Source organism: Homalodisca vitripennis, chromosome 1 (assembly GCF_021130785.1).
Source record: "Homalodisca vitripennis isolate AUS2020 chromosome 1, UT_GWSS_2.1, whole genome shotgun sequence".
Lineage (NCBI taxonomy): Eukaryota > Metazoa > Arthropoda > Insecta > Hemiptera > Cicadellidae > Homalodisca > Homalodisca vitripennis.
This window is the reverse complement of record NC_060207.1, coordinates 22,041,186-22,113,274: the sequence shown is the minus strand read 5'-3', so window position 1 is coordinate 22,113,274 and position 72,089 is coordinate 22,041,186. Positions and strand designations below refer to the sequence as shown.

Below are 72,089 nucleotides of genomic sequence, written 5' to 3'. Positions count from 1 at the left end.
TCACAGAATATGTCTACAGTATGTAGCTGTCCACGTGATTCTGACTGTAACTATATCTTCTGTCCTCCTTTTCATGGGGGAAATTAATGTGGCACTCAATTAAATCCCATGTTTTATTGAATTAACTTGTAAAATAGACAAATTAAGTGTTGAAAAATATAAGTAAATAATAATCTAGAATCGGTAACTTTATTGTAAAAGATTATTATAGTTTACCACCAATATCTATGTTCTCCCTCTCTTGGTGGGTTGTTGTATTTATAATCAGCAAACTAAAATACCTTCGAAATTATTTTATCTACTTAAGCTAACATTTTTTATATTTTAAAACCCAATATTGGTAAATTTTAATGTTCAAATCAGTTTTATTACTAGGCCACATATTGTAATCGTTCGATTGGCTAAAGGTTTTAACAATAAACGAATTGAACTGTAAATTATTTAATGATTACTACTACTATAACATTTAACAATAACAATTTACAACTACACTAAGGCAAGAAAATTCCATTTGAGAATTTACAACTTTTTCTGAACTCCAAAGAAAACATTTTATTAATATTGTTGTGTTAGATTTTTTTTAGAGGAATAAAACCATGTAGGCCTACACGTAAAAATAAGTATTAAATTATGCATTCTCTTCTAATAAATACTTTAACTGCAACGAAAAAAATTGAAACTTAAAATATAAATTGGATATTTATATACACTAAGGTGAAATTGGACGAGGAAAACAGCAACGTTATTTACATTTTTATAATTCTGTTCAAATTTAAAGGTACATAAATTTCGCGCCTATAATTCAATTCAACAAGCACCACAAATTATCAAGAACCATTATCATAATCAGTGAACACCCGTCATTGCTGCCCATCTTGTCTCTTTGTTCAGTCTTCTATCCGTAACATGTCATGTGCGTCATGTGGTATCCCGCCATGAACTGTACAATGTGTAACCAAAGTTAGTCATAGTCACTTTCACTCCATTCCGTCCCACTCCAATATGACTGAGACCGCATGACCTTCAACACGAGACATCACCCGGAACTATTCACAATCATCCGTGAGGAAAGTGAAGGTAATTGAAAGGGAACTCCAGCTGCTTCCATCTCGTTGATTTAGTTATATAAGTGCTTTATTGTTCTTAAACAAAAAATACTATGCCTCTAGCTTGAAAAATTTATCAAAATCAATTAGTTTTTATTTAAAAATTTTTCGTGAATAATGTCAAGTATGTTTCTAATTTCGTTAGGGAATTATTGTATGTAATAGGAAAGACTGAATGGACGAATTTCCGTTCAAACAATAGAGATGATTTCGCTTCGGATCAGGAAGTAACTATATTTCTGCAATATTGCATAGTAAAATAATACAAAGTTGGAATAGTGGAGTTGAAAATTTAATCTGGTGTAATGGAATGCAACGTCAGTCAACGGGACACGGAACACCTGAATAAAGCTTAATCATTTCGTCGAAAGCAGATATTGAGATTAAACATCCTGGAAAAAAGAAAATGTTTTACATTCTACACCAGAAAGATTTAATACCAAGAAATGTTTATATACTATTATAATGGACTTATTAAAAAAAACAATTAACTATTTTTCATATGTAATTCCCTGTACACTAGTTTTTAATTATGCACTGATACCATTATATAAAAATCTAAGGGCGTCTTTCTGTGTCTGTGTGTGTTTTCCTCAATCAAGTAAAAGCTACTGGACTGATTGCACTGAAATTTACATGGACATTCTTAGGGTCCCTGGATAACATGTAGTAAAACGTAAAAATCTGTCTGGCCTACGCTACACTGGTAATGAAAACTCCCTTTTGGCTTAATTGGCTTAATTAACAGTAAATGTGCTTTTTAACTTGTCAAACTCAAGAATAATACGTATAATAATTTATAACACCTTTAAACAGGTGATTGTAAATGTTTTTCTTTTGGATTTTCATAGCTTTTTGTTGTCTGGGTTTGTTTTTATTCGAATTTTATCAAACTACATTAAAATGCCTTAATTTATTACATACAAATGTGTTTACTGGAAAGCTAAGGACTTTGCCTTTAAACTCCCTTTACACTGGATTTCTCCAAACTGGTCGAAACAGTGAAATTGTTACTGAAATCGTTTGAGCTATTCAATAAATTATCATAACGTTGGTGAGAAATTCCAGAAATTTCAGAGACTCTATGTGTAAACATAAATCTAAAATGTATATAAAATAAATCAAGATATTGGAATTGTAAAAATCTCAGGATTGTTCGGAGTGAAATTTAAAAATAATATGCTTGTGGTGTCCCTGTATTTCAAAATGAAATTACGTCCATAACCCAGTGTAACTGCTAGTAACTCATAATAATACCTACCTACAAAGCAGGCACGTAATTTGAATTGAATATACCTAACAAACTATTGTGTCTAATAAAAAGTGTTTGACATGATTTAATGAATGTATTACTTGTAATTATTATACCTGAAGAATTCTTTTTTTATAATACAGCCTAAAATACTGTATGTTGTTTACAACCCTAGTCAGATAAATCTCTATCAAAAAGATATAGTTACAGTTAGCTGTAGTGTGTAGATTTATCGGTATCTGAAATTTCAGTGTACTTGTATAGTGCATAAAACTGACATTTAATCACTTAATGGAAACATATCTTAAACTCCAGAAACCTTCATGAATTGTAGAATTTTTTTTTCTTAATAAGACACGTACGAAATATAAATTTTATTTACCATATAAAATTGGTATTATAAAAAAATTAATTTAAAATTTTCGTGATATTTTTCAGTTAAGGTGATTTTTATGTAGTCAGTGAATATTCACTGTTTGATAAAATGCCATTTAAACACCTTATTTGGTTTTATTCCAATAAGTAATGTAAGGGTAATAAGCAATTACTGTGAATCGCAGAAAAGCGGATGAGTGATATTATTGAGATTTGAAATTCGATTAAATCCGTTATCTAAAACTAGAAGTTAGTAAAGTTACTCAGCTGGGAATATCTTCAAGTTCCACTTCTCACCTGTCACATTATCTTCAATGAGTCTTGAAGATGTCAGTAATAATATTAAAATAGTTCAAGCCATTATTACCAATTTTTGTAGATGGAAATTATTAATTGATTAACGATCTAAAAGGAAAACATTTTATTAATAGTTTTCGCTAATACTCTTATGATCTTGTAGTGTTGTAAAGATTTTGCGCAAGTAGTTGTATGATTGGCAACAGACCCCGTATTATTGTATTTTGTAAATATTATTGTAGTAGGATATGAAAATATTATTAGGTTTATGATTATACCTTATTCGGCTAACCTTTTTTGGAATATCAAATGCTTATTGCTAAATATTCCTAATTTTTTTCTAAAATTACTATCTTAATAAAAAATACATTCCATATTTGTTAACGTGTACGATTTAAATATGACTCCCCTATTAAGAAAATATAGACGATTATTTTCGTTTAAGGTATATTGATTGTCTTATTTTAGGTACCCTTTTAACATTTAGCTATTTATGTAACAGTTTCAGTAGCTTGAAAATGGTGCTAGTAAGGCAGGACAGTCTTAACAAAAACGTTAAGTAATGTTTGTCCAAGCTCAAACGTTCTTGCATAATAAGAAGGCACATGTATTACCAAGATGGAGAGATTACGCGGAGGAAAGATATGTCATACACTTGACGAGAATGTAGAGCAGCGTAACGTTTCTTGGAATTGACGTCATCTCAGCAGTCATTCAGGCCCTGGCTGGTAGCTACTGTTGCCTTCAGGTACAACTGCAGACTCTTCCCTCTCTCTCCCACCTCTACCTCTCTAACTGCGTTGTTCAGTCACCTTCTGGTCGCCATGGCCTCGACGTCGTCAGTTGTCGCACTGTTACTGCTACTGGCGCTGAGTATGGTGCAGGCCCAGAACTTCTTCGATCCTGATCCTCTACCCACCTCGTCCTCCAACGTCTCTTATGTCCCACGCAAGAGACCGCCTTGTGTCCTCATCAACAACTATGTAAGCTTTGATATATATATATATATATATATATATATATATATATATATAATGTCTTTACTACTTCTAGTACTGTCGTGGATGCAACCGGCTACAGACTGATTTGAAGCTGTAGAAAGGATGTACACTTTGAGTAGATTACGTTAATTAGCGTTAATTTGGCAGAATTATGGGATCAAATCTTAGAGACACACACATTTTATTAAATTTAGAATATTAATATATATGTACTAGTATTTCTCAGATAAATATAGAAATATTATATCAATTATTTAAAAAGCAGAATATACAGTTATTTACTATTAATAACTATTTAAGGAAAAACTTCATATTAAAGTTGTAAAACTAATAAAGGAAATAAAGGAAGTTAATACAGTTTCGTTTGTTTAGAAATAATTGCCATGTAAAAATAGTAACAATAACAGAGTTATTTTTAGTCAAACGCATAGTAGTTTTTCAGGATATTAATTCTTCCTATTTTTAATCGAAAGTGAAAACTGTCATAAAATATTCCACTAGAATTTATATTGCGACATGAAGCATGCTGTCTAAAATATCAAACACATTTTATCATGAAGTCGCTCTATTTAAAGTTCTTCCTTCTCCATACAACGCAAAAACGTAAAACTATATTATATATAATTTCTTTTTTAATTTTAAAATGCAATGCATTAGAAGTTTAAGATTATTGCGTTGATCAGCGGTCTGTACAATTAATTGTAAACTATTAGTATTAAACCCTTTTCATCAGCAGTAGGAATGTTTTCTAAAACCAAGTCAAATTTTTGAAACTAGTGTGACATATAAACGGACTTTATCTAAGTGAACAATTTATCTAGACTAGATGTTCCACCGGTTTTTAATTTTTCCTTAAAAGTTACTGGCTGAGCTTTAGTGAAGCATATTTATTACTCGAGAGGCTGGAAATATTTCTTCTCTGTCTTCCCGTTTGTTTCTCTATTGGTCTGTCCGTCTGTACGATACCTCAATAATTAAAATCCTTGAAATTTTGAATGAAGCTTAATTTTTGTACAAGTAACACTGAGTTTGATGATGATACAGGTCACTCCATGGGATTTTGGTAATTATGATGACAATGATAAAATACAGAATAAATATATTTGTAAAAAAACTGAGCACCATTATATGTGATATAAACAAATGGCAGTTTTATTCATAGAGCAAAACGAAAAGTAATAGAGTGGAAAGTCAATAACTCGGTGACAAGATTAGATTTCAGTATAGTTGTCTTACAGTACCTTCTCTTGCTCACTGGAATTTATTAATTGAGAACTACCGAGCAACCTAACTTGAAAATAACGTGGAAATATAATATCGCTAAATATCACGAAAAATATTTCATCCGTATAATTTAAATTTTTGAAGTAACTTCATTTCAATAGGGATAAGCTTATTTCGATGATGGTGCATGGCCAACCATGGAAATTCGGCTTTGCATAATTTTTGTGTCAATTTCCCTATGATTTTATGTTTGCTCGTAGGACATTTGGTGGATGAAATGAGTTATAGATGTAAAACTTTGCATAAAACCTTACACGATTGAGCTGAATTTTGTCAAAGAGATTTAGATTGTTCAACTTTACTGTAGTGTAAATAATGTTCTTGGTATATTATTCTTGTATATTATTCTTTTCAAAGTTAATCGTATGTATTTTAGTGAGTACATTTTGTGTTCATATCGATTGATGAAGTATCATTTATGTGTTAAATGTACGTAGTATAACGTATAGATGATTATACTTAGCGATATAAAAATCGAGTTCTCTTATCGTACTCTTCGCTTATATTCTCATACTTATCCACAAACAGTGAAGTAATTCCTGTAACTTCATTTCCTATTCACCCATACGCAGTAAGGTGATCTCATGGCCACAGCGACCGGTGACTTATCGCAAGAACTGATATGATGTGATGTCACGACCCTGACATTAGTCACGGAGAAAGATTAGATTCACTCTAATGTGAACGATCATTTCCGATCTTCTACTTCTACATTCAACTCCTCATCGACATGCTTCAATTTTAGAATACTTCTAATCGCTTAGAAATTCTGATTATAAAGAGACTGTTAGGGGTTTTCTGGGAATTGGTTTACTGGTAGTCATTATAGCAATATAAACGCTGATTTGAAAGGACAAGACTATTTTACGGAGTTCTTTGGTACATAATATGAGATAAAACAAAAGTTTAAATACAATAATTTCGATAGTACTATGCACGTATAGACTGTTTTTGAACTAAGTAAAAATATTTACAATTTAATCAATATACACTAAATATTATTAATAAGAATCAGGGGAAACGCGATACCAAAACCTTCAGCTTTATGCTGAAGCCTTAAATGTTAACCTAAGTCAAGGTATATATGTACTAAAAGTAGTTAACACATTATAAAGTCAAAACAATTTTGTAGTAAGCTGTAAATATGTGGTTTAAAACATTTATTTAACGAAGTGTAGCAACACAAATATACACAAAACCTATATAAGGCTGTAAGCTGTAAATATGTGGTTTAAAACATTTATTTAACGAAATGTAGCAACACAAATATACACAAAACCTATATAAGGCTGTAAGCTGTAAATATGTGGTTTAAAACATTTATTTAACGAAATGTAGCAACACAAATATACACAAAACCTATATAAGGCTGTAAGCTGTAAATATGTGGTTTAAAACATTTATTTAACGAAATGTAGCAACACAAATATACACAAAACCTATATAAGGCTGTAAGCTGTAAATATGTGGTTTAAAACATTTATTTAACGAAGTGTAGCAACACAAATATACACAAAACCTATATAAGGCTGTAAGCTGTAAATAAATCTACAAACAAACTTACAAGTAAACCATTTTCCAGAAGATAAAATTAATGTTAATGCGTACAAGAAATTTGAAACCATAATCCTGCATACAAATGTTGACATGTAGAATTAATTATAAATTGATTCACATAGTTATTTCGTTCAATTTCAACAAATATTAACTCTCTGTAAGCGGTAAAGAATAATTGTTTATTTTTACAAAGTTTCGATATAAGTAAAACACCAATTCAATTAAAGAATAAATTTCTTTTGAGCTACTCCTAATTTCCTCAATTTCAAATATAATCTTGACATTATCGTTTGTAAATGTTATAGAAGGCTCAGAAAAGTATTGTGACTTCGAGTAAGGAATAATTATCTTACTACAGTGTTATGTTACAGTGTGGGAAGATAGTGCCGGGGACCGGGATGAAGAAGGAGTGTTGTGGGGATCTCATCTGTTACAAGAACAAGTGTCGCAGAAGAACCTGTTGTTAATAGTCAACATCAGTCAAATAAATTTTCTCCGTTTTGAGACTGAAAACTACTTATATGTATACTTATTTATGGTGCGTTCCAATGATGTATTTATTTAATTACATATTTATTTTGATAAAGTATAATTGTATTGTTATATTACTGTTACGTATATTTTTCTATGAAGGTTTTGTAAGAAGTAAGTTTGACTAGTATGCTAATCGTGTTCTAATATGAATCGAACATGTTTTAATTCTGTAAAATGGTTTTATTAACTAAGCTTGAAGTATTTCTCCAAATTCTAAATAAGGTAATTTGAGCCTCAGAATTAGATAGCGTGTCTTTTATGTACTGAAACCTCTTATTTCGTACTAACTATGCATTATAAAATAGAAATATTTTTTAACATTTGACTTTCAGGAAACATGTTGACAACTAGATGGCAGTACAAAAATGCTGGTAAACTGACAGATTTATGTACAGTACTTTGCTTATATTTGTCTACTAGTTACGAACTCATATTTTGGAAATCTACTGAAATCACTTAGTGTAATAAAGATGAAAGGTTTTGTGCAACTTGCAATGTTTACTTCGTAGAAAAGAAAAAAAGCATAGTGTTGTTTAGTCATAGTTTATGATACACATTTCTCTTTGATCTTTAGATCAGGTAACTTTAGGCACATCTTTTAAGCCAACTAATCCTGTATGAACAAAAATCTGTGAGATTAACATTTTGTACACTGACAAAAAGATTAAGAAATCCTTGAAAAGATTTTATGAAACCTTTAGAATAGTAGGCTGTTCGAGCATATTTTAGCTAACCAGGATTAAACAGATTATTGTTAGCTGAAACCTCATTATAAAATCATTTTGGTGTTTTCCATTAGGTTAAAACCATTAGAACTTTAACCAAACGATCCGTTTATTGCTCTTTTCCAGATGCAAAGTAGATCCATCTCGACCTCATTTTCTCGTATACAATCCGGTTCACTATTACGACTTGTTTAATTATTCTGTTTGTTATGCCAATATTTTTTAAACTGAAAATATAGATTCGGTTTTATTTTACTTTATTAAATTAGTTTGAAATCTCTGTTTTATCTAGTAATGATAACATGTGTTGAAAATTTATTTTTAGGTACATCCTGATTACGTCATGCCCCACAATATATTGTATTTTTTTCATAAACACCGGAGAAGATATCTTCCTTTTATACGTGTATATGGGCTGTATAAACTCATTTAACAGCTGGTAAGCAAGTTGTCTTATTTATTTTAATAAACATGAAATTATAATATTAAAATATAATTTTCTAAACCAATTATGTTGATTAATCCAACGATGAAGTTAACGTAAGGATTCTTTTAAATACCTTTGGTTATTACGTACTCAACGACATGCTTTCGGTTACTTTTTTTACAATTTTAAAAGCTATTGACCAGTTTAAAATAATTATTTTAAATTAATTGTATGTTCTTACGACTTATGAGACAATAAGAGTAAATGGCATTCGTCACGGCAGAGACAGGACAGCGGTAAAAAAGAGGGAACAGGAGTGGGCCTTTGTTTATTATTGGTTCATGGTTGATGATCTTCTTAAAATTATTCTATGACTCCACATTGGTGTATTACAAATATATAATGTGTTTGATACATTTGGTTTTCTTTTTAGTTCATTTTTCAGAATTGGCAGTCAAAGCGGCCTCAAGTCCCTAATCCCAATTTACAACTTCAACACTAATATTGTTCTGAGTACATGCTCCTTTTCATGTGAAGCTGTTAGATATAAGCTGCTAACCCTGGATGTAACAAATTTGAGTGGGCCTGACGGTAAACACCTGCTGTATTAAAATATTGCTGTAATGAGCTGACATCATGTTTGACGGACTTGTTAAGTGAGTCTTTGCAGAGTATTTCCATCTTCACTCAAGAAGGGTTATGTTGTGCTCATTTTTAAGTCAGGGGACTAGTCAGACGTTAAGAACTATAGGTCTATAGTCATACTGTCTGCGTTGGGCAAAGTTTTCGAGAGTCTGGTTCTGAAGCGCGTCAAAACTATGTTTTATCAAGTGATTGCGGAGGAATAGAAAGGATTTCAGGTGAGTAGGTCTACGGTTACCAGTGTGATGCTGCTCCAGAGTACGTGGAATCATTTAACAGAAGGAGTCAAGTCGACGCTGTAACGATTTCACCAAGGCCTTTGACAAGATGAGCCATACACATGTCTTGGCCAAGCTGAAGGGGTATGGTCATTGGAGTTTTGTGGAATTGGTTTAGGAGCTACATTGAGGGCAAGTCATTGACAGTTAGATTCGCTACGGATACTCCTTCATTGACTGCCACCATTCGGGACCGTTCCTTTTATGCCGATTTATAAACGATAATTGTGAAAATGCTAGGGGAAGGTAACTGCTTTTCGCAGACGACATGAAGCTCTTCCTGGAGATTAATACCGCCGAGGATTGCAACGTGCTTCAAAAGGCCCTTGACCAACTGCCTTTGTGGTACAAGAGGAATCTCATGCCGGTAAACCCTGCACAATCCAAATGAATGACCTTCCATCGGAAAAAGAACCCAATCATCATGGACTAACTGATGGAAGGAATCGCCATTGAAGGGTCTGACAGCACAAGAGACCTCGGTGTTATTATTGCTTTTTCGCTGCAATTCAGAGCACATCGACAGCATTTGTACCAAAACATCTCGAATGCTAAGATTCATTGTAAGGTCGGCTGGATTTGGGCTTGCCTCGCGGGCTCTGGTGGTTCTGTACAAGACATTAGTTCGCCAGAACCTGGAATTCGCCTCTGTCATTTGGATTCCTTACCAGATTGGACAAATCAATAGACTCCAATCCGTTCAGAGGAGGTTCATTAGAGTATCAGGGCCAATGTGTTGAGATTAAACAATACTACAAGCTCCTGTCCCTCTCTTCTGGACGTAAGCTTTCCGACCTGACACTGCTCCACAAAATTCTGAACGGCAAAATTGACTGCTCAGCCCTTTATCGTTTGTTCAACATCAAGGTGCCATCTGTAACCCTGTGCCAACACTTGTTCGCGACTGGTCAATATGGCACAAACTACCAGCTTCACAGTCCCATCCAAAGAGTACAGCGAGAGGGCAACAGTGTTTGCAGGAATCGTGGACATTTTTTGCTAACTCCGAGGTTGCCTTCAGGAGATCGGTGGTACAGTGTCTCGTGAATGGTACTGTCTAGGTGGTGGTGTTTTCTTGGTAGTGCCACATTACAGGGCCACACTAATGTTTCCCATTGGTACCATTGAGGGCCATTTGGTGTCTCATTGTTGTGCCTTTGGGGAGCCACACTGGTTGTCACGTGAGACAGTAACTTACTGTGACATATAATTATGCAATCTGTGTCTTGTGTTTCGCCCAACACATTGTCATTTTGTTTGACAGATATCTGTCTCTATTTGTACCCTTGTTATTCATTGTTAATGATTATTGTTGCATCTCGTGTATATTAACCGGAGTATTGCCGGTATTGTCCTTTGGATGTACTGCATATGTCACAGTTTGCTTGGAATAGTACTTGTGTCTACTTATTAATTAGTTGCATCTTGTGTATCATTTAAAACTTGATGTGACTCATATTCTTTTGATTAGAGTGTGCATTTTTCACAACATTGTCTTTCACGTTAAGTATTTATAGATTTCCGTTATTAAGTTGTTGGACAGCCTTATTATACTTCAGCCATGTTTTTTGTTAAGCCATCTAAAACATATTAGTTTTGTAAAAATTGGTTTGTAACGTGGGAATAAATAAATAAAAATTTTAACTGATTGGTTGATTTTTTTGTATCACTGAACGGTGAAAAATGTCCGGAATAATCCTGTTTCCCCTCACAATTACATGTTAATATGTATTACAATCTTGATTTTTGTAACATTCAAGATCAAGTGAAAGACATACGTCACATACATTGTTACTTAGTACACTCGACACGTTTTAGCCTGATTTTCCTGTACTAGGACACAAGAGTTATGAGCAATGTCCGTTGCCTAATTAGTAGTAAATTTGTTGCAGTAATTAAATTTCCATTCATACAGTATTAGTTTCTTTATTTACAATTTGTATTTTATAGTGTTATTTTTGTTGTTAAGAACATCTTTTGCATCGAACGCCCAACTCTATCGCGCTGTCATTGAGTGTGCCTGTCACAAATTCTATGTTTAATACGCGATCTCGGTATAGCTTACTGCTCTTTATGGCATCAATCCCCCACTTAAGTAGCTCACCTATGTAGTTTATACGTGACTTACAAATCTTCATGCTAGACTTACTTCTCTATATGAAATTTTATACTAAATGCAATATTCGCTCTGGAATTCAAGTACAGCAACATATTTTATGACTTTATATTTCTTAATCTAAAATATATTTCTTAAGCAAAATTTTACTGAAATTACTTACTGAATAGAGTTAGAAGTATTGTCTTTTTATTCTTCAAAAGACAATAGAGATCTCACAATTTAATAATGCTCTTGCCTAAACGTAGTATTCAAAAGATTATAAGTATCACACGTTTATCTTTTATTATTAATAGAAAACCATAAGTTCTATATAACTATCTTGAAATAAATATAATTCAGGTATTTTAAAGAACGTATTCATACGTGAAGGTATAAAATTCTATATTCGGTATTAATTTCAGCCTCATAAAAGATCGTTTGCCTTTGTCACATTAAAAAAAAACACCAAATTATAATTGTAAAACACAGCAATACATTAATCTACATCTTACTTTGATTTTCTAAGAAAGTTCTGTGAAAGTAAACACTTTTTGATAATCCTCGACAAAAACAAAAACAGTTAGAACACAACATAATTAGGATTTATAGCATAGATCGTGCAAATAACACTAAAAATTACCTCCAATTGCTATTACTCTTAATATCTCTTTTTCAAGATAAAATGCACAAGATGTTGAGACTAACACTCTTAAGAATCTATATGTGGTGCGCAACATTGCGTTCATGAGATTTGTGTACTTTTAGTCGAGCCAAAACCAAGCACCCAGTGAACATTAAGTTTTAATAAAGGCAGTACAGGGTATACTTTATATGATAAAGTTCGTGGTTAAACATTGCGTTCATGAGATTTGTGTACTTTTAGTCGAGCCAAAACCAAGCACCCAGTGAACATTAAGTTTTAATAAGGCAGTACAGGGTATACTTTATATGATAAAGTTCGTGGTTAAACATTGCGTTCATGAGATTTGTGTACTTTTAGTCGAGCCAAAACCAAGCACCCAGTGAACATTAAGTTTTAATAAGGCAGTACAGGGTATACTTTATATGATAAAGTTCGTGGTTAAACATTGCGTTCATGAGATTTGTGTACTTTTAGTCGAGCCAAAACCAAGCACCCAGTGAACATTAAGTTTTAATAAGGCAGTACAGGGTATACTTTATATGATAAAGTTCGTGGTTAAACATTGCGTTCATGAGATTTGTGTACTTTTAGTCGAGCCAAAACCAAGCACCCAGTGAACATTAAGTTTTAATAAGGCAGTACAGGGTATACTTTATATGATAAAGTTCGTGGTTAAACATTGCGTTCATGAGATTTGTGTACTTTTAGTCGAGCCAAAACCAAGCACCCAGTGAACATTAAGTTTTAATAAGGCAGTACAGGGTATACTTTATATGATAAAGTTCGTGGTTAAACATTGCGTTCATGAGATTTGTGTACTTTTAGTCGAGCCAAAACCAAGCACCCAGTGAACATTAAGTTTTAATAAGGCAGTACAGGGTATACTTTATATGATAAAGTTCGTGGTTAAACATTGCGTTCATGAGATTTGTGTACTTTTAGTCGAGCCAAAACTAAGCACCCAGTGAACATTAAGTTTTAATAAGGCAGTACAGGGTATACTTTATATGATAAAGTTCGTGGTTAAACATTGCGTTCATGAGATTTGTGTACTTTTAGTCGAGCCAAAACCAAGCACCCAGTGAACATTAAGTTTTAATAAGGCAGTACAGGGTATACTTTATATGATAAAGTTCGTGGTTAAACATTGCGTTCATGAGATTTGTGTACTTTTAGTCGAGCCAAAACCAAGCACCCAGTGAACATTAAGTTTTAATAAGGCAGTACAGGGTATACTTTATATGATAAAGTTCGTGGTTAAACATTGCGTTCATGAGATTTGTGTACTTTTAGTCGAGCCAAAACCAAGCACCCAGTGAACATTAAGTTTTAATAAGGCAGTACAGGGTATACTTTATATGATAAAGTTCGTGGTTAAACATTGCGTACTGATGAAAATACATTTTTGGGACAAATTGTGCTGCTTATGCACCAATTTACCAATGAAGCAGTGTAGTGATGAGTACAGAGGTTATGGCAAGACAACCGAATCAAGCAACGTCGAGCGTGGCTGCTGCTTGATGGATGACCGCTGAGCGATCCTGTACCTTGTCTACCCCGTTATTTTTTAAAGTCACCTATAAGATGTTTATCCCCAGGTTAAACGTTTAACAGGGCTTTTAAGCACTAACCTGACTTTATAAATAAGACATCCTTTACCTTAACCTTTTTTCTACTACGGAGATGTTACATTTTCTTTTTGATAAAAGCCTTGTGTTTGGATTAGCGAAAAGCGTCGATATTCTAGATTGATCTATTATATTATGTGAAAGATCCTTATGGAGACTTATGAATGAGGAGTATAATTTGCACTATGATCCGTTTGTAATTACAGCGTCCGTTTGTAACCATTTTACAGGCTGCATTTCCTAATATTTACTAAGCTAAAACTCCAGCTATGGATAACTTCAATACTTACACCGCCTAAACAACATTAAAACAACAATGACATTCACGGTAACCATTGGTTGAAATTGAATCGTCTAACATATATTTGAATAACATTGTAAAAAACAAAGATTTTATACCAAACCAGATATGTACTTTGAAATAAGGTGACTTTACGCAACTGTTGATCAATATCTTAAGATTAGAAGGACCAAAGTGATTGCAACAATTGGAAACTGAACTTGTATGTGTTGTAACAAAATGAAACTGAGGCGCCACTCACCAGTTACAGTTTGTATGGCGCCACATCTATGTGCCAACTGTCCACCTGCCAACTGCTAGGGGAAATTTACTACCTGAGCTTGAGCGAAGCCTTTCACTTGTGGGGCTGGAAAACTTCATATCTGACTGTCTGTTCACACGATATCTCGAAAATGAACTGACTTAAAACTGGATTAAGCTTCATTAATAAACGAGTATTTTGGCGACTCTGAGTTCGACGATGGTGCGTATCACTCCATGGGATTTGGCTGAGCGTTAGTGAATACTTTTAAATTGGTTTTATGGATAACCATGGTAACGATAAAAATTAATAAACAAATATAAAAATGTGTAAACAGATTGAATCTAGTTATTTCAGATTACAACATATGATACGGCAAAAACAGAGTGAAAAGTCTATGTTAAAAATTGTGGACAAGATTTGATTTCAGCACAGTCTTGCGTTGTAATATCACTGGAATTTTTATTATTTGAACATTGCTTTTAAACCTAACTTAATGAATAAATATGACAATGCATTGTGTGAAAGATGTCTCTAGAAATATTTCACCTGTTGCTTTTAAATTTTGCGTGAACGTTTATACTTAGACAAGAATGTGTTTTCTGATAACGGATCTACAACTATGAAATTGGGCTGAGCGTTGAATCATATTCTGGATTAATTATGAAACACAAACAGTATTATAAATTTAACTAAAGAGCATTAAAATCAATTCTATTGGTTTGGGATCGAACTTAAAATGAAAGTCTTAATAACTTGATAACACGTGGATTTATTCTATGTTCAGATTTTTTTACCCAAGTAAATAAAGTTTATTACGATTCTTCTTCTTTTGAATATAAATTTTATTCACACGCAAAAAATGAAGTTTAGATATCTTCCAAAGTTAAAAGTTCTGTTATTAATAAAAATTTGTCTGTCAAATTTTCAATAATAATTCTTAACTTTCTTTACAAACCTTGACAGAAAAAAAAACTGTAATTACTTTTAAGTTTACTTAATATTGAATATTAAGATTAATATTTCTAGAAAATGAAAGATTTGTGTGAATTTTTAATGAACTTTCCTAAAACCTGAAAGTTACGTTATACATTGACCAACATAAAACAGGCAACTTCTTATTTTAGTATCTAAAATTTTACAGACTCTCAAAGAAGATTCTAAGAAAACTTATCTGTTTAGAAGAGAAAATTTATTAACTGTATATCTATACTAACCGGGATATTATTTACAATAATAAAATTGAAATACAATAAAATAAACATACCTGCTGTATACAAATACAAACTAGGAAATGTACTTTTCGTATATAGTATCTTTTAATATTCATTACTATAGAATTAATTACTGTATACATATACACCCAAATTATATAAAGAATCTTTAGCTACTAAAAGTTAACAAATAAGGGCACTTTATTTCTATAAAAAACTAATCAACGTTTTAAGTTGAACCCCTGATATGCAACTACAAAAAGGTTACCGAAAACAATTTCCCAAGTTAAATGAAAACAGTACAAAGATTTAAATCCACTTTATAAAGCAAGGTAGAGAAACTCTCTCAGTCGACTGTGAGAACACCTCAGTAATAACTTATTTTCCTCAAAGCGAGTAATCAGCACCTTCTCTTAAGAGCGTTTTTGCTTTAAATAGTTTTTTACCAAATTTAAAAGTTTAAGAAACTAGTTGTTCCAGTTTGCATTGTTCCACTGCATTGCCCAGTATTAATTGTTCACTTGGCATAATAGTTGAAATAGTATCAATATGTATCAGGTAAAACGAGCAATGCAAGAAAACTAGATATATGTCATAAAATATAGACCATACCTAAAAAAATTATGTTTATTTTTTTGCATGGCTAAAGTTAATGTATTCTGGATACAAATCAATTTCCAAAAGCCGTGATGTCCATTCAAATTCTGATATGTAACTTGATGTTGCTATTAGCAATTGTGATGAAATTTAGTTTCCAATGTGCAAAAACAGATGAAGTGTTATAAATAATATATACAAAGTAAAATTACAAACTAACGTACGCTCTATGTAAAACTTTTCCTCAACGTTACAACTTTTAGTTTAACGTATTTGAACATTATTGCATGTAATGTAGCTCCGTATTTTCCCTAAGTTACGCCTAATTACTACCTAGTTCCAGCCATAGAAAACGGTTCATAAAACCGAACAGAATTGTAATGGAAATTGAAATTTTATGTTATGTCGGTCTATATTTTATGGGTCTTAAATAGCTAACACATATAATAATGTGATCGTATGTGTTCGCATCTCCAGACAGATTCCCTCCTGCAATAGAAATGTTTTACTTAATAAAGAAAAATAATTTCACCTCATATTTTCATGAAATTGAAGAATAACCATACAACAAAATTATGTTTTCACAACAACTTTTATAATGCTTGTATCTAATTACCGATATAATTATACAGAAATCCATTATAACCAATATATACCCAGCATCTGGAGAAGATAAGTACATAGTTACTGTAACATAATGTTGTCTTAGCAGAGGGTCGGTACTGATCCCTAGAGTTTATACAGGTTTAAGTAAGAGTATTCTAGCACATATAACACATATATACCCAGAATATAGAGAATATAAGTACATAGTTACTGTAACATAATGTTGTCTTAGCAGAGGGTCGGTACTGATCCCTAGAGTTTATACAGGTTTAAGTGACAGTATTCTAGCACGTATAACACATATATACCCAGAATATAGAGAATATAAGTACATAGTTACTGTAACATGATGTTGTCTTAGCAGAGGGTCGGTACTGATCCCTAGAGTTTATACAGGTTTAAGTGACAGTATTCTAGCACGTATAACACATATATACCCAGAATATAGAGAATATAAGTACATAGTTACTGTAACATGATGTTGTCTTAGCAGAGGGACGGTACTGATCCCTTGAGTTTATACAGGTTTAAGTAAGAGTATTCTAGCACTTATAACACATATATACCCAGAATATAGAGAATATAAGTACATAGTTACTGTAACATAATGTTGTCTTAGCAGAGGGACGGTACTGATCCCTAGAGTTTATACAGGTTTAAGTAAGAGTATTCTAGCACTTATAACACATATATATACCCAGAATATAGAGAATATAAGTACATATTTTACTGTAACATGATGTTGTCTTAGCAGAGGGACGGTACTGATCCCTTGAGTTTATACAGGTTTAAGTAAGAGTATTCTAGCACTTATAACACATATATACCCAGAATCTGGAGAAGATAAGCCAGTTACTGTAACATAATATTGCCGTAGTAGGGGGTCGATACTGATCCCTTATACAGGTCAAATTTTGTGATGATATCATTCATAATGTATAATTAATTTTAATATTGTAGAGGGATAAACCTTCCATTTATTACACCAAAGAGTCTCATTCCAGCCAAACGGTTTAGGCTAAATCCCTTCGATGAAGATCAGGATCCAACTTTGAGAAATTTGTTTCGTTTTTGCTATGGCTAAAGCTAAATTAACTCACATACAATGCCCAAAATTATGGTGTTCTTTAAAAAATTAGAAGGTAAAAATATTGCATTATCTTATTAATTACGAATTCAATGTAACTAATACTCAATTAATAAAAAAATCCAAAAGTTCATGAAATTAAATATAAAACGCATAATATACATAAAACCAGTATACACTCTTCATATACTATAGTTTCATACCGGGTGTCTTAAAAGCCCCCCACCCTTTTAAATTATGAATAAAGATGGAGTGATATACTGTGGGGGGATGTTTATATGACTAACTGTGGAGTTTTAAATGTTTTAACATTTTTTACTCTCCCGCAAAATGGGACATTCCAGGGGTAAGAAAAAATGTTTAAAAATGAACCCTAGCAAGTGAAAACCTTATTTTAAAGATCTTATAAAGAGTTAAAAATGGTGCAAAATAGAGGTCTTTAATGTTCAAATCAAACACCGGTTGGAGGGGTGTATCTATCAAATTTGACGGCCAATTAAAGTTTGAACTTCTATTATAAAACGCTTACAATGTAAGTTACATTTAAAGTTATTGAAAGGTAGATAAAACATTCACTCACTAGTTATTTTGAGAACTTACGACACAAAATCATAAAAAAGTTATTACAAGCATCAACAACCATGATTAACATAACATTTATTAGGTTTTGTTTTTTTGGACCAAAGCCCATTAGGAAGTCCTGGAAATACCAATAGCTGGTTTTGTTATCTCTTATTGATAACCAGTTAGTAGTATCTGAGGCACGGTCAGACCAGTTACTATGTCAAAGTGGACTGAAAATGTTTTACTTGCTAGTCCCATTAAAACATTTGGACTTACCCCCAAAATACACCATTGGGGGGGAGTCAAAAATTTTCATACATAAAAAATCTCCTCAGTTGAGCATATAAACATCAATAAAAGTAAATCACTCCATCCCTATTAATAATAATGTTAGTAAGGGAGAGGGGGGACTTTTAAGACACCCTGTATAGTACCTAGTTTAATGTATGTATAATGTAACTATAGATATTAAAGTAGTTAAGTAAGCGTAAACAATAAATAAAAAGCTTAACATTTAATATATTATGCGTACAATAATATCGTATTTTACTTGTTATTTATCTTTGTAATATTAAAAAAATACTTCCTTTTGTTTAATAATTATAATAAATATAAATCATTTCAGATATGTAAATAAATATTACACAAATTACTTTTCTTAAAACTACACGAGATTCTATAACGTAAAATATTGGACATTTAAAAATGTAACAATATTATAAAAGATATTTGAATATCGTTTCTTCATACACGAATTGGTATTTGTTACTATTTAATTCGTTTAGTTTAGTTAAAGTTAGTTCAAATTTAAATCAGACGGTGCAGTATTAAACCATTATTAAAACACTCAACATATATTATCCACATCAGTGTCTTTTTATATAACATCATTTTTATAAGACAAAATGCAGTTTGACGTTTTGTTGAGGATACGATTACAAACAATTTAACAATCAAAGAAACTCTGTGCTAACAGTCCAATATAAATGAGAACTTTTAAACCAAGAGCAAAAACGCGTAGCTGAAGGCATCTATCCTTTATCCCCATTCAGCCACCTCAATTTTGTTCTATTGTTTGGCAACGTACCACGAGGACCCAAGAATTGCTGATATTGATTTCTCCCAATCTGTCGTTTTCTCTTTTACGTGCAGCATGTGTACATTGTGCATATTTTTTGATGGGACATGGTTTGTGCTTATGCAAACCGCTGTGGATTTACAGATAAAGATTTACAGCTTGATTATTTAACTTTCAACTTTTTGATTATTGTAATGAATTTGTCAAGTTGAAAACTATACTTTGGTTTTTTTGTGCTCTTCCACAACCGTAGAGTTTGTCTAGAGTTTTTTTTTTTTTTTTTTTTTTTTTTTTTTTTTTTTTTTTTTTTTTTTTACTTGAGAATAATGGTGTTTTACTTACAAACCTCAAATCATAGCGTTCCATCTTATCTAACAGAAAAAAATTGTGAAAGGCAGAAATCCTGTAATCCTTTTAAATGATCAAAAGTCAATTATCAAAATTTAAACAAAAAGACCAATGATTATGTTTTTCTAATACCGTATAGGGCATAAAAATATTTTTTTGAAACCGATGAAGCATGAAACTAAAAATGGGAGGACGAGGAAGATAGTGCTACTTTTACAATATAGTAAAACTTTGAGATATACACATCGATGTGATGGACCCTTTCATTCTTTATTCTAAGAAAGTATAAGAAATTTACTAATCCAAGTTTGACATCCAAAAACCCCATTTCGAACCAAAGCATACACTCAACCAAGTGTCTTAATAAAATAACTTACCATTTATATTCAATAAGTATTGTTAAGGAATTTTAAGTGCCGGAAAATTGCTTATTAATGACAATTATTATAATTTTTCACACATGTAAGTTATTTAGTAAATGACCTCTTACCTAAATCCACGCCCCCAGTTAGGTGAAAGGTCAATTACGTGACATTTTAACTGTCACGTAGATTATTTCTTATGTCCTTGTTACCCTTTTACTTTCGTCTGAAAATTAACTTTAGGCTAAAAATAGTTTTAATATTTCTTTCATTAAATTGATTATTTTATTTCATTATATCCGTTCGGAAGTTTATTACTTTTGAGAATGCCCTTTCTCGTGTGTTATAAATATCTCTTAATTTCAATGGAACTGAACTTGTTCTTAAATGCTTTATGAGTTTAGACACCTAGAAAAGGATGGTGAAGAGATACACAATACCTTAGGTATATCCTAAGGAAGGCTTACCGACAAATAAATTCATGTTTGATCATATAATTAGCCAAAAAGTATTCGAATACTTAAGGTCACATTTGTACTGTCAAGCAGGAATATTAAAATATAGATAAATCATATGTATATATGTACGTTGACCTTTTCACAGAAACATTGTTAATTGGTTCATATGTTTGTAGTTAATGATGAGATGTACACAAGATAATGGGGATGTACACAGAGCCAGTTGAATCTAAAGAGAATTTCTCTTTGCTCATTGGTACATGGAGTTGAACAACTTTTATATTCCACAGAATATATATTGCAGGGAAAAATTATTATTATGACATTTTTCAAGGGCACAAATATTAAAGGTTAGATACCTTAAATCGTACTGTGTCTTATATTTTTTTATTTTATTTTATTGTAGTTTTTATTTTAAAGTAATTTTATTAACACTCTAAAATGAAAGTCATAGGTAGGAAACAGGAAGAAGAGAATAGAGGCTTTGTTGTGATTGAGGAAACCGGAAAGAAATGAGGGGAATATAGTTGATAGAATGAGAAAGGAAATAAGGTAGAAGTTTAAGAAGAATTGAAGGCAAAGGAAAAGGGATGTTATGTTTCGAGAGGTGGGAGAGGTCAATGTAGGAAGTTGAGAGAGTTTAGTATAGTGTTATACTTTTGCATGCGAATTGCAAAAACGTTAGAACAATTGCAACAAGCAGATCTCTATTAAATCTACTTTTAAGTAGGTAAGGTTTTTTTGAGCAAAGTCCGAAGCCATGTCTTGACCTTTTTTATCATTTGAGATGTGACATTTAATGTTTAATTAGTTTGCTTATGTGAGAAAGATTAAATAACCCAGTTAGAGCATAACATTATTATATTATGGTAATAGTCTATCCAGGACATTTACTTTTTTTATATAAAATTAAATAACTATACACTATTAGCATTCTTGCTGAATAATCCCTGTAACCTAAATGTCTGAAGTAATTTACAACTAAATATGAATACTTAGCAAAGAAAGAATTTTAATGGCGTGGAATCCCACAAATGAATGTGTATTAAATGTTAAATTACGTTTTCGTCTCATGGTATAAATTTTATAATATGATTAATATGTGAATTATTAAATTGTATTTTTATCTAATTTGAGGATGCACAATCTTTTATTTAACAAAAGTCTGTCTATGTATAGTTTTTAGTTGCAAATATTGAAATTCAACATCTTTTACAAACATAATGTTTTTTTAGTCTTATACTAATAAGCTATTTCAATTGCACTTTTTAAGAAGTCTCATTCTTTGCAGGAATTCGTATAAACGGTATTATATTCCAATTAATAACCTGTAACAAAATCAATTGTACTTTATCAAGGTAAGTAAACGTGACATACGTGATAATCTGTTTTCATGCATCTTTAAACGCTCTTTCCTCAAAGCGAAATATCCAATATTCATATATTTCAACACTAGCAGTTACCCACAACTTTGCATCCCAATTATTATGTTTTTCACGTGTATATAAACACTCCTGGTTCAAGTAAATAAGTTTCCCGACGTCAATGTTTAGTTTGTCATGTTGCCACGATTAAGAAACTATGCCTTACAGTGTATATTTATGGTCATTTCAATTTATTTTGGTCTTAGTATATTTTGTTTCATAGGTGATTTAGCCTTGTTTCCCTATCAAGAAAATATATGCATATATACACAGGTCTCAGAAGCCTACTCCTGACAAAATACAACTAAGATAGGTTTGACAAAAGTCTTACAATTTATTAAAAAATTGGGAAGTAACTCTGTCTTTTTTATATAATAATTAATATTTGATAAAGATTTACAGTATGTTAATAATTATAATTCAGCTAAACTCTTAATTTTGTTATTTGGATATTTTTTCACTTTGTGCTCAACGGCGGTTGCAGAAGAGGGTTGAAATTAACAAGTGTTGTTATTATCAAGCTTAATCTACCTGTATGCTTCATACTATTAATATAAACAAATTGAAAATAGTGTTTAATATTTAATTCAACATTTGGTTGTGCTGTCATGAATGAATGTTTACACAGAACGGTTTATTATATTTAAAGGGACGTTTAAATTAATATTTTGCAACTTTAGAGACCAAGATGGGATTTTCGCTACGTTAGAGACCTGTGGGGCGTAGTACATTAGAATTTTCGAAATAATAATAGGCCTATACTCATATCAGGGACGGTAAGAATGTACATGTAAAATTTCAGTACAATAGTTTGAATAGTTTAGGCATGAAACCAAAACAAACAAACAAAGGCACTTTCGCATTTATCATGAATAGTATTATGATTAGAATTAGTAATATGAGTATGAAAGTCACCGATGGAAGAACAATAATATTGACATTAGCTTAAAGCGTAGATGTAGTTACTATATTTATAAACATATCTTTTACCAGGACTTGAACACGTATTAAAATTATTGTTATCTGTAACGGAATTAAATATGGAAATACACATATTTTTTCAGCTAGGAAAGCAAGCATTCTCAGTAAAGTTTGACAACCAAGGAGGACTGATGGGTTCGGATTGGCTGGGGAACTGAATCCAGGCCTCAGTAAGCAGGAGAATTGAGCCAGGCTTATCAATTAATTAGCCTCTAGATATCTTTGTTTCCCTTACTATTGTTCCATTAATGAATGAGGATTCAAAGAACTACTCAATCTTTGATTTTCGACAAGAGCACTGAAGACATTAATAATCATTCAACATATCATTCATATCGTGATAAGAATTTGTACACTTATCACTTAAAAACATATAAAATAGTAATGTAAAGTAGTAAGCTATTAGATATAATCAAACAAACATAATAAGTAGAAATGCACGAAAATGTGTTTAGCAGACGTTATAAATTCTTGAATGGTTTAATAAAGTTAAAAAGAGACTTGCAAATAAACCATAATATTTGAAAATAAACAAACCTACAACAGAAAACTATTGAAACAATAAGTGAATGATTACTATCAAGACTTTGTTTGAAGGTTATTTTTGACGATGGAAGGATTGTGAAGGAAACAGGTCTTTAGTGTTAGTGAAGTTGACAAACAACATGTAGGTTGTGATTCCTGACTTAGGCGTGCCACAACGCTTTAGTAAGATTTGTTTATTTTAACCTAGTTTGTAATTATGTATTAGGTTAGTTCTTTACCTGAAGAAGAGATCAGATTGCAGATCTCGAAACGTAGTGTTACTGTTTTCTTGTTTCACTGAACGATGGCAAATGTCCGGAAAAATCCTGTTTCCTTTACTATCAAGACTTACGTATCCCCATTTACATGCATTAAGCTCTTAATCTGCTAAACTGTCATTTGTACGGAGGATTAAAGAAGAGAATTGTATCTGAAATACAAAATGCTCTACTAAATCATTGAAAGCTATGCATTTAGAGCAATTTAGTAGGACTGAATTAAGGAATTTTTTTCTAAATATTAGTTAACTATTTTAAATAGAAAGCATAAATAAAAACATTACCTCGTTAGTTTTAAGAGAATACTGAGAAATAGTAGACGAAGTCTGGATTATACGAACAGTCATCACTAACAAGGAGTTGTCCACCTTGTCTACAGGTGATAGTCAGTTGGCAATACACCTTAAGGTGTGTATATTATTCCAGATATATGACTGACTGTCTGCAACACTAGTTTATTACACGAAGAACCATCACAAAAAAAGTCGGCCACCATACTGGTGATTTGGTACCATACCTAAAATAAGTATTTTTCCGCTACAAAGTTTTTACACTACAAATTGTTGTTAAAATGTTATTGTAATTAATTAGTATTTATTGTTATTGTATTTATTTGTTGGTCTACCAGACTGCGTGTTTGACGGCGTGTGCGCGTTTGGGTGAAAGGGTTGTCTTGTACTCCTCTGGAGCATTTAAGATAGGGTACAAACTATAACTGAAAGCAATAACTGTAAAAGTTCACTACGACTCAGTTAATAATAGTTGGTCACAGCAGTGGTGCGGTGTGGGGAGAAGAAGGTTCCTAATAAGGAGAAATTCAGGTTTCTATTTATCGAAATCAGATATCATGGCGAAAATTCGTACTTTTACGGAAATATTTGGTGTCTATAAATTTAAATCCAAGAAAACACTATTATATTATTGTTATATTTTACTATAAATAACATAGGATTCAATTTATCAAATAAGCACAGCATTACTTAATGTCTCTGCAAGACAAAGTTCCTGTCTATGCAATAATTATAGTAAATCTTTAAATATTGTAATATATAAACCCAAATATTTTGTATTACTTTGTTTATGAGTATAATTGTAGTTGAAATTTACAAAATCTCAACTTTTTAGTTAGAAGTGTATGAAATACTGTTAAGCTCTTAACGAAAACCAATAAATATGTTAATTGTGTATGGTATGTTTATAGTGAACCAGGGAATTACCTTATATTCTATTAGGCATATAAAGTAAATACAGCCATCGTTCTTGGACTTGGGTAATCCATACATTTTTAATGACAATAAAGTAATACGAATTAAATATCACCACAATATAAATTAAACCAATTATAAATTTAAATAACCAAATCATATATTTTATATGGCCTCAAAAGCCAATTATAAATTTAAATTGATATATGGTGAGGGCTTCAAATATGTTTGTATTAATACATTTAATGCATTGTACGGTTCTATTAAATATTTCGTTCTAATTATTTCAGGTATTTTTATCTGAATCCCAGCCTTGCATATCTCTGCATAAATAACCTGTTGAATAAAATTAGCAAACCACATAATAGTTCAGCGAGGCGTTAGCCGTACTGTTTATACGGGCGACTACTTCTTGCTCTTCTGCTTACTTCGCATCAGTTATTTCATTTACTTGTTATAATAATTAAAATAAAGAACAATATACATTTTCGCTTCCAAAATCTAGTCTTGTCATTGCAGTCCTCGTGTTTTTTTTCCATTGTTTGTAATCATTGTACAGTCTTAAAAATAAGTCTAGATACCCAAACCTTAGATAACCATTGACACTGATTGCAAAGTTGTCCTAGAATGGAATTACAATATTCTTAAAGTATTAAAACTTTGCCAACTGTAATGCACTTTTACTTAGTTACAGTGACTTAATAATTTTGTTCAATAATTATGGTTAGTAAAGATCGGACCTTTATAACAGTTCTGTTAGAATGTAAATATTATGGTAATGTGATTGTAGTGTATCTCAACGGATAAATTACAGATAATTAAAATTAATTCTGTCACGGATTAAAAGGCTAAATTTTGGGTACAATGAATATGAAGGAATTGTTTTAATAAGATTATAATTTTTGTTTGAAGGTTATTTTTGACGATGGAAGGATTGTGAAGGAAACAGGATTTTTCCGGACATTTGCTATCGTTCAGTGAATCAAGAAAACAGTAACACTACGTTTCGAGATCTGCAATCTGATCTCTTCTTCAGGTAAAGAACTAACCTAATACATAATTACAAACTAGGTTAAAATAGTTTAGTTTTAATGATTAGTGTTTTGTATAGTTTTGTATTAAGTGCATGTCTATAGAGTTAGTGAAGTTGACAAACAACATGTAGGTTGTGATTCCTGACTTAGGCGTGCCACAACGCTTTAGTAAGATTTGTTTATTTTAACCTAGTTTGTAATTATGTATTAGGTTAGTTCTTTACCTGAAGAAGAGATCAGATTGCAGATCTCGAAACGTAGTGTTACTGTTTTCTTGTTTCACTGAACGATGGCAAATGTCCGGAAAAATCCTGTTTCCTTCAAGATTATCATGTTCAAAATATCATGTTCCTCCAATTTTGATCAGTACTAGTGTGTTTAGTCCATAATAGCTTTTAATATCTGACTTTTTGAAAGTTTACGTTTCAAGTTGCATAATACATAGCTTTAGGATGTTTTGGTACAATTGATTTTTTTAGTCAGCGGTGCTCCACTTGATATTGGTTCTAGTTGTGAGCCTTAACAAACAGGTACCTATAAAATAATATTTTGTTTTAAATTATTTTAAATGTATAAGCAAAATCTTAACATTTGTACTCATTATATATTTTATTATATATTTCATTTATTTATTATATATTTGAAATTATATTTAATAAATAAATAAAATAGAAGAATTATAAATTTAGAGTTACAAATTTTCGTTCCTACCTTAAACGGCAGTTTTCAGACGCGGTTTCAAACTCCAAGCCAGGAAAAGGAAGTTTGTGGCTTAAAACTTTAAAGGCCAGGAACTCTTCGTTGCTAAAAGCTGCGAAAGGCCGAAATCAAAATATCTCTAGGAATATGGAGGCCGTCATCTTCTATTATTTACCACTTACGTACGGTACGTAATGACTATCGGCGTTACCGTGATTTAACGTAGATGTAGATTTGTTACAAAAACAACATATCCTACCATAAAATACTTAAAAGGCAGTAACCATATAAATTGATGAAACGTACAAGATTCTTTACATTTAGGTTACATTATAATGTAATTATCTTACTGTGATGGATGGCTTGGTACATACTTAGTTTCCAAACATGTAACGGAGGAAAGGAATATTTTGAAAACACAGTACCTTTAATTGAATGTCTTTTGTGATTCTGCAGTGATACAGGATTGGATGTAAATCAGGGTACTAAATAATCATCTATAACCAAAGAGGTTCTCTGAAAACCTGCTATCGTTACGGGTTGATTTAAACGAGATTTGGAGGAAGATTGGGGTTTTCTTGTAACGATTATTCAAATAATACATAATATTTGTGCAGTATGTGCATATTACATGTACATATTACATGTTTTGTTTTGGGCGTGTAGAAAATAAAAATTGTAAATTCAATAGAATATAGATAGCCAATAACCATGTCCAATACAAGAGAATTCGCCTTTTCTCCTTACAATTCTCTAAAAAAAAACACCCACTGAAAAATTGAGAGAAATTACTCAATAATCGTATACAGGTATTTTAAATCTGAAAGTAAAACAAAATATAACGAAAATATTAAATATCATTTGATCTTTCTCATTACTTGCCATGTGACCGGTTTGTACCAGTGTGTGAAAATAAATCCCATATAAGCTTGAACTATTGTTCTGTTACGGAAGACCAGACGGACTTGCAATATGTACAAAATAGGTAAGGACTATATTTGCTAAAAATGTTAAGGATTTTAATCGTGATTTTTTATAGCATTTTAACTCTCTGTTTTGGAAAGAACTTCTATATACAACACATAGGGTTATTTCAAAGAAATTATAAGTAGGAGGAATAATTTCAAAGGTCAAAACACGTTGTTGATATGCTCATCATTTCTATGTCCATGAAGTAGATTTAAGAACTATTCCTGGGTTCAGGCATCCGATTCTGATGATGACGTTTTGTATACTTGATAATAATTTCAAGTTATAATTTTATTTAAATATATCTTCCAAATAAAATTGGCCTGAAGGTGTTTACTTCTAATAGACAAACTGTCATAACTACAAGTCAATAAATCGACAACTTTTCAATACAGCACTCAACATTTAACAATAATGTAAACGTTAAGAAATTAGCTTTGGACAAATCAATTAGTATTGAGATACTTTAAATAAGTTGAATTAAAAATAAACGCTAACTTTAATATTTGAAAATGTTATATAAAATAATGTATTATCCACAGTCATAATTCTATAATAAGATATAGTGAAAATCTATAGGTGAATATGAATATAACTGACCTATATGTGTATGTGAGTATTTTGACAGACTAGCACATAAACGGTAAAATGTGAGGTATAGTGGCCTTAAATATTTCTTCACCTCCTCAAAACGGCAAATAAAAGGAGTGCGTTTACTATTAAGTGAATTTTAAAACAAAATTAAACTCTTTTGGTTTCGTTTTAGTAGTTTTTGATATCCCGAAATAAGTAATTAAATTGCTTTAGCTGTGTAGCCCGGCAGACTGCGTACAGAGCCGGACTACAATCGATGCAGCCTATCAAACACGCAGCTGATTCGACTCTCGTTCTATCGCAGTAAAACATGATCCATTTCCATTTCTGACATTACGACTTTTTGTTTATACTACAATCTGCTCGTATATTGTCCTTTACATCTACCTCATATTCACATCTACCTAACTATGAGGTAAAGGAAAAATCAACTTATTTTGAATATTGCAGCAATATAACAAAAAAAAACCAAGAGATGCTTTTACACATTTTCTTTCATAACCCAAGTATAATATGGAATGTATACATATAAATATAAGTAGGTTTAGAATATGGCCTTTCTAGGAAACTTTTGGGGTCAACAGAAAATCAATATAAAATATCTATCAAAACGTAAAAAATGAACTTTAAAAACATAAAACACGTAAATTAATCGTAAATTTACATATGCAATACACGTATTGTTTAAGGACGTAAAAACAGTAATACAATTTCCTTTTATCAAAATCCACTAGTCTACACTGCAACTATTAAAGAGACTAAAGTATCTATTGTAATACAATTAGTCATCAATTAAGCTATGGTCTGTTGCTTCCCGCAACATGATTCAGTGACAACATTTCACCAGACATGCTCAATATAGTAGATGGCAGTTCCGAAAGTGGTAAAAGCTGTAAACTGTAGAAACTCCTAGTAATATTCCTTGTATGTCTAAACATTGTCTATTTCGAACAATTCCCCTGAGATAAGGGGTCTGCAGGTCTCACTGGATGTGCACAAAAAACTAATCGCCGCCTGGCTGGTACAGATAGGAGCTGATTAAGCAGCTGGTCCTGATTACCGGGTTGGTTGAGCCCTGAAATCTGCTGACTGATTCCCATCGCGTATTGCTGGTCTTCAATCGTCTTTTATCTAGAACTCTGTAAATTCATATTCTTAATATGCAAATTTTAATACATACATAAATTATATAAATAAAACTGTATTAAAAATATATTTTGGTTTAATTTTTTTAGATTTTTCATTTTTAATAAAACTCTTAATATAGTTATTATACATTATAAAAGAAATAAAACTATATTGTTGTCGATTTGGTATCCTTATCACCATCACATTCTAAAATAACCGTGATGTGTTGTCAAAAGTTACAAGTTTTGAAAATTCTTCCATCATCAGACTAAAGGTAAATAAATAAAAAAATAATGAAGAGTGATTTTCGAAACATGTAACACATTAAGCCGTTTTTTGTCTCAATATTTTCAGTTTTATCAATTTTTAACAATTAAGAAACCAGCTACAAAATGTTGCCTAGTCTATACAGAAAAATTTATTTCTTAAGAACAAGTATTTTATATAAAGAGAATGTATTTTATAAATTTAAATACTCACTACAGTATTACACTATATTTGTACAGAATATATCACGCTTTCGACGTCTATTGTTTGAGTAGTACGTTGTATTTTGCGTTACGGTTTTACCAATATCAGGTAATTTACATCCATAGTATGTTCTATATAGCTATGTGGTGTGTTATGTAACGAAAGTGAGTCCGGTAGAAGCTTTGTGTCACGCGTGTGTTGGCATTGAATATTAAATTGTATGGTCTTATTATCATTGCGTTCTTCCCATGAGATAGTTTACCCAAGTTTTAAATAATTTAACATAATATTGACCCGGGATTCCCAAGGAAACCATATCTACCAACACAATGACCTTGGGCACTCCCTGACCTGATAGCCTTCTACCGAAGTGCTCTACCCATCGATTATCCCGAAAGTGCATTGTAAATAGCTGTTTTCACAGTCCTTGACAAGAGCATTCCGGCTATAGTAGATAAAATACGACCTTGAGTTTTACCCATTAAACACAATGTAAAACACCATTACAAGTTTTTTTATGGTCATACCATTATGGCAGATATCTCATTAGAAATATGTGATTAGTATTTATTTAAACGCTCTTTAATTAGTCTTAAGAAGTGTATAAATTTTTAATACTTAAACTATGAAAAACGAAATAATTTGAAATTCTTGTCTAATAACCATTTAAAATATGTTTTTAACTTATAATTATACTACCAAAAGTGTGTAAGTAGAATATATATATATATATAAGGTGTAACTCTGTTCTTGTAGGGCTAAAATTAAGATGGCCATTAGTACTGCCGGCCCTTGACCCACCGCTGAGGTTTCGTCACTGATGTGACAAAATAGAAGATGGCATAAACACACTCTGCAACCTGCGTTTACTCACACCAGGAATTATCAAAGCCATACATGGGACTTCGCGAGTAACGTGGATATAGATTGTAAATACATCTTTTGGAAGCCACAATAATGGTTAAATGGAGACACTTGGAAAGCGTTAAAATGATCTTAACTTTCCCAACGTGCACATTGTGGAAAAATGTCCTCAAACTCCGCAAAAAAAAAAAAAAAAAAAAAAAAAAAAAAAACACCAATCATAATTATTGTTATAATAAATTTCTCAAAATTGCGTTTTAGGATTGTAATGTTGAATCATAATTTACGTGAAATATAAGGAAAAGGCAATATAGGTGTTTTACGGTATTAATTACGATTGACTTCATCAGAAGCTATGGTTTATCGTATTAAAGTCAGTTACTTTTCTTTATAAAGAGCTATAAATATATCGTCATTGATAAAAAGTACATAAAATAAACTACAACACACCTTAATCTCATTTGTTATATTGTTGTCTTCTGCATCTGTGTCAATTCTATCTGAAACTGAAAATTCAACCAAACATTTTGATCCTTTATAAGCTTGTTACAAATTTTGAAAAATACCCTTAGGGAATATGGGATACATTTATGTACTTGATAATTAGAGGGTTTTGATGACTTTATAGACATAACATTACAAAAGTATTTTTTTTTCCTTTCATTCATGAACACTTTCAGGAGTATATGTTTTTTCATTACCACATAGAGTTGAAATGTTTTGTTTCCTGAGCCTTGCCATATGTAGTTGCAGCAAAAACGTCACTCTTTCTTTGAAGTAATTATTGAAGAATGCTATTCTTTTTATTAGAGATCCAAAGTAATAGTTATATACCTAATACATAAATTCTCTAACAGAGTTTATTTCTAACCATGCCATCTTAAGGTGAGTTTAGCAGTAATAAAATACAAAAACTGCAAAATTTTTTAAAATAAATATTTATTGAACTAAATACACCATTATATAGCACCATAAATAAATAAAAATATTAGTAGTTTTCAGTCTTAAAACGGAGAAGATTTAGTTGACTGATGTTGACTATTAACAACAGGTTCTTCTGCGACACTTGTTCTTGTAACAGATGAGATCCCCACAACACTCTTTCTTCATCCCGGTCCCCGGCACTATCTTCCCACACTGTAACATATCACTGTGGTAAGTACCTATGAGAGAAACACTACGAAATAACTGTGGGAATCTATTCGCAAATAATGGATCATATACATCGCATTCTGGAACTCTCTTGTAGATTAGCATGTTTTTTTCTCTTCCAAATTTAAACATGACGATACGTTTCAATGGAAAGCATCACTCCCAAGTCTCATACTACCTTAAACGTATACGTAAGAACAAAGTAACATATTACCATTAACCAAACATTTACAATATAAAATGAGTAAAGGCGTATTCCTAGCGCACCAATCTATTCCGGCCTATAGGTGGATGGGGGGTTAGCTTGTCGTCAACGCCATCTTAATGAATTTGGATGGTAAGAAGACAAAAACATATTTCGTAATAATGTAACATCCTGCATATTGATGAATGAAAGTACTCATTGATAAATTAAGTCTCACATTCCATGAACTCACTAAGCGCTGCCTATCACTCGTAGGGCTGGAAAAAATTAAATTCTGGCTGTTTATCAAGTCTATAGTTGAGAAAGGACTCAACTGTAGACTTGAACTTTGCATAAAATTCATGTCTACATAGACAACATCCAGTTAAATAATGGTGCATTTCACTTGATCGGATTTAGCTGAGCTTTTGCGAATATTTTTACATTGATCATATGAGTAATCATTATGGAAAACTGATAGTAAAATCGTAGAATCCAATTCGTTGATAGTGTATTTCATTCAATAGGATTTAGCTAAGCATTTGCGAACAATTTTACATTGATCATATGAGTACTAATTATAGCAAATTAATGGATATCTTGAAAAAGATTTCAAGTTTGGATTTTAAATTGAACATGAAACTTCATTTCTACATGGACAAGAATGAGTTTTATGATGGTGCATATCCATCTATGATATTTTGCTGATTCTATCACTAAGTAAACTGACACGATTTCTCTTTTGTCAGCTGAGCTGATGTAAGTACTTGTTCTGTATAAGCATAAGTCCGCAGGAGGTCTCGAGGATTTAAATGAGCTATTTACTTTTGCTTACAAGGTCATTAAAGCCTGATACGGTACACGTAACACGTGGCGTACTTAAACCTTGTAATACATAACAAAATTCGGGTTGAACAATGCTATGTTTCGCTGCTAAAGTACCAAAAAGTTTGATTCACAAGTGTGTGTGTAGTGGTTTAGTTAAGTAACTGTGAAGATTGCACATTATAATTTTGTATTCCATGCATGCACAGGATTTAACCTCAGCACAAAAAGTTTTCATGAGCGTAATGTAGCAATAAGTTTGATTTTCAAGTCCCAGCTGTTGATTACTAGGAAATCACGTGGTTACGTCACGGCTGTTTACTACAATCGTAACGTAACCATTCATCTACAATTGTAATGTACATGGAATGAATTCACTAGGGTTAACAAAACTAATATTAGATATAGAATAAGATATTATTCCTTTCCAGAGACTATTATCACATTAACGAATATGTAATCACTAGATAAAAATCTAAGGTCAGAAAGTGCAGAATATTACAACACATATACAAATGAATTACCGTAAACATAATGATCTAAAACTCAGTTTTCTAAAAATAAAAGTGAATTAATTGACAACAACAATTCTCCAGACACAACAATGATATAACAGATCAATCAATTAAAATGTACTGATTTGGCAGCAGTAACCAATATATTTGGAGCACGCATTACTAAATAAGGTTATTTTATCCCTTGTTCCAAATTTATCTGGGGTACAAATCCTTATATACAATGTACAAGGTACTCGTACATCACCAATCATTATTCGCTACAAGGTAGTAGTTTACCTTGTTCTGATGCCGTCAAGGACGTTTACCGTTAGTTCTTGTCATCTTTTACCTCAAGAAAATAACGTAAATTTATCCGTGGCTGAAAACAGGTTTTTGAAGTATTTGCCAACTGTATTAAGTGTTTAAACTTGGGATTTCATCTGCTGATTACACAATCTATTTTATTTGGGAATCATCTTCACTTAGTTGAGATTTGTATCGTCTGAGGCAAAGTCTATTATTGGTATGAACATTCAATATCTAGTTAAAAACAAATACGTTGAATAATTACAACGTGTCATGAGCCAGAATCTGCATGCACAACAAGATACAAATTGAATTTAATCAATTTACAATTATACAGACGTTTGTTTGCAGTCATTTCTAGTGCATAACTTAGTTCCATACCTAGTAAGACTTTCTCTAAAAAGTATAATATATGAATAGACTTTTGATACTAAATACCCCAAAATACGATTCAATAAAAAGCAAGTTACATTTTATCAACTATAATAAATATTTTTAGTGCAAAAATATTATTCAAAATGTATTGCAGAAAAATATTATAAGATTTAATTATCTGAAGTAAATCATATACGTTTTAAGGGGAAAGTTTGTGAAGAACTTTGAATGTCTGGACATTCTGATATTTGACACTCAATCACACAAAACACTACTGGACGGATTTGGTCGTAACTTGAAATGTGCATTACTTAGATATAACAATCACACGCATATTTTTATCTCACAATATCACTCACAAATACTTTTGAAGCTTATTTAAGTTAAATCTGTTTACTTAAAGATTGGCAATATTTTTGACAACTGATAGCGTCAAAGACACGTAGTTGTCATATTACTCTGTACTTGCATGAATTATTAATATCAACAGTCATAATGCGATGCACATAGGAATGAAAAACGATGTGACCTAAATTATCGTATGCGAAGTGACAAATTGAAAACAATTTATTTGTTCTGGATTTTATTGAAAATGAGAATGTGTACATGTCGGATAGTAAAAAATTTCCTTTGACATTGTGGCACAGTAGATAAAGCAAAATAACTTAAGAGCAAGGAATTAACATGATTGAACATTCTTTCACTGCGTGATTTTAATTTTAGGAAAGAACCGAGCGCAGTGATCTTGGGATTAAAGCAAATAAAATCACAAAGCAATACCCCAGACACCAAAAGCAAATTTGTATGACCGAAATTCGTCAAGGGGAATTCGCATACGTTTATCACTGAATAGGCATACGATACTGATTTGGTATATTAATCTTGATTTAATGTCTAGATTAAACCAAGGAAATATATCATCGGTAGCGAACAGGGATTTGAATCGAAGCGTATACTGTACTGTATGAGGTTAACAGGTATTCATATCTTCAAAAAACAAGCGCTCATGTAGACGTTTTTTACTGTACTAGGCTTCTTACTCCGTGTACACCGCTATTTGAAAAGTAAGAATACCTAATCACACATACGCTAGACATAAACTAAATTATTTTAGAAATTGTTTCAACCTAAAATTAGAAATTCAGAACCTACCTGAGATGAAGTAATATTGAAATTGAACATCAGCTAAATTTAAATATAGCCGCTGAACGATTTAAAAATGAAGTCAATGTATATATCTCCTTTTTATTTAATTTATTTTGCGAAACTTACAAATAAATATAGTTGACGGAAAACTTGTTTTGGAATCTTAAAATGTTTTATACTGATTTTTCTGTTTTGTATTAAGTTTACATGTAACCTTTCTGTAAAATTGTACAATATAAAGGCTTTTATATATTGTCTATTGGAAAAAAGCAAGTTCAAATTTTTCATCGAAAGTGTAATTAATTCGAACCAGAAGTGCTTCTACAAGAGCAAACACAAAATAAAATCTACTTTGCTACGTTCCATCATTTGTTTTTTTGCTATAGATTAAAATTTGTACTAAAAGTGTATTATTTGTTAAATTATTGAATAACGTAGTATTCAATGACAAAACTCTCCCTTGTAATTAATGTATATATATATATATATATATGTATATATATATATATATATATATAATCAAAGTCTTATACTACTTAGTAATAGCACCTATGATGTGTTATATGATAGAGCCCTATGAGCTTTTTCTAGTATCAGTAGTATCACATCATGTACATATTATTGCAGTGTTCATGGTTAAGAGGATCAAAGTTTAATCTGACTCTTATATCATGTTTTGCACCGATTTAGAAAATACAAATTCTTAGGTCTCATAAACCTACTTCGGTGAAAAAGCTTTTAATTGGATCATATGTTCCTGTGAATCTGAAGCTTTTCGTTCACTGCCCCTTAATCTAACGTCCTAAGACTTTAGCATACCTCTTATCACAATCAAAGTGTCTCAAGAACGGCGATCTTTTTATTAATATATATATATATATATATATATATATATATATATATATATACTAATATGGGGTGAGTTGTTTATTTTTGTGTTTATTTATCACTTTTAGTTTAAAAATCTTTCTTTTAAACATTGTGAGTATTACTTCTTTTTTTTATTTTAAGCATACAGTAAAATACTTTTGGAAAAAGTACGACAGCTTTTCAAGTAGATTTTATCTGTAGTCTAAATATGTTTGTAGTTTGTTAATTAGCAAGATAAAAGTCAGCTGTGTCTGACAGACGCCACATAGTGCGTCTCAACTGGTAGCAACGTAATATTTATGGACTCAAGAATTGTATTAGTTTTTATTTAATACTATGACTGACCACAATACTTGTAAGAGTGGTAAGTGTTTTCCAGGGAAATGTTCATTAAATTTGTTTTGTGCATTTTTAATGCTGGAATAAATCATTATTCTAATTATTCTCTCATAATTAAAACTTCATTTACAAAATCAAAATAGGGGATTTTGTAGCTAACTTAATTTTTTCAAATGATAAGCCCCATGCAGTATGTGTATATGACTACTTCCATTTCATTGACCCTAGGTCTTGTGTCTGTTTAGTATAGTTTATGTCGGTCGGGTAAGTGATAGTTTATTTAAAATTTTCAAAAGAAATAAGTGAGAGCTCCTAAATTGGCAATGTCAAACTAGTTACTGGAAAATTGTATTGTAAGTTATCAATAAAACTCCCAGTTTAAAATTTCATCTTTATAAAACAAGTTTATATTGTGAAAGATTGTAGTAATTGCATTTTAACTAAAAACACGGGCATAACGTTGTTTTGTTCCAGATAGAAAATGCAATTTACCTGAAAAACAAGCCTTACAATGCAGTTTCTACTCTGAAATAATAATACCTATTAACCGATTCCAAGACAATCTTTATAAGCAACTGTAAGTGAGATTGAAATCAGCATCCCTTATCGGAGATAAGTATCCCATAATTGCACAAAATCCTCAAAGAATTCAATACAGAAGTAGAGAGCGGATATGACTGCTCCCATTATAGCGTTCCTAATCTCACTCCGTGACTAATGTCAAGGTCGTCACGTCATATCAGTTCAGGCACCGAGTCACGAGTCACGGTGTCTGTGGAGTCACTGTACTGCATATGGGTGACAAAGGAACTATAGGCTACTTTCCTTATAAATCAGCAGTAACTTCAATGTTTTATATATGAACATTTTATTTGATTCGGTTAAATGATAATAACGCCTTTTCAATACGTAAGTAAAGTAAACAGGATCTTCCGGACATTTGCAATCGTTCAGTGAAACAAAAATCAGTAACACTACGTTTCGAGATCTGCAATCTGATCTCTTCTTCAGAAAAACAGAGAAAAGGATCCTGTTTCCCTCAAAATCCTTCCATTGTCAAAAATAAACTTCAAACAAATGTAAGTGAGGTTTTTGAGATTTCCTCGCTGTATCTTTTTCTATTTTTGTTCGTACTACGTTTCACGGCATGGTGAAAAATCAAAATTATTGATTTGTAACTAGTTTTATGCTCTTATTCTGATGGGGAATCTACGTTAGTGAAGAAATAAATAATTGTAATTATGGGCAATATATTTTCTGTTCTTTTCAAGGTAAAAATCATAGCAAGCTATTATTAAGGTATATACAATTATACATGGAGATGCAAGATACATTTTAAACACAACACGAAAGTAAAGAAAAGTATTTTATTTAACAAAACTGGAAATATATATATATATGTCCGCACATTGTTGCATTATTTTAAAATCAAACCGATTCTTCAAGGCCTACAAAACCGGTTGCTAATGGCAGAAGATCGGCGGTCGCCGCTCTCTTCTTCCCGGGACTGAACTATTCCGTCTCATTATGTTTTATATACGTGTCAAGGTCGGTGTTGGAAACTTATTTTGGGTCTTTGGAGATTCAGATTCATGTTTTGGAAATTAATTCTGACTAAATCAAAGATTAAAACTACTCCGTTGTGTAGTACTTTGACTCAAAAAATCAATTGGATAAACCTTTAAATGGTATTACAAAGTGCAATTAATTATCAATACTAAACTTATCTGAAAAAATCATTTCATATAATGGAAAAATAAATAAAATTTTTAAAACTTCATTTCAATTCAATAAAGAATAAAATCCAGGATCAATCCCAGATCTTCCACTTTTAAAATGATTATACTTTGTTTATAATAAATTTAAACGGTAGAATGTTAAATATATTTGTTTTTATTTTACTTGATGTATTCTATCAGAATATAAGCATTTTTCTAGGCAACCCTTTCTAGCAATCATTAAAATCAAAATTTAAAGCAAGAAGCCAAAAGCCAATCGTAATAAAAAATGACCAGTGCAATGTGAGGCGAAGCAATGATAAATATTGCAAAGTATTAACAAATATTTCTTGAGAAAACAATAGATTTCGAACAACAGAATTTATAGTAACAAGAATAGAAATAGGTGTAAAACCTAATAAAGAAAACAAAAAAGATATATGAGAAAACAGAACATCTAAACAATAAATGTCTCTTTAATAACAAAAATTAATAATAACTGTAAAACTCAATCGATAATCAGATTTGTGTAAGTCCGTAAAAAACTAATCCACCAAATTTTCTTTTGTGGATGGAATTCAGTATAAAGGTTGACAAGCATTCTACCTAAAATTAGTTACTTAGCAAACCTTGAATGTCGCATTTTAATTGTTTACTATGAGAACACTATTTTGTCTCTGACAGTCTGTGATTATTATTTATAGTTGTATTTTATTTTATGGCTTGATGTCTTTAAGGACAATATAAGGTTTAAATAGTATGGGAAAGTTCAGTTTTGCATAGAATAAATAAGAGTAGCCTATTCTTGTAATAAATCATTTACGAGATTGAAAAAGTATACGAATTTGCTAAAAATAAATATTTCTTAGTTTTATTAAACACGTTAGATGTAGATATACATCTTCTGTGAATGTTTACAGTTTACAGTTGAGTTGAAAGAATAGATTGATATTTTTATTTAACTCTTAGTACGTAGTAATAGAATAATTATATACGCAATAGTTTTACACCCAGCTAAATCCATAATATTATTAAAATACTTACCATGCATAATGTCGTAATATTACTCTTGTTTCACAACGTATAACTTCGTAAATATCAACAACTCATCATGTACTCTCACTGTTAGTTTTGTTGAAATAATATTAGGTAACAGTTTATTTAAAATGGGGCATATATTAATATTTTCGTGGTAAGACATGGAAATGAATAAAAAAACATATTTAAATGATTTTGAATTTAAAAAATCTCTATTAATATTAGTATTACATTTTTTAGATATAAGAAATTTACATATAAATAAATACGAATATTATGAATATATATATATATATATAATTTCAATAAACACTGAATCGCAAAAAGTACATGCTCCGCCGGGAGTCGAACCCGGATCTCTCACTTGCCGGGTGAATGTGCTACCATTACACCACAGAGCGCTTACTTTTTCCGATTCAATTATTTTGTATTTGGCCGTATCTGTCACATATGAGTTTAAATAAGCAAACTAACATATGATCGGAAGACCATGTATATATATGTATATATATGTATATATATATATATATATAAACAATATAAAAAACCTACTATAAATTTGGAATATGTAATAAATAATAGGTAATATTAGGTTTTGTAGATTTTGTTATCAAATGTTAGTATACATATTGAATAGTAAACAACAATGTTTTATACCTGTAAAATACATGTTGATGCGTTCATACATTTCCCTAAGATTTAATTCCACTATTCCCAAAATTAATATTATTTTAAAGAACATTCAAGACAAAGCAGGTTCTTTTTTGGACTAGTCTTTCACTTGTTATAATTACACAATTTAAAGTTAGAAAGCTTACGTAGTGGTTGATGAGAACACAGGGTGGCCTCTTGTCCGCGGCAGAAGAGACGTTGGAGGACGAGGTGGGTAGTGGATCAGGATCGAAGAAGTTCTGGGCCTGCACCAGACTCAGCGCCAGTAGCAGTAACAGTGCGACAACTGACGACGTCGAGGCCATGGCGACCAGAAGGTGACTGAACAACGCAGTTAGAGAGGTAGAGGTGGGAGAGAGAGGGAAGAGTCTGCAGTTGTACCTGAAGGCTACAGTAGCCACCAGCCAGAGCCTGAATGACTGCTGCGATGACGTCACTTCCAAGAAACGTTGCGCTGCTCTACATTCTCGTCAAGTTTACGACGCATTCTTCCCGCGCGTTATCTCTCCGCCTTGTTGACATAAGTGCATTCTTATTATGTAAGAACGTTTAAGCTTGCATAAACTTGGTTGAAATACTTGCATATGATTGCCTTGTTTTAGTCACACCATTCTACATGACGAAAGTTAAAAGTAAAAACATTCGGCGTTGATTAATTGACCACATCAACCATAACATAGAATAAGGTATACCATTTTTAATTCTTAATTTTTAATAAAATATCTAATGTGTTATTTATGAACAGGTTATTTTAGGAGGGAAAGGAAGAAAATGTGGGCGGATTTAACACTATTTTTAAAGAGACAGAACACGCTAATATAAGAAAGCATTCAAAATGGTATAAGAAGGAAAATTACCAAATCTTCACGTCAATCAATATAATATTGTAAATATAAACCTAACTGTGTTAAGTGGATTGCAAGATCTTGCGGATGTATGTATGTGTCAGCTACAATATCAACAATGATATCTCTAAAGTTCGGGAAATGATAATGAAAAATGTTCAATTGTCCATCCTATGATTTATATCTTTGACGGCTCTAGTACAATATACACACCTCTAGTGTCAAACCCGAATACTCTAAAATTGTGAGTTATTTCTACTAATTACTAACTATTAATAAACCAGAAAGTTTTCCTACCAACTCATAAACCAATATTAAATGCTACCTATACGTGCAGGTAATATCAATGGTTGATAGTGGTTAGTAATATTGCTGTCGTACTCAAGACTCGTGAAGCACTTTATGAAAATCTAGGAGTGGATCTTGAGATATTCCCATCTGAGTACACTTTACTAACTGTCAGTTCTGACTAACAGATTTAATTGAATATCAAATCTCAATAATGGTCCTCTTTCCTTATTCTGAACTCCTTAATTATTTTTTAAACGTTTATATTATTTAGGAACGATCAATACGCTAAATCTAGCAAATATTAGAGTTATTTAGAGTCAGTGTTTTAAAAATATATTTGAATCAAGCAATTTATATAAAAGAGTATACAAAAAATTGTGTAATAACAGTAATATATAACTATTATTATCGAGTATACGCCTGCCCCTTCTGCCATACAATTGTTGTTAGGTCTGTTTAATAGAAAGGTTAGGTCGAGTTTGCTACGGTACTAACAACAATCAATGTCTTCTCGCGTTATAGGTCTGATCACGGAACATGAACAAGTGTGGTAGCATCTTCACAGAGTCGGCATCCTTCAGGAGGATCCGCTCTGTAGAATGTGTGATGAGCAGAATGAAACTGCCAAACACTTGCTCTTTGATTGCCCTTCAATAGCAAGGGAGCGGTATGCCATTTTTGGTAGTTTGGACAAGGGTGGTGAATTTCCCCAGGAGGACTTAATAGGTTGTTTTCGGTGGTCTGTGGAACTACTGAAATCATAGACTGATAGGCCCCATGGTGTGCTTCCGGTTGCGCAAAAGGTCCTTGAGGCTTAAGTGCATGGCGGTAGGCCTCCCTATAGAAGAAGAAGAATTCACTACAACACATAATAATGGAATGTTTAAGTGAACGCTATTCCCTACTTAAATCACAACAATCGAGTTATTAATAAAATTTAACTGCTGATTGACAGTCAGATGACAAATAAGTAATTGGGCCTCAGAATTTAAAAGGTGTTTGTTAGTGAAAATAGTGCTTTTACCAAGAAACATTAATTTTGACGAAAATTATTTCCGAATTAAAAGGAATTTACATTGAGTTTGTGTAGTTCCAAATCAAAGCTAAATAATCACACCAGGCTAAATAATTTCTATACTTTTATGTATTATGATGGCGATATGTGACTATATTTTAATATAACCTTTGAGCTTTAAATGAAAACATCTGCTTTATATAAGTTTTGACTTCGACTCCCCATTTAAAGGAAACATAATATTTTGTATATATTTCTGTACTTAACTATATACATTTAGCAGTACTCTTTGAAAATTCCACTAATCCAGTTATTAGTCAATATCCAAAGGACTATGTTAATGGTCCATGTTATAGTTGGTTTGAATAACATCAATAACATCCGTTGAAAGGTATAGAACGAAGTTATCATTACTATTATTAAATATGTGTATTATAATTTTGGATGTGCATATGCAAACTTTAATATTAAAACATACATAATTTCTGAACTCCTGCCAAGAGGGAAACTATTACCTGATTATCTGATTTGGTTAATAGCATTGTTTATAGTTTGTTATATATAAAGGTTTACGTAATTTTTGCTCTAAATTCAGTTTTCCAAGAATATAATGGAAATGTAAAACTTATTTGCATGTAATTTGTAAATTGTTTTTTAGGTTAGAGATAAATAAATGCCTTAAAAATATGAACATTTCAAATTGGCCTTTTTAATTACTCTTATGTAATTCCTGGAAGTTAAAATTAATATGGTGCATGCAAACAACGTCAGGACAAGCAAATCCTTCCTACAATAATACGTTAATTATTAACGCAGGCTTTAGTACAGATTAATTTATGGAGCAATACGCTTTCCTTAATACTACCTCGTTTGCTTTAGATTGCTAATCATCGATGTGGAAATCTAAACATGTACATTTAAACCTAAAATAATCAACAAGTACTTTTCTTTTTTCGTGCTTTATTAATGCTTCTGAAAATATTTCTTTTTAGTATGATTATCTGTCTGTCTGTCTGTCCGCTGGAAATTTTAGAATGAAAGAAGCTGTATATTTCAAATTTTGTATGAAACCTCAGCGAAGCCAAGTGGCGTGGCGTACTCTTACCATGTTTTGTTCCGTACTCAACATTAATATCACCAAATTCAGTAGTTCTCAATCTCGAATACATCGTAAGAGTTAAAGATACAGGAAGTCAAAGTCACAAGGAGATAAAACCAACAACAATGAACTATTCATTTCAGCTCTTTATTAACCACGTAGACATCATGTCTAAAAATCTGCATTCAAATTACTTTATAAAGTAATGTTAATAATTTTGTTGCAAATCGTTCTTTTGTTTCAGTTCAGTAATGCGTAGTGTATGAACTCCCAATAGCGTTTCAGTATATAGATGAAAAAGATATTGGAAACAAATATCAACGACGTATCCGGAACCTTACAGATGATTTGCTGTAATGGTTACGTGTTGTGAAAAGGAGTGGCGTTGACGAGGGTGATAGGATGTTACTGATATTCGTATTGGATCTCAAATATACATTTTTACAAAAAGGGAAGTACTTTGTAGTATTTATCATAACATAAAATAGTGTATCGGTATTACGTGTTTAGATCTTTTGAGCTTTGATATTGAAAAAAGTTGTACTGGTGTTATGACCATGATGGAATGATATAAGGATATTAGTATTTGCTTGAGTGTCAAATGATATTATAGATACTTTAATAGTTATAAAATATTTTAAATTATATTAGCAATTTAGAATTAACCATACAAAGTTATTTGGTTTATGAATCACTTAAACGCGTTGATATATTCTTTCTAAACAATTGAATGTTTATATATATATATATATATAATTTCAATAAACATTGAAAAGCAAAAAGTACTTGCTCCGCCGGGAGTCGAACCCGGATCTCTCACTTGCCGGGTGAATGTGCTACCATTGTATAATTGCCATTTATACAATTTAATATATATATATATATATATATATATATATATATATATATATATTGTATAAGAGGCTCTATGGTGTAGTGGTAGTGATAGCATACCCCCCACCCCCCCCCCCCCCCCCCCCCCGAGAAGTGATAGATCCGGGATCGTTCCGACGGAGCAAGTACGTTTTGTGATTCGATGTTTATTCAATTTTTAATTATACTAAGCGATTTGTTTGCAACATCGAAGTCTTGTTATTGGTAAACTCAATACAATATTTTAACAAAATTTAAGATCTATAAAACAAGTAATAAATTTCGTTTATAGGCTGTGTACTACTTGTAATATAACAAGTAACTCTATTACTGTTATACAATTGTAACAATATTACTGTCGTCACCAGGCATGGAAAACAATAACAATGATCCCAGCTGACTCTCGGACCAGGTCGTTACAACAATGTTATTCATCAGATATATTGCACCAGCAAGCTGTTCCCATGCAGTCTTTGTATTAATCCATAGTCTCACACTCACATGCAATATATGCTAATATATTTTCCACATTCATGTATTTGACCATTTGCAATCAGTTTTGTCAACCACTTATACGTTTAAAATCAACACTTAGAACATTCTATTAATATTAATTTATAAATGAGGACAATCATAGCAAGTTAGCGTTTGCTGAACAATTCACTCTTATTATTAAAAAGGAAGCAGGGATTTTACTCAAAGTATAATAATGCCTAATATTAAAGTATTGCTTTTAGTATAATTTGAATAAAACAGATAACTTTAACGGTGTTATTACACCACAATACTTGTATTTATTATTATTATTTCCCCCTTTAATTGTAGTTATGAATATAGATGTACAAATTTCAACATTTCCCTCATAGCACAATGTAGGGTTTCATGGGATCTTATAAGTTCATACAATATAAGATGTTTACTTTTTATACATACTAAGCCACGTAACAATGCGGATTCATCGTACAACTCAAATTAGTAAATAAGCTGGAGTTCACATTCTTTTTAAACTTTAGAAAATGACTAAAAATCCTTTCGATCGCATATGTTGCAATCGTTACCACAATTCTTTTAGTAGCCAGCTTTTGTTTTTCTGTTCAGATTATATAGCTCTAAAATAAAGATATTGTTATAATACAATATTCGTATTAGTAAATTAATATCCCAGAATAAAATGTCACTGCACAGAATAAAAGTCACGAGCACTAGAAGTCTAGAACACAAACACACATCACACCAACACAGGGAAAAGTGGGACAATCCGTTCATTTTTTCCCATCTGGACTCCAAGCAGTTTTAGGTATGCTTAATTTCTTTGCTTTCTCTTATTGCTTTCTCTCAATTTTGTAACATTTAACAATTGTAAATATCCGAAATTCTAACTTTCTTTAGCAGTTAATAACGCACTTCTAAAAAAGATCTGAATTTAATGACTTGTTCAGTATAATTCTCCACATCACTTCAATGAAATATTTGCACTTTGATTATAGTTTTAAAAACTCCATGATATGTTAAACTTCACTTCTAATAAAATTAAAAGAAACGAATATATAATATTGTAAAAGTGCATAAAAGATGTTAAGTATGGAAGGTAAAGAGCCAGTAATGAGCCAAAGGCAACGATATATCAGAGGGACTAATTATCGCAAAGTTAATTAGTATCGGCCAGCTTCAATGTGTTTGTGAACCCTGACACTCCTCCGGCCATTTTCTAGCATGCAGTTCTATTGTAACACAACATTCCAGTCTCATAACAATTACATAGAAGTGTACAATAATGTAAATTGTATTATATTTGCTTCGATCTTATTTTTCATCATTCGAGGAGTCGGAAACATTTCATTTCTGTCAGATGGCTTATCTGTAGATGTGTCTGTCCACACGATTTCTTAGAAGTAACTGATCTAACTTTTGCATCAAGCTTGATTTTTAAATATGCAACACCACGGGATTTGGCTGATCGTTAAATAAAAAAATTTTTATTGGTCTTATGGATAAGAATAAAATAGTGTAATAAATAAATATTTATACATACCTTGAACAACCATATTAAATTTTAATGTGTGACTATTAATACTAAGACTTGAAATCTTGAATGCAGCTTCACCGAAGTCCTTTACGATACAGGGTGTGACGTAATCCTATCTTATCTTTAAGTCAATGTAGAAGATCTTTACTGAATTTTAGGATAATGTTTAGAAAGGATGTTTTATTTTAGATTTATTTTTTTTAACGTGTGTGCTTAAATAATTTTAACCCTTATATTAGTCCAGATAAAGTTAGAATACGTGATGACTGAACATAGTACTGTGTCCATATGGTTACACTAGGCTGTTGTAGGTTAATCTTTTAAACCAATCATATCAGACCAAAAGGTTAGAGGCAATTCTTATTGTACAAGAACACAATGTATGTTTTCGAGAAACCAATACGGGGCAGATCTAATAAGGAACGCAAGCTTGGTACGAGTCTCAACAGAGTAAAATATTATGACTTACAGTGTTAATAGTTCACTATGTATACGCCCTTGTGTGACTCTAATGTAGTTATTGTTCCAGTTGATGCTAAAACTATATAGCACTTAAAGTTATCGTTTTGCTATTCTCTCATTTCAAACCCAACTAAATGAGCGCAATTAACAATCCATTTATTTCTTAGAAAATATTAATCAATTTCATGTTTTATATAAAACTTCCAGAACTCCTAGATCTTTGAGCGAGAAGAAATAAATGACAAAAATGATGGTTTTGTTTTGAGATTGGAAGATAAATGATTTCAGCAATTTAATTTTATCATTACAAAAGTAATGTTCAAATATATCCTCGATTCCCTAAAGTCGTTTCGTTGTGGTTGAGTCATGTTCCAAGGTAGGGTTAAATTTTAAAATCACTCCATGAATAAATATTAATTAATTTATGAGTAAGTATAAATGGTAAAAGTAAACATGTCTAATTTTTTAGTCTTCTACAAATTAATAAAATCCACTGTTTTAATTAGAACTGTATTGTAGTTTTTATTTTAGAACTATAAACCTAAAACTGTTTGTCCAGGAAGAATAATCAACATATCAAACTAAAATACAAACAAACGAACTTGCAAGAGATGCCCGCTACCATTTGTCTTTTGAGGATGGTGGCAGAATGTAATTTGAATGGTGGACCATATTAAGTGAGATACCAGTGACAATATTGAATTTATATTGGACTTGGGCCATTAAATAGAACAAAGAAAAATAGTGATATACAAGTATATAAATTAAAGATCTTTACTTATCTTTAAGTGTTTATCTCAAATATATACCATGTCTTACACACTTGAAGATGCAGAATGTGTACAAACTCTCCAGTACACATTGGGTGTTCGTTCTTTGGATTGAGGCAAACCAAAAATACAATATAAATATAGATTAGAAATTCTTATTTTACAGTCTGTCTGTATGTATGTGCGTTTTAGATTTTACTTGTTATTTGGGTAAAGATGAAAAATTAAAATTTGAAAAATTATTGATTTTGTAGTAACAAAAAGCAGAAAAATGTACATTTATTGTAAACGCTATGTATGGATTTACATACTTTCAAAATGGTGGACAAACAGAGCTGATATGCATGTTGTAAACCATGAAAATAATGCCATGGATTTGTAGTTCAATTTCACACTTTTATGCTTTAAATATCTTCATAATTTTTTTAGTTTTCACTTTGTTAAGCTTGTAATCTTTCAAATGTGTGGCATCTTAATATGTGATATGGTATTTTTGAATTCCTTCTTTTTGATTTGAGACTATAGGAATAACAATTGTGCCATATTTTAAATTATTTTTACTGGTTTCTGAAACAACAAATAAAATATTACAACATATGCAAAAGACAAACAGCAAATAAAATGTTTCTGGTCCTTGTCTATATAAATATTTGTGCCTTGGCGTAAAGGAAAACTTACCCCAAAATTACTAGAGAGTTCTTATACACCCTGAATAAAACATATTATTGGTTCTAAAAAATATTTAAGTTTAAAATCAAATGCTATTCCTTAGTGCGAATCGTGGTAAAGGTTACGAAAAAAAGTTGAAACAAGCTTTAATTATTGGGACAGGTTTCTAAAGAGTCAGTAAGAAACACAATAGTTGTATCTGAGATGGCTTCGGCGTCTGTCAATCAGATTCTCCGGGAGGCTAGTAAGGAGAGAAGAATACAAAGTCCAAAGCCGCACGTGCTCTGGATTTGTTTTTCTTTTTACCGCAAGTCCAGATATACGTTAGGAGTATTCTGTACAGCTTTTCCGTGTTGGACATTGGAGAAGTTAAAATAATTCTTCACAACTATACATTATTAACTTTAAAGTTACAAATTGAATGTACTTAATAAATCTAAATTTAAAAAACATTTATTTAGAAGTAATTGAATTTCTTGAAGAACTGGTCAAATGTAATGTCTGCACCTAAAAAGCTCCGTGCATACCTTTTACAAACTTTAAAGTTTGTAAGTATGTAAAGTTTGTATTTATATAAGTACGAGTATTATTGTTATCTGATTTAAAAAGTTAAAACTAGTTTAATATGAATATATATTATAAGTATTTGTCCAAACAAAAATTATAACAATAATAATATAACTGAAATAAAACTATTACTTTGTATTCATTCAATAATTAAATAGAGGTACTGAACGTTTTATCTTTTAAGATGTTTTATATCACTTGACAATCTTTCGTGTCAATGCACTCTCGTGCATTTCTTTCGTGATACTTTGCATAAATTTTTCAAAATTGTAGTAGTTTCAAAACCAGAAGAATAATATATTTTATTTTTATCAGTGAGTTTATATTAGAACGTATATTACAATTTATTTTTACGACAATTGTATCAATATTTTAACGTATTACAATTAGGCAACTTAACTATATTAGTATTTTATATGAAAATACAGATAAGCGCACGCAAAGTGGAGAAATACGGCATAAGTGAATAAAGTACTTTTATTAAGTTTTAATTCATTAATCAATTACCTCAAATCGTTCAATATATATTTAATTTTGTGTATGAATATATCTATTTTTATTTCAGAAATTCTTACTTGAAGTTGAATGATTAATACATATTAAAATAATATATAATAGGTCATTTTGTTTTGTTTTTTAAGTATACTTCAAAGATAACAAAGGAATGAAAAGACTATTGGCGCTTCAGTACACAGATTGTTTAATTAATTCATCTAAAAGTCCCTGAGAGACAAGCAAGACACCTTTGAAGTCTCTAAGGCGAGGCAGTTTGCGGTTACTTTGACGAATACTTCTCTACAGAATGTCTCCAGGCTATGTGTTTGTACTGGGGTCTTTTGTTATACTGTACTTGGGCGTTGTAGTGGCGTTGGGGGAGTGATAAGGGGAAAACCTTCCCCCAGGAGTCCTAAGAATAAATATAACCATTCGTACAAGACCAATCTAATCTAACTTGTTTGCATATAGCGGTAAAATATATTATTTGAAATTAGGCTTATTTAATGTTTAATGTACTCAAATATAAATGTATTCATATTATTTATCAGATACCACACGGTTTGGGTGTGCTGTCATCTCCCCCCCCCTCCCCCAAAGCCAAGTCCTAGTTACGCCACTAGGGTGTTATATAAGTATTACACAATGCGAACCATCAAACATTTATTGACATCCAGGTACATGAAATATACATTACAGGTTACAGTATCAAATCTTCATTGAATATTGATGTAGGGAACAAGTTATTATTGCAATCACAGTTGTGCATAGCTTTATTTGACTTATTTTAACAAAATATTTCTTTATCCTGTCCGACAAATTTCATACCCAGTTAAGATTTCAATTCCGTTTTATCGCCTGAAATAAGACTATTAAATTTAATATTATTCATAAATAGTTCTCAATTGTATATCTTCCATAATTTAACCCATAAATATTGGTTTTACCGTTCACTGGGTCAGTGTTTCTCTCATAACAAGTTTAATTTTAAACTTTGGTGAATACTTTAAATAAATAAATTATTAACATTGCGTACTTTAGGTAGTTCAGTAGTGCGGTATAATATGTTCGGCCCCAGGCATCAATGTTACTCTGTAGTAAGTATAAATATGATTAACGTGAATATTCACGTGGGTCTGAGAGTGTTAACATTGTGTGCTTTAGGTAGTCCAGTAGTGCTATATAACAATTTCAGTCCCATGGTCAATGTTATTCTATAGTAAGTGTAAATACACGAATATTCACGTGGGTCTGAGAGTGTTAACATTGTGTGCTTTAGGTAGTCCAGTAGTGCTATATAACAATTTCAGTCCCATGGTCAATGTTATTCTATAGTAAGTGTAAATACACGAATATTCACGTGGGTCTGAGAGTGTTAACATTGAGTGCTTTAGGTAGTCCAGTAGTGCTATATAACAATTTCAGTCCCATGGTCAATGTTATTGTATAATAAATGTAAATACACGAATATTCACGCGGGTCTGAGAGTGTTAACACTGTGTATTTGAGCTAATCCATTATTGCTATATAACTAACAATAAAAATATGACAATATTATTTTCAATAGGGTGTTTCAATTCGTATATAAGTTAATAACTTACTTTATAATTTAATATCACAATGTATTTCTCACCTTATTACGTTTTATTACTGTAAAATGATCATTATATAATTTAGAGTTTATTATGTAAATACAGACACAGATAAATTAAATAATTATCATTGTCTAAATTGTAAGATTGAGTATGAGCAAACATTAACTTCGTTTGAAATTGACTAAACAGAGAAGTAAAACATAATTCATGGAAAAGAAACATCTCTTCTGTTTGAAGAAGAATAAAAACGGCAGTTTTAATTTGATTGGTGAATGTACAGTTCAACTTTATTGTCAATTTAATCAAACACTATAAATTCTAAACAACATTAATTTAATTCCAATACTTAAATATAAACTTATAAATAGCTTAATGTAACAAAGTATTAACATTGACACGAGTAAATATTGTAAGCTTTTGTGTATATATATATATTATATGTGTGTGCGTGCGCGCGCGCGCGCGTGTGTTTGTGTGTGTGTGTGTGTGTGTGTGTGTGTGTGTGTGTGTGTGTGTGTGTGTGTGTGTGTGTACGTACGTGTTTTGTAGAAAATTAATTTACTTTCATAAAAGTTTACTCGATTTGTCAGGAAGAAATTTCCTTAGGCTCCAATCCAACCTACACACTTATTCAATTAAAGATTACCTAGAAGGATATTCTTACTACTCCTATTTTCTAATAATACCATTTAAGTGTTAAACATCTTGCACTACATTTAATCTAACTGTAAGACACTTGATAGCAACGGTTAGACCTGTTCTTTTTTATCGTTACACTTTCTTTTGAAGAAACAGAAACATATATGCACGTTTACACAGGGAAGTTTTATAAAGGATTCTTCACTATGTGTGGTTACTTTTTCGTGTTTTGAGAAATGTTTTAGTTATTAAAAATATTGTTTTGGTGACTAGCTATTATTTTGGACGGGAAAGAGATAGTTCTATAGTTTTCATAATTATTTACGTGTTGTCATGCTCTTCAAAAAAAGGGGTCACTTGCGAGATGTATACATTTAAAACTTCTAAATTTTGAGTACAAATCCCGCATTTTCTGGGGAAACAAAACATTTTCAAAACCATCAAACGAAACTTCCTTTCCACATTGCACAACTACCCAAAGGATATCTTCTTATATAAACCTTTTAAGAAAATAGAGGGAGGTTCTGACTTTTTATTTATTCTGTATGTAAAATTGTGAGATTAGTAACTATTGATCTCACATACTAAAGTGCATTCTCAAGAAATAATTAGTTTTACTAGTAGTAATGTCAAGTAGAAAGTAAGATAACCCACTTAACCGAGCCAGAAAGCATTAAAAGAACGTTTATTACGTAGCAGTTAAAGGTTTACAGCCCTTTAAACACTTTAAACGTTGACCAACGAGTTTAAGGTGTCTTCCAGACAGCCAGTTATGAGTTTGGCCATCAACAGATTAGTGCTTGTTAAAGTGGTGCAACTTGAGTCCTCAGGAAATCAGTTTTTAAAACTGGTCGCAAATTTCAACACAAAGAGTTATTATTATCTATAAACCAAGGATTGTATAAGGTCACATGAATGAGCTCTATAATTATTTACGTACCTTCACCAACACGACCGACCACTCCACTCTTCCCTGCCAGTCTCCCTCCCACAGGCATGTTTGCTGTGTTAGTCTGCAATATAATAAACTTGCTTATATGTTTCATCCCAATGATTCGTAAATATATATGAAGTCCTAACCGGGAACATATGAGTCCAATTAACAGTTTCTGTGGCCTCGTTTTAAATACCCTAAAAACTGAAGGTTTGCTTTTTGTTCATCAAATAACAGTTTAGGTTACAAGGTTTTCATTGAGTAGCTTATTGGACAGAAAAATGTAACAGATGGTCGCAAATTTTAACACAATGAATTATTAATATCTAATAAACCTAGGATTGTATAATATCACATATATTATCTCTATAATTATTTACGTATCTTCACCAACACGACCGACCACTCCACTCTTCCCTGCCACTCGCCCACCTCCCACACATGTTTGCGGTATTAGTCTGCAACATAATAAACTTGATTTATATGTTTCATCCCAATAATTCGTAAATATATATGAAGTCCTAACCGGGAAATTATGATTCCAATTAACAGTTTCCGTAGCCTCGTTTTAAGTACCCTAAAAACTGAAGGTTTGCTTTTTGTTCATCTACTAAATAATGGTTTAGATTATAAGGTTTTTATTGAGTAGCTTATTGGACAGAAAAAATAATGTAACAGGTAGGGTTAGGTAAAACAAAGATAAAATGTCAAATAAACGTTTCCAAGTTATTGCAATCAAAATAAATAAGCCACTGGCTCTTATTTGAGTTTTAGCCCGTAAAGGAGAATTTCTGATTGGAATAAATTAGATTTTTTTAATAGAGTTTGCATTGCTGCAAAAATACATACTCGGCTTTCAAAACTCTAAAACTAAATCATTGGCAACCGACAGCTGGAATACTAATTGTTTCTCAACCCTCGCAAGTTTTATTGAGTGTATTTTATGGGTCAAAATGTTATGGAAATAGAACCAGTTTTTTAAGTAAAAAATTGTACTCATGTACAAAATTATAGCTTTAGAATTCGTTTGAGCGTTACTAATAATTTTCAGGAAAGAAACTCATGATGAAATTGAAAAAAATAAATCTTACAGTATTAAAAAACTAATTTGATATCTTTACTTGATACTTTTTTGTTTATCGTGAAAATTGCGATTGGAGTTTTAAATCATTCTTATCTCAGTTGGACAGTGTATTGGACAGTTTGGAGAAGTATATGCAATTTCAAATTTGAACTGGCGTTGTCACAAATAATTGCATGTACAATATTAATTATTATTTGTTAGAAAACATACTAAAAATTAAGAATACATAATACGAAACCTAATTTAACTGCAATTACAAATAAATATTTTTTATCTAAATATTCGGAAGAAAGGTAATTTCACATGAAGGTGTTATCTCAAAATGTAAAACTAAAGACGGATTAATAATATGTTGTATTAAAAAAATGCCGTTCTCTAGCTCGAAGAAACATTTTCATCATAAAAACATTCTCTTACCGTCTTACCCGTTCAACCCCTAGAATAGCTTCAGAGACAGTTTTGCATACGGTTTAGTAATAACGTTTCATAATTGTTAATATTTCTATTAAACCACAACATTATGGCTTGAAACCTTTCTCTCTAACATCTATTCATATACAATTTACATGCACTTAAGCACCTTCCAATAATTAATGGGACATTAATTTACTATCAATGGATCCGCACCGACGATGGATATGATACATTAATCACGTCGAGTATTGCTAGTGTATCTATGTGTCAAGCGAATACACTTAAATTTTAATTCCACAAATTTTCCATTTGTAATGTTCACGTTACATCTGAATGTATAACCTAACATGATCTTATTTGTGTAATTTAAATTTTTACTTCAGCTGGCGATACTTTCAAAAAATCTACAAGCCGATGTGAAGTACATAAATAATATGCAAATTATCGTTAGCGTATTTAAGGTTTATGGTGTTTAATTTACTATTCCATTTTTTTCAAATATTTAACACCACTTGTATCATAATGACCGTATAGTAATGTAATGAATTCAGGACCGTTCAAAAGTGGTGAGGGTGATCCGGGATAAGCTGACCCGGGCGCCGCGGTTTTAGGCTGAAGCAAGAAATGTAATAATAACCCAGTCTACGCTTTCTTGTATTATAATACTTAATTGCAATAAAATTCTGATTTTAATAAATCCAGTATTGTTATAATGTCATTAAATGAGAAGTGATAATTCTTTTTCACTTTTCATATTTATGTCAGCCGAAGGGAGGGGCGCCGTGGTTATACATTTTGGTTATAAACAAATTCGGTCGTGGTAATTTTATGATAATACACTTCCACGGACTGTCCATATGAGGAGAATAGGTGGAGTGGTCAGGAGTACACAGAGGTATACCTTGTCGACTAATAGTATTAACATTAAAAACACTATTAAACCACCAACGGTTAATCAAAGCATATTTACTATTCTAATTCAATTTAATTTCTGGATTTTTATGTTAAAAATATGTTTACAAGTGTTATCTTGTGATAATGTGCCAATTATATCAGACTTTGCCAATTCAAAATCTTAATCATATTCATATGTATAGAGTGCCCAGTATATCGGTTTAAAAATATTGTTCATGCGAAATAGAACCTCTGGACAGTACTTGGGTGATTACGACAACTCAGCTTAACTCGTTATGAAACTTTTCCTCTCATCATATAAAATGGGTCTATGTGTCTATTTACATAAATCTATATTTTTGTGAAATTAACAATGAACCAGTTTTGTATAACTGATTTTATAAACAGCAAAAAATTATACTAATAATTGTAACTTATGTTTAGATTAAAAATATAATTGAGTAATGTAACGTCTTAAATATGAACAAAACTGACCTAATTCAATTACTTGCAACAGCGTGAATTATTGGGAATATAAATATATTTGAATGTGTGTAAAATGATTTGGCTGCTGAAGTAGTTGTTGAGTTAGGGCAAGAAGTTCCTTGTCGAGATCCCATGAGGAGGTACAGTTGGATGTATCTCAGTCATGTGACCTTAGAAGAAGGGAAGACTAGGTCTGTTTCAGCCTTTTATGTCAAAGCGGGCAGGGGAAAGCACTCCCACATGTTATCTGCTTCAATGACGCTCGACTAAATACATGGAAAGGCTCAGTAAAAGAACACTTTATTTTATATATTAATTTTAAAGTCTACAGATTAAATGTTCTCGAATATATTTTGCAGACATTTGGGATAAATATGGTGTTTGTCAGACGATAAAATGTCATATTAGTGTACTCGGATTGCATACAAATCTATTCATTCAGCGATTGTATTGGTGCTATGATAAGATTAATATGCGAATGTTTGCCAACACTCCGCGAATTCCATGAAGTGACATTATATACAGGCCTAATCGAAATGAACTCCATAAAAATGTAACATTATGTAAAATGTTCAATCTATAGATCGGATCATTCTATAGATAACGAGCGGAAGTCTAGACAAGCGGTCAGACAAAACTTCAATTCTGTAGCCATTCGAGTGATTGGCTTTGTTAAAGTTCAGCCAATAAAACAATACAATGACATGTAGCCTATGTATCTAGGGTTTATTCGAGAACAATAGAACGTTATATACATACGTCTCTTTTTACATCCTACATAATTATTTTATATCGTTCAAACAATACATCCACACTTAGGTTGTAAAATGCAACCGATCCAAAAGGAAGTAATGAAACATACACGTTAATGTAAACTCGTGGTATTTTTTCAAATTTTGTTTTTAGCTACATTGTTTATAATAATTAGTAATAATAATTATTTATAATAAATTAGTGTTTGTAATAATTAGTTTTATTACTTTTTTATGTTTTTACAACTGTGCTAACACATAGAAATTGTTCTAAAGTGCATGTATTGTAATGATTATTTTCATAATGGGACATTAAATAAGGAGAAAAGAAATCTCTATAAGTTTGATTAAAATCCTGTGTGTATATACCCACCCGTATGTTGTTTAAAATGGCATTTTGAAATCAAGCACTAATAGGCTGTCAAGCTGGATTCCATCATGTAAACGAATCCAATTAGTGGTGAAATTGTAAAAGCAATAATGTAACTGGGCCCGTTATTTCAGAAGCAGATGAAGTAATTAAGTTCAGCAGGTCTGAATACTGTCAAAACATATACCTTAGCTCTGTTTGGTAGAGGTATTTGGTAGTGAATTGTACTATAAAACCTGTGCATTGCACACACAAGAATGAATGTTCTCATACACCACTTTACTGGATCAAATCTAGTACCTGTATAGCTTCTATACAAAAATAAAATAAAGGTTCTTTCCATGTTTAATAGTCATTCTGCACGTTTACCACAATCCTATAGCTCTCAATGATGCTCTTAACCAACTTCAATTCAATAATTATATATTAGCTAGCAGTAACCCGTACGTACTATTATATAACAGGTACATCTTAGCCATATCTTTTTAAAGTGTCATATTATTTTTAAAATAAATGTTGATCACTGGAGGCTAGTCCAATTTCCGGAATAATTGACCTCTACGATTAAAGGACAATGTTTTGGAGCCCTGAAATTGGATAGTGGAACAGGTTTGAGTACAAATCAAATAAGTACGTTTCTCTACAAAATTCCATAATATTTTAATGAATACCTTCAACGATTTCATTACAATTTCATACTACAAATCCATAATAATTTTGTTGAGCACTTATGATTTTCAATCGAAAGAAGGCATATTCAAGATATATATTGTTTCAATGATCATTGTTAAAAGTTTCAAAAGTAAACATAATTGGCAATGGCGCTTACTGGACATAGTTTTTCTAGTATGGACAAATTATATTTCACACATATGGATGGAGTTGGTTTTGTTTCTAAGATAAAAAAAATAACTACAGTCAGCCTTAGTAATCTTTATTCCGTATAAATTATTTCAGATGCCTCAATGGAGTTCGCATTGTTCCCTCAATCAAGAAAATATGCACACGATGGACTAAAAAATCTACTTCAGACAAAAAGCTACTACCTCGGGCCATTTAAATCTACTTCTGATGTAAGATATTTCCGGTGTCGTAATAGAGTTGTATTGTTCCCGCTGGAAGGTTTACATTGTTTAAAAAATCATTTTATAATTATTACTACTCTTTATTTAATGCATAAAGTTATACATAAGGTAGTTTTTAGGGGTTATTGCATTTTACAGTTAGTTAATTTAGATATATCTTTAATGCAACATTTATTAAAGACAAGAAAGTACTTTTTTTTACCAAACAATTAATCTCAATTTTAGTTCAACAAAAATATATGAACGCCAAAATTTTGTAGGCACCGAATAAAATGAATTTAAACGTTCCCAAGAGCTTGACGTTTATCTGAGAATAACAATTCTCGCTACCAGACAAACTTCGACTAACGAATGTGATTTGGGTGTTCCACAGCGTTCAGTGAATCGATACAGTATTATTCACCAAGAGTGCAAGGCTTCAAACGATCTTAGGTAATAATCTACTGGCAGACTCAAAATGATCTTTGACAATCTACGTATACATTAGTTTCAATTTTTAATAGTTATTGAAATTACTCATCCTTTAAAATGTTTTACACAGATAATTTCACAATCTGGATGAACCATAAGAGGATCATATTAAATAAAAAGTTAAAATGGAAAGCACCAAAGATAGATTCCTTTATTGATAACTCAGAAAATATACTTTAATCAAGAAAATGACACAGTTTTCACTGGGATCATAAATGGAAATTATGCAAATTATATAAATATACCAATTACATGGTATACTTTAAATAAAAATAAAAATTTAATAAATAAAATTTATTTTAGAATTGTAAATGGATAGGGAATAAAAAAGTAAATTTATATTGTAATCCAGCGGCAGGCACAACGCGCTTGGAATCTGGTCTAGACCTGACTTGATGGCAGTGGATGCTAAACAATAGTCTACAGTGGACTCAATCTTTTGTTAGGCGGCGAACCTGCGTTGAGAGTGATTCAAACAGGCCTGCAGGAACAGGAGCGTAGTCGGTGCAGGCCAAGAAACCACGCTCTGCTTCCATTCCGAGTTGAGAAGCGATAGAGTAAAGTCTTTAGTGCGAGTTTAAAAGTAGTGTCGGGCGTAGGATCCGTCGGTATAAATTATTTTAATACCGAACTCCAAGACCTTCACGACTAAAGAGCTAAGTACTTTGACTGAATTATTAAATTTATTTTTCTAAATTTGAAATTTGAAAATTTAAGAAGTGAATTAATTTGAAATTGGATTTGAAATTTGAAATTAACGATCAAATTCTGTTGAGAGTGAGCTAATATATATATATATAAATTGTAAAAGGAGTAATTTATTTAAAATCGAACGTAAAATTTAATTGAAATTTATAGGGATTCTAGTTAAAAATTAAGAGCTGCAGGTGCTGCACCATATCCTGTAGGAACTTGTGAAAAATTCCTGATGAGAACTGTTTTAGTTTTGTTTGAGAATTTTATTTTAAAGAAGTTTTATAATTTTATTTATTAGTTTTGAGAAGAAGCCTATTTATTTTATTTAATTCAAAATTTTATTCAAGATTATTTTTTTAATTTTTTATATTTTATACATACGTATTTAGAGGACAGTGAGCCCATGTTAAATCGAAAGTGCCTTGCCTAAGGAAGTAGTAATTTTAAACTATTGTGCAAAACATTGCTTGATGGAATACAAGGTTAATAATTGACATTTGAATTAATTTAATAAACCTGAATATTTCTAAAAAGGTGCAGTTTCAATTTCCACCAGTTATCTACTTATATCTTATGAGTTCGAGACTATTTAGGGTCATCATAATAAAAACAAAAAATTTTGTATATTAAACATTTAGTATACAAATAAGTGCGCAACTCTGCTTTATTCTGGTGAACCCTTAATAAAATTGAACTTAGTGGTTGTTCATTAATAAGTGGCTTGGATACTGGAAATTTATAAAGTGTTTAATATTAAACTTTTAAAATGGCACTTAAGGTGGACTTGTTAACCAAGGGAGGAATTGGACTATGAAATTAGGTTAAGAGGTGTGGAAGTGTCTCCTAGTCTTAAAGTGATAGATTTAAGGAAAAGTTACGGCAGTTAATAAGTCGATGTAAATAGTAATTATTTGAACCTGAGTGGAAAGGTCGCTTTCAAGGAGGAATGGGATAAAATTAAGTTAGAAACCCAAGTATTAGGAAGTAGACTGGAGGAATCCATTGAAACAGGGACTAACATTGGACATAGTTAGGTGTGAAACAAAAATAAATCATTGGCAGCGCCGACTAACTAACTAACTTAAGTAAATTGTTTAAAATCGAAGAAAAGGATATAGCTAAAACATGTTGAAAACCGGAATAGTATATTAAAGTGAATTGTTGTTAAAAATAAAAAACCTAAAAATTGACAAGGAAACATCTGATAACTTGGTGCGTAAGTTATCTGATTCCAATCTGGAAATAGAAGGTGAGCTGGAAGAGGCTAGTAAACCGGAAGTGAAAGATAAGTCTGGTCTAAATATGAGAGATGAGGTGTTTGTTTCGGGACGGTCACATTTAAGTTATAATAAACTACCGAACCCCATTGAGCGTTATTTGAAAGAGTATAAAAATCTGCGATGGATTAAATGTTCAAGAATTATTAGAATTCTTTAAAATAATCTTGAAACTTAAAAAAGGAAACTAGATGTACGGAAGAGGATATTATGGAGATTGCGATTTCACATAGTCAGGGAGCTCTTTTGTCGAAACTATTAGAAATAAAACAGGACAATGTCACGGTCAAATTAATGCTTGAAATATTATTGAATTATTTCGTGCCATATCATCAGCGTGAAACTTTTTGAAATTTGAAAAGGTGCACCGTCCCCAAAGATATAATGAAAGCTTATCCAACTACATATAGACATTAAGGAATCAGTAGAAGTACTTTGTTGTAATATAAATGAAAGGGATGTTGTGGAATTAATTAAGGTGGGAATTAATCCTGAAACCAGAAAATAAACTAGTGTTTATGGGAAATCCGAGCACATATTCCGAACTGGATGAGATGTGTATAAGGGCGAATAATGTAGGTTATGCTGACAACGTGAGGAAAACAGGGAATAATTTGAATGTGAATAGGAAGTATAATGTACCGGTTAACAGCATCAGGGCGAGGCAAGAAACAATAACTTGTTATAAATGTAATAGACCTGTGTCATTATGCTTATCAGTGCCGGGAGGTAAACAGGAAACCTGTTGTAAACCAGCGGAGACCTATTGTAAACCACACTCCAGCTATAAACCCCCGAAAATGTAGGTCGTAATGTACAGGAGTCAAAAAACTAGTTAGTAGGGAAAGTTCGAACAATGAGTTAAGGAAGGGCGAACTTTCCCGGTTACCTAAAATTGTGTCCAACAAAAATTCACATGAATTATCTGCTAAATTAAATCATACTTGGCAAAAGAAAAATTCGGAAAATATCAGTTCATTGCCCAGCTCAGAAATAGATTTTGGCAAGAATATATCATTAAATGTATTATTAGATACTGGTAGTAGTATAAAATATAATAAGTGATAGACTGTAATAAACTATTATTAGAGAATAAGATTGTAAAGTGTTACCAGTTATCTAACCTGACATGTATGAGTGCTGAAAAATAAAAAAATGTCCGTAATCGGCAGTGTAAATATAAAAATAAAAATAGATATGTTCACCTGGAAAGTGGAATTTGTTATAGTGGAAGACTTAGCTCAAAAGGCAATTTTAGGAGCGAACTTTATAAAACATTCTGGTTTGTTAATAGACTTGAAAAATAATTGTTGTCGATTTGACTTTAATATAGAAAAGTGTATAAAATTTGTGCAAAATATTACAGTAGCGTGTATGAACACCAATCACACTTATAAAATAGGATGCGAAGAGGCCAGTAATGAAATAATAAAAATTATAAAGGAATTTCCAACGGTATTTACCGACAAAATTGGTAAAACTCTAGATTATGAGTATAAATTAAAAGTTAAAGATCATGAACCCGTAAAACTTAGACCATATCCATTGAATCCACCTAAACAATTAAAAATATAAAAAATTATTGACGAATTATTGGAACAGGACATTATTCAACCAAGTGTGAGTCAGTACTCGAGTCCAGCCTTTTATAGTAGGTAAGGAAGATGGAAAATCGGAAAGATTAGTAGTTAATTACAAGGAGTTAAACAAGAAGTTGGAAGGAGTGAGTTATCCTATAGGCGACATGCACGAACTATATTACCATTTTGAAGGGAAACAATTATTACTCAGTAATAGACTTAACCAAAAAGTTTTTATCAAATAAGTTTAGCGAAGGAAAGCCAGGAGTTAACTACGTTCTCGTGTACCTTTCGGAAGTTACAGCTTTAAAACGAATTCCTTTTGGATTATTAATTGGAAGTGGGGTATTGTCGTCATATATGAATAAAATCTTAGGAGAATTGAGATTTACTTGCACTCTCGCCTTTTTGGACGATATTATTGTGTATTCGAAGACATTGGAGGAACATTATATGCATTTGAAACAAGTGTTAGAGTGTTTAAAGAAAAAATAATCTTACTGTGAATCCGGAGAAAGTAAAATTTTGTTATAATGAAATTAAATTTCTGGGACATTTGGTTTCCAAAGACACTATAAGAATGGACCCTGACCGTACACGGGACGTTATTAGAATCTCCGAGGCCCCGGGACAAGAAAGGTATTGCGAGATTCATAGGGATGACTAGTTATTTCTCTAAATTTATTCCAAATTATGCGGAAATAGCTCATCCACTCAATGAAATGAGGAAGAAGTCGTCCAAATTTGTGTGGGACCAAAAATGTCAGGAATCGTTCGATAAACTGAAAACGAGCGGTTACCCGTCCCCCCGTGTTAGCCATCCCTGACTTCAACAAGGAGTTCACAGTCCAATGCGACGCGAGTGATAAGGCCCTCGTTCCTGTTTATTACAGGAAGCGGACAATGGACATTTAAAAACCGGTGGCCTATTATTCGAGAAAATTTAACGAAAGTGAGGTGAAACTTACTACCTATCAAAAGGAAGCTTTGGCAGTTGTCTGTTCAATAAATAAATTCCGTAATTTCCTAGAAATGAGACCATTCAACTTAGTGACCGACAACTCAGCATTGGCTTGGGTATTGTCCCACTTTCTTAAGTTAGGAAAATTAGGGCGCTGGGTGGAGGTTATATGTCTCTACCATTTAAAATTACGCATGTTAAAGGTAATCAGAACCCAGTAGCGGACTATTTATCTAGATTATTTCAAGATAGTGAAGTTGACCACAATGTGTTACATGAACAAGAAAAATAGTTTAAACAACGGTATAGGTAAAAATAATAAAATAAGAACTGACACCCCGTCTGGGGATATGTTTTAATTCTATATGAAGCTGCGACAACCAGTGAATGGACGACCCAACTAATTACGGACCGGACCTGCAATAAACATCCCACAACAACAACCACCGACTACCTCGTTCTACCCATTGTGAAGGATTATCTGGATGGACTATCTTTATGGTAGGACTTAGAATTGTAAAAACGTAGGTGGCAATTGGACTCTTAATATTTGCAATAGTTTTAGGTCAAGGTTTCTATTGGGGAATTTTAATTGTTAAGTTTTCAAAAACAATCTGATAATGTATGGACTCTTTTAAAAAGAATTTATAATAATTAACGCTTGGTTAAAATAACTTGACAACTAGTATGCTGCCACTTCTTACCACTATTTATCAAAAATAAATTAAAACAAATATTATAAATAAAAAAAAGTTTTGTAGATTTGATGATGCATGTTAAGGCTAAGGTGGAAATACAATTTTCTAAAGGATGTGAGATAAATTTCTTAGATTTAAGTATTAAACTTGGCAGATACCAAGCGCTTTAAGGGGGGGTGTGTATACCAATTACATGGTATACTTTAAATAAAAATAAAAATTTAATAAATAAAATTTTATTTTAGAATTGTAAATGGATAGGGAATAAAAAAGTAAATTTATATTGTAATCCAGCGGCAGGCACAACGCGCTTGGAATCTGGTCTAGACCTGACTTGATGGCAGTGAATGCTAAACAATAGTCCTACAGTGGACTCAATCTTTTGTTAGGCGGCGAACCTGCGTTGAGAGTGATTCAAACAGGCCTGCAGGAACAGGAGCGTAGTCGGTGCAGGCCAAGAAACCACGCTCTGCTTCCATTCCGAGTTGAGAAGCGATAGAGTAAAGTCTTTAGTGCGAGTTTAAAAGTAGTGTCGGGCGTAGGATCCGTCGGTATAAATTATTTTAATACCGAACTCCAAGACCTTCACGACTAAAGAGCTAAGTACTTTGACTGAATTATTAAATTTTTCTAAATTTGAAATTTGAAAATTTAAGAAGTGAATTAATTTGAAATTGATTTGAAATTTGAAATTAACGATCAAATTCTGTTGAGAGTGAGCTAATATATATATATATAAATTGTAAAAAGGAGTAATTTATTTAAAATCGAACGTAAAAATTTAATTGAAATTTATAGGGATTCTAGTTAAAATTAAGAGCTGCAGGTGCTGCACCATATCCTGTAGGAACTTGTGAAAAATTCCTGTTGAGAACTGTTTAGTTTTGTTTGAGAATTTTTATTTTAAAGAAGTTTATAATTTTATTTTATTAGTTTTTGAGAAGAAGCCTATTTATTTTATTTCATACAAATTATTCAAGATTATTTTTTTTATTTTTATATTTTATACATACGTATTTAGAGGACAGTGAGCCCATGTTAAATCGAAAGTGCCTTGCCTAAGGAAGTAGTAATTTTAAACTATTGTGCAAAACATTGCTTGATGGAATACAAGGTTAATAATTGACATTTGAATTAATTTAATAAAACCTGAATATTTCTAAAAAGGTGCAGTTTCAATTTCCACCAGTTATCTACTTATATCTTAATGAGTTCGAGACTATTAAGGGTCATCATAATAAAAACAAAAAATTTTGTATATTAACATTTAGTATAATAAAGTAACTCATTATCAATTAAATTCTGCACTTTGAATTCTGTGTTTAATTTGTTGGACCTTATTTTGCTTCATCTTCAATATATTATACCTTGTCTATACGATTAAGTTAATCACACAAAGTAATCCATCATAATTCCAGTCTACATTTGGAAGTCTGTGTTTGGTTGGTTTTAGCTTATTTTATTCCATCTACAATATATTACACCTTGTGTATAAAATAGATAGTTGTTGTGTTATTTTTAGTTTCATTTTATGTAACATTAATGTCTGTTTATTTCTCAATTTAAAACCAAGGTACCACAACTTATCCAAAGTACCTCGTTTCATATGCTTTACTGTTTTAACTTTATATAAGAATGATTCCAGACCCTCTTATAATTACAAATGTCATTTTAATACTATTTTAATGATATTAACCAAACATATATGGGACATTAAAATAAAATACTTACATCATCATGTTTATTTGGACAATTTCTATGCTTATCTACAGACAATAAATTTTATAAAAATAAAAATAATGATAAGGTTACTAATTTTGAACTAAAGAAACCATCATGACAAGAAATTCTTCCACTTTCCTCTTCCATTTTACTATTTTCTCTAAATTGTATGAGTGGTCCAGACTTCGGAGCTGTAAGACGTTGCGGGAGGGTTCTGCGGACTCTCGGGGTTCTGGTGAGCCAGCAGGCCGGAGCCCCTGGCCCGACGCTAGACGGTGATGTAGTACTCCCGTGGGGGAGGCAGGGGCCTGTGTCACGCGTGCCACCCGTGCTCGTGTCGCTTCTTGCAGTTCTGGTGTAGCAGGTAACACAGTGCCATCGTGATAAGGATAGCGATCGTCACGGCCAACCCTATGGACATCCACACGATCTCCTCGTTGATCCCGGAGAAATTTTGGCCTGCAATTAGAACATTCAATAGAATGAATACTTTATATCGTTACATATCTAGTGAAGTTGAATAAAAAATTATATTCGACCACATGACACACATATATCTCTGTATTAAATATAAATACAGTATATAAATACAAATATAAATATAAATTAAATAAAAGCAAGTTGTTGTTGAAAATGTATTGCGCCTCTCAATTTACAAGTTTGATTAATATAATTGGTGATATAATATAACATATAAGATTTAAGCACGCCAATCTAGAATTTATTTCATATTCTTATAAATGTGCTTATCGTAATTAGTTATAATATATATTGATTAATACAGTAATATCAGTTGAATGTTTAAAAGTACGATATCAATATTAGTTTGCATTATTGCAAACTATTTGCGTATAGACGTACCTAAAACAATTGCTATTCGAACATTAAAAATATAAATCTAATCATATACAATTATAGGAGCATAAATTAATTAGTGCTAAATAATTATTTACCATTTACCTACATATAACTCAGACCTACCTTTATATGCTACAGGTTTAAAACACATGCTTTGGTGGTCCTTCAAATAAGGTTTACTATAAAAATACATAACCTAGTTTTTTTAAATCGTAGGAGTAATTTTAACTACGAAAGAAATCGATGAGACACGCTAGTTTTGATTAATATCCAATCTGAAGAGTATAAATATGATAAAAATAAGAAACGATAATTGATTTTTTCAAACTATCATCCATTAGACAAAGAGATAAAGAGACAGAAAGTCACCACTATAAGGATCTGTATATAGTCGCCTGCCGTTAATCAAAAGACGTTAATTTATCTTGACAAACATAATTTATAAATATAATGAATAAAAAATGCTCCTGAAACTCATAGGATGCGCTATATTTTATTTCACCAACTTTCCTGTGTTCAGAATTAAATATCACATATTGTTTTCTATCCAATAAATAATTAAATGAAGTCAACATATAAAAATTAAAATCGTAATTCTTTTTTTAAGATTGTATGACAAGGTTTGCAGTTCTATGAGGTGACAGTATCTCATTTCTGTGTGGAACTGAAAGTTTAATATTATTAGGATAAATTAAAAGTAAATATTAAAAGAATACTACTATAATCTATAATAAATAAATCCATAGAAAGACACCAAATTGTTCATGTTAATAATTACTCACAAATGAAGGTCATGGTTAAATAGCGATACTAGCCATAAACAACCAAAATAATACTAAAGCACTATAAAAATAGTTATTTAAGGGCCCGTATAGTACATACAATTTTAAATGATTAGATGTATATAATACATTGTAATTAGGAGGTCAGAACTAATGAAGAACGTTAACGCCCAATATGACTTTTTTGTAAATAACAATTAGGGAGCAATAAGACTATCTATACATTTTATGTAAAATTATAAATTTTCAATTATCAGTAGGTAACGTGGCCTATTACTTAACGATATTAGGCTTTTCAAATCGCTTAGTTTTTCATATATTTAGATCAAAATTCTTGGGTGCTTATAAACTTACTTCTAAAATTCTATAAGACAGCTGTATGAATGCTCGTAGGTACAATAAGCTCTACCAATCAAAGCAGAGGTTGTGCGAGACCAATTTGTCCATATCCACGACAAAGGGGCTGTGTAACATTATTGAATTACACCCACTGATGCATTGTTTTACTGCTGTCCTAATTACAGACTACTCTTAAGCTATAAACCCGTCAAAGGGCTTAAAGGCCCCTTTATCTTTTTTATTTAATAAAATTTTGATTCTTTCAAAAACATTCGAAAAACTAAAAATTCAAATTTCCCAAATCCTCTTTATTAATTAAATTTCAAGAAAATTACAATCTTTACTAAAATGAATTAATAAAGCAAGATATACACAAAGTATAGAGTAATTAACTTATAAGTGACAATAACGTGGCGTATAGAGTTAGTATGAGTTTAAGTTTTGGGTTTGGCTGTTGCCTGACTGCAGCAACCATTCTCTTTGCCTATGGGAATTCGCTAACTAGACAGATGATCTCTTGGTGTGTGACGCTCACAAATTACAGACTTCTACTCCTTATGTTTGTCTCATTGTATTTTAAAATAAATAACAGACTTTAAAGTGCTTAAGGAATTTATGTAATATTTTCTTTGCAAAATATTAAAATGTTATTTGGAAAATTTAAACAGCAGAAACAGTATTTTATTTTGTTTCATAAAAAACCTATTTATTTCAATTTCATATTTTTAAACACACTTGACTTTACTTGTCAAATTAATTTTACTAATATATATATATATATATAATATATATATATATAAGTAGATATGAATGTGGGGTTTCCTGGCTCACTTTTGGGGACAGTCAGAAAATCAATGTAAAAATACTGTCCATTGAACAATAAAAAATCTAAGAAATCTAACAGGAAACCACGAATGTAAAATACTGTCCATTGAACCATAAACAAATCTAAGAAATCACGAATGGAAAATAACCGGAATCTTTAGCTGTTTTTACTGTTCATTGTAGGCTTCTAATTTACTTAAGCTATTTTAATGAAAAAATCCAGAAATCTTCGAAATCTTTATTCCACGAAGTTAATTGTAACACAGTCTTTATCTTTAATAGTCTTCTTTCCAGTAACAACCAAGTGTAATTTATCATGTTTATTCAATTCTTATAATCTTTTTTTCATCCAAAAACAGTCAAAAATCTGTTTGGCAAGTGTACTTTACAATCCTTCCAACTCGGCAATTATTGTAAACCCGAATTTATCTTTCATTTTCTCCAAATTCACAATTTTGTGTTTCTTATTTTCTTCTAATTCTATTAATTTCTTGTATTCTTTGAACTTTAAATCACCAACCTCATTTAATTCCTTTAGTAGCTCCATTTACATAAGAAAAAAATTTATTGAAAAAATAGTATAAAGAATTTAAATTACCCCCTACAAACCAATATAGTACTATTTTGTCCTATAACTATACTATTTTTTCAATAATTTTAAGTCTTAGTTTACAGATTTTTCTATAATAAATAGAAGAATCTATCACTGTTTCACCAGAAATTGTGCTGATTTCTGTCAAATTCAAGTAAAAATCATTACTTTTTTCAAATTCATAGTTAAGAAAATTTTCCCTATTTAAATGGAGGGTGAAAAAGTAACATGTCCATTCTGCAAAAAAGAAATTTTAAGAAGAAACTTCGATCGACATTACAACTCAAAAGATTCACTTAAAGAACAAAGACATTTACTACAAGGAATTGAATCATTTAAGACAATGGGCCAAAGAAAATAAAATTGACGATCACGAAAAGATGTTCAATATTGAACAATTACGAGAATTAAAGAGAAATTTCAAAGTTGAAAAGAAAAATCTCAATCTATTTAATGATGAAAAAATTAATTCAATCGCTGAAAAATTGGCTATCGAAAACTAATGATAAACAAAGTCTGAAATGATCGAAGAAATTGATAAACACAAATCTGAAAATATCATTGATGTAGAAGTTTTATCGTCTATACACGGTCTTTTCAAGCAATACATTTTAACGAATTTAAACGATAATTTCATGTCACTTTACAAATATCTTTCTATTTTGCGGCCAGAGATTAAGAGTTTAATAGAAAAATTTCAAGAAACTGTGAAAAACAGTAAAGGATATATCTCTTTGGAATGTGAATACGAACGAACTTTAGTGAACGGTGAAACGCAAATTTGCCCAATGTATTTTACTATAAAAGCAGACGAAATCTTTTGACATAAACGACTTTATTACTAAGCAGTTTAACAAATTAACCCATCGAGAACAAACAAATCATCCAAATAGAGGATCAGGGGTGGTCATTTAAACGTTGTAAACAACTAGTTTTGAGCCTTAACAAACACGAATTTATGAACGCAGGATCATATATCGATTTACCAAAGAAAATCAAAGATAAAAAAGCTTGTATAAATATAAAAAATAAAGATGATTATTGCTTTATTTATTCTATCCGATGTGCTATTGAAAAACCTGAAAAGAATGCTGATAGAGCAAAACAATACGAACAATTTGTAAATGACGAGATATTTTTCAGGTTTCGAGTATCCAATGTCCTTAAAAGATATACAATCATTTGAAAAACGAAGTTACAATTCTAAGTACAAGTATCCGAAAATGTCAATAAATATCTACAGTTATGATGAGAAATTTAACATTGTTCCGTTGCAAATTTCAGAAATGTATGACGCCGAGTTAGAAGTTGATTTATTGTATGTAAAACAAGAAGATAAATCTCATTATGTTTTAATAACCGATCTAAATAGATTAGTGAGTTCACAGTTATCCAAGCATAAAGAAAGGAAATTTCTATGTAGGAGATGTTTTAAGCCATTTCTACAAATCTAGAGATTTAGCAGGACCATTTAGAAATTTGTAAAAATCACGAAGTTTGTAAGCCAATTATGCCATTTCCAGGTCAAACAACTAAATTTACTAATTTATCAAAAGAAGTTTAGCCATCCGTACGTTATTTATATGGATTTTGAAAGCATATTAGAGAAGATTCCCACATGCAAAAACAATCCGCAAAAATCGATCACAAACCAAGATTCAGAAGCACATTCCATATGGTTTTACTCTATACTTAGTGTCTAATGTGACCAATCGTATGTACAAGCCGATATGTTATCGAGCAAAAAAATGAAGAAGATTTGCCAAATGTTTCCTGCAAAATTGTTTGAAGAACTTAATAAATTATCGAAATACATAGCTAAAAAGTATAATTCTAAGAATAAAATACCTATGAAATTGACCGAAGAAGAAGAAATTGCATATCAAAATTCAAATCTTTGCCATATTTGTGAATGTGAGGGTTTTGATAATCAAACAAGAAAAAAAGTACGAAGATCATTGTCATTTAAAACAGGTAAATTTAGAGGTTCAGCTCATTTATCTTGTAACTTGAATCTCAAATTTCCTCAGAATATTCCAGTTTTCTGTCAACAATATGTCATGTTATGATACTCATTTGTACGTAAAAGAGTTGGCAAAACAGTATGGTAATGTTGATTTGATTGCAAACACCGATGAGAAATATATAAATTATTCTGTAAATTCTGGATATGGATATGAGTTTGAAGATGATAAACCAAGAAAGTTCATCAAGTTTTCTTTTGTAGATACGTTCAGATTTATGGCATCGTCTATAGAAAAGTTAGCTAAAAACCTCAAAAAAGATGATTTCAAACATACAAATCATTTTATACAAGATGGTCTGAACGCAATTCTAGATAGACCAACCAAATGACGAAGAAGAAATCTTTAAAATTCTATCTGGAAAAGGAATATTTCCCTATGAATTTATCGACAGTATTGAAAAACTTGATTACACAGAAGAATTGAGAATTCAAGATTTCTATTCACTTTTGACAGATGAGAGCATATCTGAGAAAGATTTTCAAAAACACTACTTAAATGTATGGAACAAATTAAAAGTAAAAAAATCTAGGAAATTATACTCCGATCTCTATAACATTCAAGATGTTCTATTGCTCGCTGATATCTTTGAAAATTTTAGGAATATTTGTTTGAATTGCTATAAACTTGATCCAGCACACTATCTAACAGCTCCCAGTCTTGCATGGGATGCTATGTTAAAATTAACGAATATAGAATTACAATTAATTAGTGATTATAATATGTATTTGATGATCGAAAAAGGTATTCGCGGAGGCATTTCTCAATGTATTAAACGATATGTGAAAGCAAATAACAAATATTTAAAAGATTTTGATAAGACAAAGCCCGAAAACTATTTGTTGTACGTCGATGCAAACAACCTTTATGGGTATGGACTTATGCAAAATTTACCATATAACGAAATCAAGTGGATGGATCCTAAAACGTATACAACAGCAGAATGGAAAGAAACAATTTTGGAACTCACTGGCGACGAAGATTATGGATATATTTTAGAAGTTGATCTTGAATATCCAACAAATTTGCATGAACATCACAAAGATTTACCTCTTGCTCCAGAACATTTTAAAAACAAACTTTGCACAACTCTTTTAAACAAAACAGAATATGTTGTTCATTCTAGAAATTTGAAATTCTATCTAGAACAAGGTATGATTTTAAAACATGTGAATAGGGTTATTGCGTTTGATCAGAAACCTTTCATGAAAGAATATATCGATTTTAATACTAGTATGAGAACCAAGGCTATAAGTGGACTTTGAGAAGGACTTTTATAAGCTTATGAACAACTCGGTTTTTGGAAAATCGATGGAAAATGTAAGAAATAGATGTGATATTAAACTAGGAAACCGAAGAATTTTCAATGAAACAAGCTAAGAAAACAAATTTTCAAATGCTTCAATATCTTTGACGACAACTGTATAGCGAGTCACATGTACAAACAAAAGGTTAAATTTAACAAACCGATTTTACATAGGATTTTCAGTTCTCGACCCTCTCAAAATTGCTAATGTACGAGTTTTATTACAACAAATTAAAGAAGTTTGATCCAGATTTGAATCTGTGTTACATGGATACAGACAGTTATTTTCTAGAATTGAAACGAGATCCTTTTAAAATTATTAAAGAAAATATAGATGACTTTGATACAAGTGATTATCCAAAAGATCATGAATGTTTCACTACTAAAAAATAAGAAGGTAATAGGGAAATTCAAAGACGAACTAAATAGCGAAGTTTTAGAAGAATTTTGTGGTTTAAGATCAAAGATGTACTCGTACAAAATATCTAGACAAAAATCCAGTTAGGTGTAAAGGAATTAAGAGAAGCGTTGTAAATAAAACAATAAATATCGAAAACTTGAAGAGATGTTTGTTCGAAAGATAAAGAAGAATTTAG

General features: G+C 31.3%; 2 protein-coding genes across 2 annotated transcripts in view; both read right to left on the bottom strand.

Moving 5' to 3' along the window:
* Positions 1 to 31,793: 31,793 nt before the first annotated feature.
* Positions 31,794 to 52,341, bottom strand: LOC124354857. The gene is made up of 3 exons (XM_046805651.1): positions 52,284 to 52,341; positions 40,144 to 40,433; positions 31,794 to 32,012 (listed from the first exon to the last, which is right to left on the bottom strand). The coding sequence occupies exons 1-3, from the start codon at positions 52,339 to 52,341 to the stop codon at positions 31,917 to 31,919; spliced, it is 444 nt and encodes a 147-aa protein (XP_046661607.1). The 3' UTR covers positions 31,794 to 31,916.
* Positions 52,342 to 65,066: 12,725 nt separating this feature from the next.
* The window catches only part of LOC124352868, a 20,400-nt gene continuing 13,377 nt past the window's right edge, over positions 65,067 to 72,089 (bottom strand). The window contains exon 2 of the mRNA XM_046802619.1: positions 65,067 to 65,226. Coding sequence (XP_046658575.1) covers positions 65,081 to 65,226 — 146 coding nt within the window. The 3' untranslated portion in view covers positions 65,067 to 65,080. The remainder of the gene's footprint in view (positions 65,227 to 72,089) is intronic.

Coding starts and splice junctions, on each gene's coding strand:
- LOC124354857 (XM_046805651.1), bottom strand. CDS start 52,341: ATGCCTGTGGGAGGGAGACTGGCAGGGAAGAGTGGAGTGGTCGGTCGT. Junction 40,434..52,283: donor GGTCGGTCGTGTTGGTGAAG/GTACGTAAATAA, acceptor GTTTCTTGGAAG/TGACGTCATCGCAGCAGTCA. Junction 32,013..40,143: donor GTGTTCTCATCAACCACTAC/GTAAGCTTTCTA, acceptor GATATGTTACAG/TGTGGGAAGATAGTGCCGGG.